Source organism: Oncorhynchus kisutch, linkage group LG26, assembly GCF_002021735.2.
Source record: "Oncorhynchus kisutch isolate 150728-3 linkage group LG26, Okis_V2, whole genome shotgun sequence".
Taxonomy (NCBI): Eukaryota; Metazoa; Chordata; class Actinopteri; order Salmoniformes; family Salmonidae; genus Oncorhynchus; species Oncorhynchus kisutch.
The window spans coordinates 342,879-403,826 of record NC_034199.2 but is presented as its reverse complement, the minus strand read 5'-3'; the positions used below and the strand labels follow the sequence as shown (position 1 = coordinate 403,826).

At 43.2% G+C, this 60,948-nt stretch overlaps 2 protein-coding genes across 11 annotated transcripts in view; both read right to left on the bottom strand.

The window, feature by feature from the left end:
• Positions 1 to 6,804: 6,804 nt before the first annotated feature.
• Positions 6,805 to 27,031, bottom strand: fbxl3a (F-box and leucine-rich repeat protein 3a). The gene is made up of 5 exons (XM_020461869.2): positions 26,780 to 27,031; positions 22,435 to 22,834; positions 21,454 to 21,576; positions 19,425 to 19,596; positions 6,805 to 11,209 (listed from the first exon to the last, which is right to left on the bottom strand). Exons 2-5 carry the CDS (start codon positions 22,831 to 22,833, stop codon positions 10,569 to 10,571), a joined length of 1,335 nt encoding a protein of 444 aa, XP_020317458.1. The 5' UTR covers position 22,834; positions 26,780 to 27,031; the 3' UTR covers positions 6,805 to 10,568.
• Positions 27,032 to 47,696: 20,665 nt separating this feature from the next.
• mycbp2 (MYC binding protein 2) overlaps positions 47,697 to 60,948 on the bottom strand; it is a 265,465-nt gene continuing 252,213 nt past the window's right edge. For all 10 annotated transcript variants that reach the window (XM_031805789.1, XM_031805791.1, XM_031805794.1 and 7 more), the window contains one exon: positions 47,697 to 49,311. In XM_031805789.1, the coding sequence (XP_031661649.1) occupies positions 49,196 to 49,311 (116 nt within the window). In that variant the 3' untranslated portion in view covers positions 47,697 to 49,195. The remainder of the gene's footprint in view (positions 49,312 to 60,948) is intronic.

Sequence of the window (60,948 nt, the reverse complement as noted above, 5' to 3'; positions counted from 1 at the left end):
CAATTGACTCAAATGATGTCAATTAGCCTGTCAGAAGCTTCTAAAGCCAATACATTTTCTGGAATTTTCCAAGCTGTTTAAAAGCAGTCAACTTAGTGTTTGTAAACTTGTGATACAGTGAATTATAAGTGAAATAATCTGCCTGTAAACATTTGTTGGAAAAATGACTTGTGTCATGCACAAAATAGATGTCCTAACAGACTTGCCAAAACTATAGTTTGTTAACAATAAATTTGTGGTGGTTGAAAAGCTAGTTTTAATGCCTCCAACATAAGTGTATGTAAACTTCCCACTTTAACTGTATACATATACGTCAGTAACAGGTCTGACTGAAATAGACACATCCACTAATTTGAATGGGTGTCCACATACTTTTGTGGGGGTAAACCATGGCCAAATGTTAACAGGTTATGGTCAATAATATCAAAACCTGCACTGATATCTAACAGTACAGCTGCCACCATCTTATCAATTTCTTTCAACCAATCATCAGTCGTTTATGTCAGTTCAGTACATGTTGAGTATGACAGCTTGTTTGGCGAGCGGTTTGCTGACGTCAACATTGTGAACACAGTGTCCCATGGTGGGGTTATGGTATGGGCAAGCATGAGCTACAGACAATGAACACAATTGCATTTTATCAATGGAAATTTGAATGCACAGAGATACCATGATGAGATCCTGAAGCCCATTGTCGTGCCATTCATCCTCCATCACCTCATGTTTCAGCAGGATAATGCACAGCCCCATGTCTCAAGGATCTGTACACAATTCCTAGAAGCTGAAAATGTTTCAGTTCTTCAATGGTCTACATACTCAAACATGTCACCCATTGAACATGTTTGGGATGCTCTGGATTGGCGTGTACGACAGCATGTTCTACTTCCCGCCAATGCACAAGAGGATTGGGACAACAGGACACAATCAACAGCCAGATCAACTCTATGCGAAGGAGATGTTGCGCTGCATGAGGCAAATGGTCAAACAAGGAAACCATATTATATTGTATACAAGAAACAGTTGCAGTGACATTCTCTTCTGTAAATACTTTAACCTGAAGATATGTTGCTATAGACCCATTATCGATGCTGCTAATTGTGACCTAAGAAGCCAATGCTAGTAATGTGCATTGTGCCATATTAGTTTCTCCTCAACCTGTACTAGAACGTATTACAGTAACTTCCTACACAAATAATGCAATATGTTTTAGTTGATGTCATTTATTGTATGGTTAGACAAAGGTTCTAGAGCAAATGTATGAAGGAAAATAAGTCTATACACACAGAGTAATGAGTTTCAATATTTTAGCAATGAAGCCCTTTATCTCCACTGAAAAAAAAAAAACCCGCAAGTGTTGGTCCCATGTTTCATGAGCTGAAACAGAAAATCCCAGAAAATGTTCCATACTCACAAAAAGCTTATTTCTCTCAAATGTGTTTACATCCCGTTAGTGAGCTTTTCTCCTTTACCAAGATAATCCATCCACCTGACAGGTGTGGCATATCAAGAAGCTGATTAAACAGCATGATCATTACACAGGTGCACCGTATGCTGGGACAATAAAGGGTCACTCTAAAATGTGACGTTTTGTGACAACACAATGCCACAGATGTCTCAAGTTGAGGGAGTGTGCAATTGGCATGCTGACTAGGAATGTCCACCAGAGCTGTTGCTAGATAATTTTATGTTCTTATGTTCATTTCTATATCATAAGCCGCCTCCAACGTTGTTTTAGAGAATTTGGCAGTACGTCCAACTGGCGGATACCATATTTGTGTCTCTGCAGAAAGTTGCTAACTAGCGTTAGCTAGTGGGGAAGTTGATAAGTGGCTTCATTGCCAAGTATCCATTTAAAATCATGACTCGTGCTACCAGACCCTTCTGAGAGAGTTTACACCAAAACCCTTTGATGCTCTGCATTCAACTAACTGTACACATTGGGGGATGCTTTCTCAGACAGAGATTAACACTAGTCCTGGACTACAAAGCATGCAACAAAACAAAATCTGCTTAATCTGTGCCTGTAAAACTGACCCATAATATCATAGAGCAAACCATTTAATGAATTACATGGAAACCATCTAGCAAAGGATAACTCTCGCATATACAGTTGAAGTCAAAGTTTACATACACCTTAGCTAAATACATTTAAACTCAGTTTCACAATTTCTGACATTTAATCCTAGTAAAAATTCCCTGCCTTAGGTCAGTTAGGATCACAATTTTATTTTAAGAATGTGAAATGTCAGAACAATAGTAGAGAATGATTTATTTCAGCTTTTATTTCTTTCATCACATTTCTAGTGGGTCAAAAGTTTGCATACACTCAATTAGTATTTGCTAGCTTTGCCTTTTAAATTGTTTAACTCGGGTCAAACGTTTCGTGTAGCCTTCCACAAGCTTCCCACAATAAGTTGGGTGAATTTTAGCCCAATCCTCCTGACAGCTGGTGTAACTTAGTCAGGTTTGTAGGCTTCCTTGCTCGTACACGCCTTTTCAGTTCTGCCTACACATTTACTATAGGATTGAGGTCAGGGCTTTGTGATGGCTACTCCAATACCTTGACTTTGTTGTCCTTAAGCCATTTTGCCACAACTTTGGGGGTATGCTTGGGATCATTGTCCATTTGGAAGACCCATTTACGACCAAGCTTTAAATTATAAACTTCCTGACTGATGTCTTGAGATGTTGCTTCAATATATCCACGTAATTTTCCTGCCTCATAACGCCATCTATTTTGTGAAGTGCACCAGTCCCTCCTGTAGCAAAGCACCCCCACAACATGATGCTGCCACCCTCGTGCTTCACGGTTGGGATGGTGTTCTTCGGCTTGCAAGCCTCCCCCTTTTCCCTCCAAACATAATGGTCATTATGTCCAAACAGTTCTATTTTTGTTTCATCAGACCAGAGGACATTTCTCCAAAAAGTACGATCTTTGTCTCTATGTGCAGTTAGCCTATCAGAAGCTTATAAAGCCATGACATCATTTTCTGGAATTTTCCAAGCCGTTTAAAAGCAGTCAACTTAGTGTATGTAAACTTCTGACCCACTGGAATTCTGATACAGTGAATTAAAAGTGAAATAATGTCTGTAAACAATTGTTGGAAAAATTACTTGTGTCATGCACAAAGTAGATGTCCTAACTGACTTGCCAAAACTATAGTTTGTTAACAAGAAACTCCAACCTGAGTGTATGTAAACTTCCGACTTCAACTGTACAATACATGATCCATTGGTTTTTAAGGAAACTATAAAACCCTGACAGGAGAAATCATATCAAACACACAGCATTTTATATTCAGACACATTGGGACTTCCTTATCTCATACTGAATAGTAAATGGTAAACAGTCAATAATGGTACTGTATTGCGTATACTGTACTGTTTAAGGTTATGCCATAAAAACTTCTCTCCTCTCAGTATGATGCAATCACGCACGCTAGACAGCAAGTTACGTGAATGGAGGGACAGGCATCCATAACAGAAAGCCAAGGATTAAAATCTAAAACAAATAACAGAATACCAATTAAATCATTAATCCACGCTTGTGTGATCACATTCAAAAACTAAATGTGCACCTGAATCACTCTCGCTAGCTACATCAAAACAGATGGATCACCAGACCATGGTGGTCTCAATCTGCCCAACCTTCCTCACTCCAAACACTTCTAACAAAGTTATTTTATTTCTACAATATATAAATATCCATATTTACACATTTTTGTATATATGTAATGTTACCTTTTTAAACTATATTTATTTATTTCCCATGTATTGCTTGATAAAATTGTAATGGTAGGTACATATCACACCACCTAAACCTCAAATTTGGGGTGGGAAAAAATGCTTTGCGATCTGTACGGTTCAAATGAGAAAATGTTAGCAAAAGTAGACATTCCATGATGAACTTGTGGCAACACGTTTTGTTTTCTGTATGAAAATAAATTACTTATGTAACTGATATCTAGGAAATGTTACAACCCACTAAATCAACAGGCTTCATTCTTCCAACCAGTCACTTTCTCCCAACTAGTAGGCCAACTCTTTATAATTTTGGTATACATTTAAGGTGCTTACAACTAGAGGTCGACTGATTAATCGGGGCCGATTTCAAGTTTTCATAACAATCTGTATTTTTTGGACACCGATTTGGCCAATTATTAAAAAGAAATTTCAACACATTTATTTAACTAGGCAAGTCAGTTAAGAACACATTCTTATTTTCAATAACGGCCTAGGAACGGTGGGTTAACTGCCTTGTTCAGGGGCAGAACGACAGATTTTTACCTTGTCAATCTTGCAACCTTACAGTTAACTAGTCCAACGCTCTAACCACCTAATTACATTGCACTCCACGAGGAGCCTGCCTGTTACGTGAATGCAGTAAGCCAAGGAAAGTTGCAAGCTAACATTAAACTTATCTTATAAAAAACAATCAATCATAATCACTAGTTAACTACACATGGTTGATGATATTACTACTTTATCTAGCATGTCCTGCGGTGCGTATTTGTGAAAAAGGACTGTCGTTGCTCCAACGTGTACCTAACCATAAACATCAATGCCTTTCTTAAAATCAATACACAGAAGTATATATTTTTAAACCTGCATATTTAGCTCAAAGAAATCCAGGTTAGCAGGTTATATTAACCAGGTGAAATTGTGTCACTTCTCTTGCACTTCTCTTTCATTGCACGCAGAGTCAGTGTATATGCAACAGTTTGGGCCGCCTAATTTGCCAGAATTATACGTAATTATGACATAACATTGAAGGTTGTGCAATGTAACAGAAATATTTAGATTTATGGATGCCACCCGTTAGATAAAATACAGAACGGTTCCGTATTTCACTGAAAGAATAAACGCTTGTTTTCGAGATGATAGTTTCCGGATTCTACCATATTAATGACCAAAGGCTTGTATTTCTGTGTGTTATGTTATAATTAAGTCTATGATTTGATAGAGCAGTCTGACTGAGCGATAGTAGGCAGCAGCAGGCTCATAAGCATTCTTTCAAACAGCACTTTTGTGCGTTTTGCCAGCAGCTCTTCATTGCGCTGTTTATGACTTCAAGCCTATGAACTCCCGAGATTAGGCTGGTGTAACCGATGTGAAATGGCTAGCTAGTTAGCGGGGTGCACGCTAATAGCGTTTCAAACATCACTCGCTCTGAGACTTGGAGTGGTTGTTCCCCTTGCTCTGCATGGGTAACGCTGCTTCGAGGGTGGCTGTTGTCGTTGTGTTGCTGGTTCGAGCTCAGGTAGGGGCGAGGAGAGGGACGGACGCTGTACTGTTACACTGGCAATACTAAAGTGCCTATAAGAACATACAATAGTCAAAGGTTAATGAAATACAAATGGTATAGAGAGAAATAGTCCTATAATAACTACAACCTAAAACGTCTTACCTGGGAATATTGAAGACTCGTTCAAAGAAACCACCAGCTTTCATATGTTCTCATGTTCTGAGCAAGGAACTGAAATGTTAGCTTTCTTACATAGCACATATTGCAATTTTACATTCTTCTCCAACACTTTGTTTTTGCATTATTTAAACCAAATTGAACATGTTTCATTATCTACTTGAGGCTAAATAGATTTTATTGATGTATTATATTAAGTTAAAATAAGTGTTAATTCAGTATTGTTGTAATTGTCATTATTAAAAATAAATATATTTATATATATATATATAAGTAGGCAGATTAAATCGTATCGGCTTTTTTTGGTCCCCCAATAATCGGTATCGGTGTTGAAAAATCAATCAGTCAACCTCTACTTACAACAATAACTAACCTTCAGAAACCATTTCTAAACTGAAATGAAGGATTTGTGAATCTGACAGGGATATATATATATATATAAACAAAACTGTACACCTTCACTGAACGCCCGGGAAACTTTCACTGAACACTTCAAGGTTTTCAGGTTTTGCTTTCTTTTGTACTCATCCTAACCTACGCTTTGGCTACCCAGTAAACAGCCAGTAACTAAGTTCACTGGACCAGAAGACATGCCTAGTCTGGCACTAGCTAGTGATAAGCTAATTTGCTGCATTCAAGAACCTGATTTCACCCTTGATGTTCTAGATTAGAATAGTCCCAAGGAAATTCCATTCTGGGAAACCGGTCAGGATCGACAACTGAGAGTATATCTAAAGTTACCAGTCCATATAGGTGCATCATGAATGAGTACAAGTAGCTTCACATCCCCGATTGCCCTTAGTGTGAAATAATAATTTTAGATTCAGATTATTTTGAATCACCCTTTCATCTGTTAAATACACAAACAATTGTGGCAAATGAAATTACTCAAACACCAACTATTTGTTGCAAAAAGTGCAGAGTTCCTGTCCAATTCTTAGCCTTGTATCTTTCAGCTTATTCTGTTGTAGTGTTGGGTAGCATACCTCACAACATGCAGCTTCTAAATGCAGAAGACATTTCAGTTGAATGCATTCAGTTGTACAACTGACAAGGAATCCCCTCCCCACCTCCACAAACCGTTAAAAGTGATTGAAAACCGACATACAAAACCGCAACATTTCTCAGAGGACAGAATATCATAGCCAGACTAAAAGCCAGTGACCAAATTTACACTTTTAAAACACACTGGCTTCCAGTCCTCTCTCCACCTTTTAATGGTCTTTGTATTGATTGTATTGACACTAAGGAGTGTCTGAGCCACGAGTTGAGGACCAATGAAATCAGATACCCACCCTCCCTCTCACAAAGTTTGTGTCATCACCCCCTTCATTTGAGGAAGACTGATTAAAAAAAACAATGAAAACAGCATTTCCAAAATGTCAGTTTTTCACGAGATTGTATTTAGACATTTGTGAAAGGCAAACTGACAGCTGCAACCAACCATAGTCATATAATCCAGATGGCTGTTCCCATTCAAGTCAAGACTGGAAACCATTGCACCCATGAGTTTAACAGTCAAATTGCCAGGGTTAGAGGTTCAAAAAACTCTTCTATGGATTTTATGTCTATGGCCGCAATGCAACAAGCTGTTCCACAGATAGAAGGATACAGTGATAAGCACACCAAAGACACTTCTAAAAGCCTGAATTTCCCAGATAACTTTTCTTTCATTTTGATTTCGCCACAAATTAAAATGTGGCACTGATGGACATTTCAGCATTGTCTCAATGAAGAGTTTGACTAACCATGGGCAGTTACAAGCCTGCTAGAGTTAGCGGCAGGTGGACAAGCAATCGTAGTATGGATGAAGCCAGACCTGGAATGTGAAGCTAACTGAAGCTGGTTAGCTTTATAAAAGCCTGAGTAGATCTATACTGAACAAAAATATAAACACAACATGTAAAGTCTTGGTCTTATGTTTCATGAGCTGAAATAAAAGATCCCAGAAATGTTCCATACGCACAAGCTTATTTCCCTCAAATTTTGTGCCCAAATTTGTTTAGATCCCCATTAGTGAGCATTTCTCCTTTGTCAAAATAATCCATCCACCTGACAGGTGTGGCATATCAAGTAGCTGATTAAACAGCATGATCATTACACAGGTGCACCTTGTGCTGGGGACAATAAAAGGCCACATTTTGTCACACAACACCACAAATGTCTCAAATTGAGGGAGCGTGTTTGCAAGCCTCAATCCCGCAACTGTGCTGCCCGCTCATTCTGATTGGGTGGGCCTACGCCCACCCATGGCTGCAACCCTGCCCAGTCATGTGAAATCCATAGATTAGGGCCCAATTTATTTAAAGATTATATGACTGGTAACTCTGAATTTTTTATTTTTATTGTTGCATGTTGTTTATATTTTTGTTCAGTATAGCTGCCCTCATAGTACACCACTCAGGACAATTGGGGCAACATCTAGGCTACCACTTCTTAAGAAGGTGTGCTGCAGTACTGTGTAGTGGTGGCTGCTGTGGGCAGCAGGGGCTACAACCCTGGTCAAAACAGGGTTGGTGTTTTCTAACAGATGCGCTATTTCAATAAAAATCAGCCATAGCATAACTGTCTGTACCATGAGTTAACCAAAAAACTCCACCCTGTGTCCCTGACCAGTGTAGCCTCTTACGCCTGAGGAGGGGTGTGCTCTTCTACCACAAAGCCATACAGTACAGAGTTTGGAAAACTAGACGACATGTTGACGCAAAACATCCCATAATAAGAACTTAATACATTTCATGTGATCAATAGAAAATCTGGAAAATCAGTTTTGTCTGAGCTCTAGGGGACAGGTCAGTTTTAAATATACTGAACAAAGATAAATGCAACAATTTCAAAGGTTATACTGAGTTACAGTTCATATAAGGAAATATGTGAATTTAAATAAATTCATTAAGCCCTAATCTATGGATTTCACGTGACTGGGAATACAGATATGAATCTGTTGGTCACAGATACATGTAAAAAAACATATAAATATAAATATATATAAATAAATAAATAAAAATTAAAGCCATGGAAGAACTGGGAAGTTTTCAGCTTCCAGGAATTGTGTACTGATCTCTAAAACCACATTGGAGGCAGTTGCCGGTAGAGAAATAAACATAAAATTCTCTGGCAATAGGTCTGGTGGATATTCTTGCAGTCAAGCATGCTAATTTGCACGTTTACTCAACCCTACCCCTAACCTAACCCTAAGTTTACTGTGGCATTGTATACTGTGACAAGACTGCACATTTTAGAGAGTGGCCATTTGTCCCCAGCACAAGGTGGACCTATGTAATGGCCATGCTGTTTAATAACTTCTTTGGGATAGGGGGCAGCATTTTCACTTTTGGATGAAAAGCGTGCCCAGAGTAAACTGCCTCCTACTCAGTCCCAGATGCTAATATATGCATATTATTATTAGTATTGGATAGATAACTCAGAAGTTTCTAAAACTGTTTGAATGATGTCTGTGAGTATAAGAGAACTCATATGGCAGGCAAAAACCTGACAAAAAAATCCAAACAGGAAGTGGGAAATCTGAGGTTTGTAGTTTTGAACTCAGCCCCTATTGAATACTGGGATATTGGTTGTTGCACTTCCTAAGGCTTCCACTAGATGTCAACAGTCTTTAGAAACCTGTTTGAGGCTTCTACTGTGAAGGGGGGCCGAATGAGAGGGGATTGAGTCAGAGGTCTGCCAGCAGCCTCAATCTCAGTCACGCGCATTACCATGAGGTAGCTCTCGTTCCATTGCTTTTCTACAGACAATGGAATTCTCTGGTTGGAACATTCATGATAAAAACATAAAGATTGATTCTATAAGACCTGTTATATAACTTCTTGAAACTTTTCGTCCGACGTTCGGCTGGACCTGCACGCGCGTTTTGGATTTGTTAACCAAACGCCCTAACAAAAGGAGGTATATGGACATAAATTATTAACTTTATGGAACAAATCAAACATTTATTGTGGAACTGGGATTCCTGGGAGTGCATTATGATGAAGATCATCAAAGGTAAGTGAATATTTATAATGCTATTTATGACTAATGTTGACTGCGCAACATGGCGGATATTTATTTTGGCTGTTTTGGGCTCTGAGTGGGGTACTCAGATTATGCTTTTTCCGTAAAGTTTTTTTGAAATCTGACACAGCGGTTGTATTAAGGAGAAGAGGATCTAAAATTCCATGCATAACACTTGAATTTTCATCAACATTTATAATGAGTATTTCTGTGAATTGATGTGGCTCTCTGCAAAATCACTGCATGTTTTGGAACAACTTAGCATAACAAGCCAATGTAAAATGAGATTTTTGGATATAAATATGCACTTTATCGACCAAAACACACATGTATTGTGTAACATGAAGTCCTATGAGTGTCATCTGATGAAGATCAACGGTTCTCTATATTTGTGCTTTTTGTGACTCCTATCTTTGGCTGGAAAAACGGCTGGGTTTTTCTGTGACTTCGAGGTGAGCTAACAATCGTTTGTGGAGCTTTCGCTGTAAAGCATTTTTTAAATCAGACACTGGCTGGATTAATGAGAATTTTATATTTAAAATGGTGCCTAATACTTGTATGTTTGAGAAATTGTATTTATTAGATTTTTGCAGATTTGTATTTGGCGCCCTGAAATTTCATTGGCTGTTGGGCGAGGGGTTATAGATAATCCATCCACCTGATAGGTGTGGCATATCAAGAAGCTAATTAACCTGTCTGGGAATAGGGTGCTAGCAGAACCCCGTTCCCAGACAGGTGTAGTATATCGAGAAGCTGATGGATTATCTTGGCAAAGCAGAAATGCTCACTAAGAGGGATGGATCTAAACAAATTTGTGGACAACATTTGAGAGAAATAAGCTTTTTATGCATTTGGAACATTTCTGGGATCTTTTATTTTGGCTCATGAAACAACACTTTACATGTTGCGTTTATATTTTTGTTCAGTGTATAGGAATGGAGTATACAGTGAGAAAAGTAGGAATTCCTGATTAATCAGGAAAAATCGCATCCCTGAAAAATTGGCATTTTACACGATTATCTTCGGTTGTTCCTTCGCTGCCAACATGGACGCTTCGGACAGAGTTTCAAGGTGGGAAAAAAGAGAAAAGTATGTCAAACTCTGTACAGTAAATCCACAGCCCCCTTCAACGGCTCTACCAGGTGGGCATCATGTCGGGGAACCAGACACGGCCGAGGTGCTTTGACACCTCCCAGTGGATTTCATCCAGGTTGTACTTATGGTCAGGAATCAGCACCTCCTCCATGATGGACAGCTGGGACAACCTCCGACCGCACATCTTCACGAATTCCACGAACGCGCTGCACGACACCTCACACTCCCCAAGGCCAATGGCCGACAGCTGGGTGCAGCGCTTGGCGATGCGGATCAGCTCCTCGTCCAGCGGCCGCAGCCCATTGGCGCACACCACCAACTCCACCAGCCGGGGGCAGTGGAGCCCCACGCGGCCCAGCACATCCTTACTGACTGAGCGACCAAAGTAGAGGTGGGTGATGGGGACTTCCTCCCTGAAAAAGGGGCCGAACTCATCCTCGTAGAGGAAGAAGTACATGACCAGGTTGAACTTGGGCGAGTGGCGCAGCATAGCGTCCCAGCTGGACTTCCTGATGGTGTGGAAGTGCTGCCCGGGGTTCTCGCTGACCACATCAATGCGGAGATGCTCCAGGTGCACGTGTTTCTCAGAGGAGAGGGCTAATAAGAGCTCGTCACTCAGCAGGTGGTAGTTCAGCGCCAGCTCCCTCAGGCCATGGCACTGGTCCGCCACACACAGGATACCTGCACACACAGAAAACTTTGGTTTACAAATATAGTCCTATTATTACTCCAATTATAACATATGTCCCTATTAATTCAAATTACTTTAGCTTTAAATGGTGTAACACTAGAAGGGCCGAGACAGTCATTTTGACTGCATATGAAAGAAATTGATAACTGCAATTTTTACATCATCACTGTCAAACGCTCCCTAAAACACTTCTGTGAGCAGGCCTTTCTAATCGACCTGGCCCGGGTATCCTGGAAGGACATTGACCTCATCCCGTCAGTTGAGGATGCCTGGTCAGGAAAGCTAAGGCCAGCTTCTTCAGGCAGAAGTTTGCATCCTGTAGCTCCAACTCCAAAAAGTTCTGGGACACCGTGAAGTCCATGGAGAACAAGAGCACCTCCTCCCAGCTGCCCACTGCACTGAGGCTAGGTAACACGGTCACCACTGATAAATCCATGATTATCGAAAACTTCAATAAGCATTTCTCAACGGCTGGCCATGCCTTCCGCCTGGCTACTTCCACCTCGGCCAACAGCTCCGCCCCCCCCGCAGCTCATCGCCCAAGCCTCTCCAGGTTCTCCTTTAACCAAATCCAGATAGCAGATGTTCTGAAAGAGCTGCAAAACCTGGACCCGTACAAATCAGCTGGGCTTGACAATCTGGACCCTCTATTTCTGAAACTATCTGCCATCATTGTCGCAACCCCTATTACCAGCCTGTTCAACCTCTCTTTCATATCGTCTGAGATCCCCAAGGATTGGAAAGCTGCCGCAGTCATCCCCCTCTTCAAAGGGGGAGACACCCTGGACCCAAACTGTTACAGACCTATATCCATCCTGCCCTGCCTATCTAAGGTCTTCGAAAGCCAAGTCAACAAACAGGTCACTGACCATCTCGAATCCCACCGCACCTTCTCCGCTGTGCAATCTGGTTTCCGAGCCGGTCATGGGTGCACCTCAGCCACACTCAAGGTACTCAACGATATCATAACCGCCATCGATAAAAGACAGTACTGTGCAGCCGTCTTCATCGACCTTGCCAAGGCTTTCGACTCTGTCAATCACCATATTCTTATCGGCAGACTCAGGAGCCTCGGTTTTTCGGATGACTGCCTTGCCTGGTTCACCAATTACTTTGCAGACAGAGTTCAGTGCGTCAAATCGGAGGGCATGCTGTCTGGTCCTCTGGCAGTCTCTATGGGGGTGCCACAGGGTTCAATTCTCGGCCCGACTCTTTTCTCTGTGTATATCAATGATGTTGCTCTTGCTGCGGGCGATTCCCTGATCCACCTCTACGCAGACGACACCATTCTATATACCTTCGGCCCGTCTTTGGACACTGTGCTATCTAACCTCCAAACAAGCTTCAATGCCATACAACACTCCTTCCGTGGCCTCCAACTGCTCTTAAACGCTAGTAAAACCAAATGCATGCTTTTCAACCGGTCGCTGCCTACACCCGCATGCCCGACTAGCATCACCACCCTGGATGGTTCCGACCTAGAATATGTGGACGTCTATAAGTACCTAGGTGTCTGGCTAGACTGCAAACTCTCCTTCCAGACTCATATCAAACATCTCCAATCGAAAATCAAATCAAGAGTCGGCTTTCTATTCCGCAACAAAGCCTCCTTCACTCACGCCGCCAAGCTTACCCTAGTAAAACTGACTATCCTACCGATCCTCGACTTCGGCGATGTCATCTACAAAATGGCTTCCAACACTCTACTCAGCAAACTGGATGCAGTCTATCACAGTGCCATCCGTTTTGTCACTAAAGCACCTTATACCACCCACCACTTCGACATGTATTCGTCGCCAGACCCACTGGCTCCAGGTCATCTACAAGTCCATGCTAGGTAAAGCTCCGCCTTATCTCAGCTCACTGGTCACGATGGCAACACCCATCCGTAGCACGCGCTCCAGCAGGTGTATCTCACTGATCATCCCTAAAGCCAACACCTCATTTGGCCGCCTTTTGTTCCAGTACTCTGCTGCCTGTGACTGGAACGAATTGCAAAAATCGCTGAAGTTGGAGACTTTTATCTCCCTCACCAACTTCAAACATCAGCTATCTGAGCGGCTAACCGATCGCTGCAGCTGTACATAGTCTATTGGTAAATAGCCCACCCTTTTTCACCTACCTCATCCCCATACTGTTTTTATTTATTTACTTTTCTGCTCTTTTGCACACCAATATCTCTACCTGTACATGACCATCTGATCATTCATCACTCCAGTGTTAATCTGCAAAATTGTAATTATTTGCCTACCTCCTCATGCCTTTTGCACACATTGTATATAGACTCCCCCTTTGGTTTCTACTGTGTTATTGACTTGTTAATTGTTTACTCCATGTGTAACTCTTTGTTGTCTGCTCACACTGCTATGCTTTATCTTGGCCAGGTCGCAGTTGCAAATGAGAACTTGTTCTCAACTAGCCTACCTGGTTAAATAAAGGTGAAATAAAAAAATAAAAAAACATCATGCCCCCTCCGTCCTTGACTTATCCTAAATAAGTATATTTAAAACACACGTATATTGTGAGAATGTTGATATCACAAACAGAAAATGTTATAAGCAGTTTTGATAGCTACTGTGGGGCAAAAATCTATTTAGTCAGCCACCAATTGTGCAAGTTCTCCCACTTAAAAAGATGAGGCCTGTAATTTTCATCATAGGTACACTTCAACTATGACAGACAAAATGAGAAAAGAAATCCAGAAAATCACATTGTAGGATTTTATTTGCAAATTATGGTGGAAAATAAGTATTTGGTCAATAACAAAAGTTTCTCAATACCCTTTGTTGGCAATGACAGAGGTCAAACGTTTTCTTTAAGTCTTCACAAGGTTTTCACACACTGTTGCTGGTATTTTGGCCCATTCCTCCATGCAGATCTCCTCTAGAGCGGTGATGTTTTGTGGCTGTTGCTGGCAACACGGACTTTCAACTCCCTCCAAAGATTCTCTATGGGGTTAAGATCTGGAAACTGGCTAGGCCACTCCAGGACCTTGAAATGTTTCTTACGAAGCCACTCCTTCGTTGCACAGGTGGTGTGTTTGGGATCATTGTCATGCTGAAAGACCCAGCCACGTTTCATCTTCAATGCCCTTGCTGATGGAAGGAGGTTTTCACTCAAAATCTCACGATACATGGCCCCATTCATTCTTTCCTTTACACGGATCAGTCGTCCTGGTCCCTTTGCAGAAAAACAGCCCCAAAGCATGATGTTTCCACCTCCATGCTTCACAGTAGGTATGGTGTTCTTTGGATGCAACTCAGCATTCTTTGTCCTCCAAACACAACGAGTTGAGTTTTTACTAAAAAGTTATATTTTGGTTTCATCTGACCATATGACATTCTCCCAATCTTCTTCTGGAACATCCAAATGCTCTCTAGCAAACTTCAGACGGGCCTGGACATGTACTGGCTTAAGCAGGGACACACGTCTGGCACTGCAGGATTTGAGTCCCTGGCGGCGTAGTGTGTTACTGATGGTAGGCTTTGTCACTTTGGTCCCAGCTCTCTGCAGGTCATTCTTTAGGTCCCCCCGTGTGGTTCTGGGATTTTTGCTCACCGTTCTTGTGATCATTTTGACCCCACCGGGGGAGATCTTGCGTAGAGCCCAAGATCGAGGGAGATTATCAGTGGTCTTGTATGTCTTCCATTTCCTAATAATTGCTCCCACAGTTGATTTCTTCAAACCAAGCTGCTTACCTATTGCAGATTCAGTCTTCCCAGCCTGGTGCAGGTCTACAATTTTGTTTCTGGTGTCCTTTGACAGCTCTTTGGTCTTTGCCATAGTGGAGTTTGGAGTGTGACTGACTGAGGTTGTGGACAGGTGTCTTTTATACTGATAACAAGTTCAAACAGGTGCCATTAATACAGGTAACGAGTGGAGGACAGAGGACCTCTAAAGAAGTTACAGGTCTGTGAGAGCCAGAAATCTTGCTTGTTTGTAGGTGACCAAATACTTATTTTCCACCATAATTTGCAAATAAATTCATAAAAAATCCTACAATGTGATTTTCTGGATTTTATTTCTCATTTTGTCTGTCATAGTTGAAGTGTACCTATGATTAAAATTACAGGCCTCTCATCTTTTTAAGTGGGAGAACTTGCACAATTGGTGGCTGACTAAATACTTTTTTGCCCCACTGTATAGAGTATCAGAATGAGCAGGTTAAGTTTAATCTTGCACGTTAATGTTAGCCACTTAGCTAAATTCAGTTGGAGAGAATTTATTTGGCACATCTTCGATTGACTAAAACACTCTTATCCAGAGCGACTTACAGGAGCAATTAGGGTTAAGTGCCTTGCTCAAGGACACAGACAGATTTTTCATCTCGTCAGCTCGGGGATTCGAACCAGCAACCTTTGGGTTAATGGCTGAAAGCTCTTAACCGCTAGGCTACCTATTGCCCACATAGTTAACTTAAAAGTTATAAAATAAACCCAGCAAAAAAAGAAAAGTCCCCTTTTCAGGACCCTGTCTTTCAAAGATAATTCGTAAAAATCCAAATAACTTCACAGATCTTCATTGTAAAGGGTTTAAACACTGTTTCCCATGTTTGTTCAATGACACATAAACAATTAATGAACATGCACCTGTGGAACAGTCGTTAAGATATTAACAGCTTACAGACAGTAGGCAGATAAGGTCACAGTTATGAAAACTTAGGACACTAAAGAGGCCTTTCTACTGACTCTGAAAAACACCAAAAGAAAGATAACCAGGGTCCCTGCTCATCTGTGTGAACGTGCCTTACACATGCTGCAAGGAGGCATGAGGACTGCAGATGTGGCCAGGGCAATAAATTGCCTTGTCCATACTGTGAGACGCATAAGACAGCGCTACATGGAGACCGGACAGACCGCTGATCGTCCTCGCAGTGGCAGACCACGTGTAACACCTGCACAGGATGGTTACATCCGAACATCACACCTGCGGGACAGGTACAGGATGGCAACAACAACTGCCCGAGTTACACCAGGAACGCACAATCCTTCCATCAGTGCTCAGGCTGTCCGCAATAGGCTGAGAAAGGCTAGACTGAGGACTTGTAGGCCTGTTGTAAGGCAGGTCCTCACCAGATATCAAACCCAAACCCACCGTCGCTGGACCAGACAGGACTGGCAAAAAGTGCTCTTCACTGACGAGTCGCGGTTTTGTCTCACCAGGGGTGATGGTCGGATTTGCGTTTATCGTCGAAGGAATGAGCGTTACACCGAGGCCTGTACTCTGGAGCGGGATCGATTTGGAGGTGGAGGGTCCGTCATAGTCTGGGGCGGTTTGTCACAGCATCATCGGACTGAGCTTGTTGTCATTGCAGGCAATCTCAACGTTGTGCATTACAGGGAAGACATCCTGCTCCCTCATGTGGTCCCTTCCTGCAGGCTCATCCTGACATGACCCTCCAGCATGACAATGTCACCAGCCATACTGCTCGTTCTGTATGTGATTTCCTGCAAGACAGGAATCCTAGTGTTCTGCCATGGCCAGCGAAGAGCCCGGACCTCAATCCCATTGAGCACATCTGGGACCTGTTGGATCGGAGGGTGAGGGCTAGGGCCATTTCCCCCCCAGATATGTCCCGGAACTTGCAGATGCCTTGGTAGAAGAGTGGGGTAACATCTCACAGCAAGAACTTTCAAATCTGGTGCAGTCCATGAGTAGTAGATGCACTGCAGTAATTCATACAGCTGGTGGCCACACCAGATACTGACTGTTACTTTTGATTTTGACCTCCCCCCCTTTGTTCAGGGACACATTATTCCATTTCTGTTAGTCACATGTCTGTGGAACTTGTTCAGTTTATGTCTCAGTTGTTGAATCTTATGTTCATACAAATATTTACACGTTAAGTTCAATGAAAATAAACGCAGGTGACAGTGAGAGGACGTTTATTTTTTTTGCTGAGTTTATATAGCTGGCAAACAGTAGTGAATTTCATACAAGTGTAACTTGATCACCTCACTTAAGTTGCGCTGCATGAATAACTCGCCTCACGAAGCTCCCATTTTCCTCGTTGTGCTTCTTTGTAAACAAACACACGTGACTGGCTCAAACCGCTGTTTTGGAAAACTAGTACCGGTAAGCTTCATAAAAAATGCGATCTGCTTACCTATTATCTAGTGCATGTTGACTGCAGGTATTTACTTAAAGTACTAATATTCAAAGCCCCCAAAAAGTTACTTAACATAGTGCTAGCAAATAATAAGGAATCCTCAAAGACAATGCTAACAAGCACATTGCAAACATTTTGTACAGTTCCTGACCTAAACAAGTAACTCAAACACTACTCAGTTTGCTGCACGCACAAAATGAATATTAGCCAGCAAGGCTCTTGATACAGGTGGGAATTCTCTGCTGTTACCAAGTGAATGCTTGATTATCGAAGAAGCTAATCATTTAACACTAAATCAGCAATCCAAATGCCCAACTGCTGAGCATTTAGCACATTTTAGACAGTTAACTTAGTTATAAGATATCTCTGAATTAGAGAGGTGTGGGGGGCTGCCTTAAATCGGCATCCACGTCTTCGGCGCCCGGGGAACTGCCTTGCTCAGTGGCAGAACACTACACCAATGAGGGGGGTAGTGAGACCAGGCAGTTTAAGTGTTAATGAGGGCTTTCACTGTTGTGCCCAAGGTTTTTGGTTTGAAACTACAGCTATGAAGGCCTCAGATATGAGGCTGCCTCTCTAACTCACCGTCCCCTCCGTTCTCTCTCCCTCCCTCCATTGACAAAAAAGGGACACTGTCTTCCAGCTGATGGTAAAACTCAAGTCGCACTGCATTATTCCTGCCTCATGCACCAATTAATGTCCAGATAAAGTGAAATATTACTCAATATAAAAAATGTAAAAAGGACAAGCCTATAATAATAACAAGCTTATCGAAACACTTTGCTATACTCATTCATTGCAGCTGCAGTGTTGGTTGTAGCACATTTTATGTCTTATAAACATGTTGACAGTGCTGAATAACAAACATAAAATGACTCAAAAACAGCAGTGCTTTGGTTTTAAAGTTTTGAAATCTCACAGTATCAACTTTGCTGTGCACTCAAGGCTTCATTTTTATTGTCTATGGCTGGAGGAAACTGCAGACACAGTGATCTGAGCTATTTGATTGGCCAGCGGTAGTCCTGTCGGTGCACTTGATTTGCTCAGGTGCACCTTGAGACACATGAAATGGTTCAAAATGTGAACACTTTGCCTTCCAGACACTACAGTTGCTGAATCAAGTGCACCTACCGCCAACAGCACGAAACAAATAAAACAAAAAATAGAAACTCCAAGGCTTAATCATTTTTAACAGAAATGTTTGGTGATTGACTAGGAATGCTTTGGAGATGGACCAGTTGATCTCTACCAATGGGTTGGCAACCACTGCTATAGAGGCTTCTTTTTTCTTTGACTTTGTGCTATTAACTTGCCAGCTATGAGACAAAACGGCAGAAATACTTTGAAAACAGCTACTGCAGCATTTATTTTTCTATAAATGTGATCATACTTGACTATTTTTATTCACAAATGCAAGTGAAATGCTCGGACTGTGGAGCCCTGACCACCTGCCAATGTGACTGGTGAAATAGACATACCCGCCAATGCAAAAATATTTCCGCATTTGGCATGTGGCTGGTGTTCATTTTAGGCCCTGCTGATGAATGCGTTTGTTTTCCATGATTGTGTTCGGTATTTCTGTTTTGAATTTCCTATTTAAAGTGTATATTTTTGTAATTACAGGTCTCATCTGTAAAGAGGCCTTGGCCTCAGCATTTGGGGGGGGGGGGGGGCAGGTCATACCAAGGATCATTTAGCTATTTGATTTGGAATTTTAGGACCCCTTAAGGTATCAACCAAATTAATAAAAAAATGTGTTAAACACTTAATTTACTTGGCCTTATTACAATTAGCCCATAGAAATGCATTGAATAACAGCTTCATATATGGATAAACATAGTCCAAAACATTTCTAAAGGAAGTCTATTCTGAAGTGTCTATCAGAGAAATATAAGATCCAATTTCTTTTTACATGTATTTAACCCCTCCTTTTAGCCACTAAACTGTCTCTATATACTTCCATTCCTTTTTTAAACAGAGTTTACACTTATTTGAGTGCCTAATCAGGAGTCGGCTGTATGGCATTGCTCAGGGACCATTCAATGGAATAATACATTCTAGGGATCATTCAATGACCATAAACTCAGACAAGCTACCTGCAGGGGAGACATGAGGGCAGCTGCTCATCTTCAACATCCTCAGCGTGTCGCTGTTGTTGGCCACCAGGACCTTCAGGGACGGGTCATCCACCGGTGTGTCGTCGATCTTCAGAGATGACAGGGACTTGGAGTTGACAAACACCACCGTCAGGGCCGAGATGAAATGAGACTAAAGGAGGAAAACAATCAATCAACAGGTAAATAAAATGGATGATTGCAGGTGTAGGCTATAACAAAGACCCAAAATCGTCAAAACATTGCACTAAATTCCATGGGAGAAACACAGTGAACTGTTTAATGGAATTGCCTTGAAAGAATGGAGAATGTGTTCAGGTTGAACTGTCTGCACACCGCTCCACTGTGGAATTACAGGCTCAGTGTAAACTGTGGAATTTTGACCTTTAAAACGGGAGCCAAAAGCTAATGGACAATCAAATCCTAGTTATAGAATAGTATTCACAATCAAGGTTACACATAGAATGCCAACCATTGTCATGGAACATTTGGTACCAACAGTTTCCTGAACACGAAATATACAGTGCAGTCAGAAAATATTCAGACCCCTTGCAGCCTTATTCTAAATTGGATTAAATTGCCCCCCCCAAAACAATCTACACAAAATACCCCACAATGACAAAGCAAAAACAGGTTATACATTTTTTGCAAATGTATAAAATGAAATCAAACAGAAATATGACATTTACATAAGTATTCAGACCCTTTTTACTCAGTACTTTGTTGAAACACCGCTGGCAGCGATTTAAACCTCGAGTCTTCTTGGGTGTGACACTACAAGCTTGGCACACCTGTATTTGGGGAGTTCTTCTCTGCAGATCCACACAAGCTCTGCACAGCTATTTTCAGGTCTCTCCAGAGATGTTCAATCGGGGTCAAGCCCACTCAAGGACAGCAGAGACTTGTCCTGAAGCTCTTCCTGCATTGTCTTGGCTGTGTGCTTAGGGTTGTTGTCCTGTTGGAAGGTAAACCTTCGCCCCAGTCTGAAGTTTTGAGCAGGTTTTCATCAAGGATCTCTACTTTTCTCCGTTCATCTTTCCCTCAATCTTGGACTGGTCTCCCAGTCCCTGCCACTGAAAAACATCTCCACATCATGATGCTGCCACCACCATGTTCCGTAGGGATGGCGCCAGGTTTCCTCCAGACATGACACTTGGCATTCAGGCCAAAGAGTTCTTGGTTTCATCAGATCAGAGAATCGTGTTTCTCGTGGTCTAAGAATCATTCAGGTGCCCTTTGGCAAACTCCAAGTGGGCTGTCATGTGCCTTTTACTGAGGAGTGGCTTCTGTCTGGCCACTCTACCTTAAAAGGCCTGATTGGTGGAGTGCTGCAGAGATGGTTGTCCTTCTAGAAGGTTCTCCCATCTCCACAGAGAAACTCTGGAGCTCTGTCAGAGTGTCCATTGGGTTCTCGGTCACCTCCCTGACCAAGGCCCTTCTCCCCTGATTGCTCAGTTTGGCCGAGCGGCCAGCTCTAGGAAGAGCCTTGGTTCCAAACTCCTTCCATTTGAGAATGGAGGTCACTGTGTTCTTGGGGACCTTCAATGCTGCAGACATTTTTTGTACCCTTCCCCAGGTCTGTGCCTTGACAAGATCCTGTCACGGAGCTCTACGGACAATTCCTGCGACCTCATGGCTTGGTTTTTGCTCTGACATGCACTGTCAACTGTGGGACCTTATATACACAGGTGTGTTCCCTTACAAATCATGTCCAAATCAATTTAATTTACTACAGGTGGACTCCAACCAAGTTGGAGAAACATCTCAAGGATGATCAATGGAAACAGGATGCACCTGGGCTCAATTCTCTCATAGCAAAGGGTCTGAATACTTTAAATAAGGTTTCAGTTTTTTTATTTGTAATACATTTGCAAACCTTTATAAAAACCTGTTTTCACTTTGTCATTATTGGGTAGATTGATGTCGAAAAAGTAATGGGGTCTGAATACTTTCCGAATACACTGTAAGGCCAATCTTTGGCTCTGATTCCAACAGGCTGAGTGTAAGCTACCTTGGGCAACTCCATGAAGCTGGGTCTGGCCGTAGAGATGAGCCCTAGTGTCTTTAGTGAACAGTTCACCAGCTGGGAGAGAATGTCACAGGCTGCCTCTGCAGATTCCGTGCTGCTGTCCACCTAGAGATAAAAAATTAAAACACAAAATGTTGGTCCCATGTTTCATGGAAATAAAAGATCTCCGACATGTTCCATATGTACAAAAAGTGTATCTCAAATTTTGTGCACAAATTTGTTTTACATCCCTGTTGGTGAGCATTTCTCCTTAGCCAAGATAATCCAGCCACCTGACAGGTGTGGTATCAACAAGCTGATTAAACAGTATGATCATTACATCGGTGCATCTTGTGCTGGGAACAAAAGTTTGTCACCAACGCCACAGATGTCTCAAGGTTAGGGAGCGTGGTATGCTGACTGCAGGAATGTCCACCAGAGAATTTAAAATGTTAATTTCTCTATCATTTTCAATTGACCAATTTCCTTATATGAACTCTAACGCAAACATTTTGAAATTGTTGCATGGTGCATTTATATTTTTGTTCACCCAACACTTGACCTCTGATGCCAATCATAAAATTAAATATTGATTTCGCATACCATTCTTAATCAAAAACAAACAATTGCAGCAGTGGGAAAGTTGACCTAAGTAGTCCGCATGGACAATGGCACTGTCTCCAACCAACATTTTAGAGGCCCTCTTCTTGGTCGCAGACAAATATTCCTGTTTTGAAGCTCATTTCCTGCAATTCAGCATTTTGCAATGCGCATGACAGAAATGGTGCAGTTTAATGCTAATTTCCTATGGTTTATGCCGTGTTCTTATGCCATCTGTGTGACTCAAACATATCATGAATGGGGGCCCCATGCCATTCATTTTTATTTTAGACTCTCCCTTTTATTTTGGTTATTGTTAGTTCTCAAAGATTATCTTATTTAAACGATTAAAGGACAAAGGGGAAACACTGAATTCCCACTCACTTTGAAGCTGACATACTGCAGGTGGTTCGAATGCCTCTTGATGATCTGTTTGATTAGGTCTGGGTGTGTCGCCTTCAGGTAAGAACTGGCAGGCTGGTTCAGCTCAAACTCAAAGCACCTCCATAGCTCGGGCATGTGGAAAGCTTGGTTCCAGCCACGGCACACTTGCGAGGCATACGCCCGGTCCAGAAGAGGCAGGAATTGGAAGATGTTGAGCAGGATCTCCTGAGGGAGCAGTGCCCAGTCGAAGCCAAACTCGCAGAGATCTACATCAGTCTCTTCCTCCTCCTCTTGGTGCTTCTCTTTGCTTGGCTGTAGCTTCCGCACCTTCTTGCAGGACTCGGTTGGGCCCTCGCTGGAAGAGCTGCAGGCGTCCTCATCTCCTTTCACCCTCTTCATCCTATAGGAGGAGACACAACGAGGTTTGGTGGGAATAATACATCGCAAATCATTGGCCTGCTGGCAATTATAGTTTATTAAACACGGGATTTCGTACATTAAAATCACAGCATACAATGCCATAATTATAGAAGAATAACAGCCAGGTAACAATACAAAAAGTGATCTTATTTTATTGCCTAATTGGAACTAATAACTGCTACTGCATTTCTGGCATTCAACATTTTCACAATATTAGGCAGGGTAGGAACGTCAAAAGTCCCGGTTTGGACAGTAGTGTAGAGAGCCTGGTTAAATTGTGTTTAGGAACATTTTTTCAATCTCTAAAATGGCTAATACTATTGAGAAATGTGTGACTATTGAAAAAAGGCTGGGTTTGCTTTGTTTACTATAATCCTAAATTACAATATTTTAAAGACACAACATGCAACAATTTCAATTATTTTGTCAATTGAAATAAATAAATTAGGCCCTAATTTATGGATTTCACATGACTGGACAGGGGTGCAGCCTGGGACAGCATATTTTTCCCCCCACAAAGGGGCTTTATTACAGACAGAAATACTTGTCAATTTTATCAACGGTCCAGGTGGCTAGTCTCAGACAATCCCACAGGATTGCTCCTCTTTCACCCCAGCTGCCAAACTAACCCTAATTCAGATGACCATCCCACTCATGCTAGATTACAGAGACGTTATTTATAGATCAGCTGGTAAGGATGCTCTCGAACGTCTAGATGTTCTTTACCATTTGGCGATCAGATTTGCACCTTATAGGACACATCACTGCAATCTATACTCAGCTGTAAACTGGTCATCTCCGTACACTCCCCTCTCTGAGATATCTACTGCAGCCCTCATCCTCCACATATAAAACCCGTTCTGCCAGTCAGATTTTCTTGAAGGTCCCAAAAGCATACACATCCCTGGTCGCTTGTCTTTTCAATTTGCTGCAGCTAGCAACTGGAATGAGCTGCAACAAACACTCAAACTAGACAGTTTTATCACAATCCCTTTATTCAAAGACTCAATCATGGACACTCTTACTGACAGTTGTGGCTGCTTTGCATGATGTATTGTTGTCTCTACCTTCTTGCCCTTTGTGCTGTTGTCTGTGCCCAGTAATGTTTGTACCATGTTTTGTGCTGCTACCATGTTGTGTTGCTACCATGCTGTTGTCATGTGTTGCTGCCTTGCTATGTTGTCGTCTTAGGTCTCTTTATGTAGTGTTGTCTCTCTTGTCCTATATTTATATTATTATTTGTTTTAATCCCAGCCCCCATCCCCTCAGGAGACCGTTTGACTTTTGGTAGGCAGTCATTGTAACAAATTATTTGTTCTTCAATGACTTGCCTAGTTAAATAAAGGTTGAATAAACATTTTTAATACAATTTAAAAAATGGTAAGGGTAGGCAACAACGCTGATCCTCAACACTTAGTCCCCTCCTGCACTCCCTGTTCACCCACAACTGCATGGCCAAACACGACTCCAACACCATCATTAAGTTTGCTGACGACACACAAGAGTGGTAGGCCTGATCACTGACAACGATGAGACAGCCCATAGGGAGGTCAGAGACCTGGCTAGTGCTAGGAGAACAACAACCTCTCCCTCAATGTGAGAAAGACAAAAGGAGCTGATCGTGTACTACAGGAAAAGGAAGGCCGAACAGGCCCCCATTAACATTGATGGAGCTGTAGTGGAGCAGGAGGAGGGTTTCAAGTTCCTTTGTGTCCACATCACCAACAAACTATCATGGTCCAAACACAGCAAGACAGTCGTGAAGAGGGCACGACAACACCTTATCCCCCTCAGGAGACTGAAAAGATTTGGCCCCCAGATCCTCAAAAAGTTCAAGAGCTGCACCATCAAGATGTCGCACCATCAAGAGCATCTTGAAGGGTTGCATCACCGCCTGGTATGGCAACTGCTCAGCATCTGACCGTAAGGCACTACAGAGGGTAGTGTTTTTTTTTTTACACTGCTGCTACTCGCTGTTTATTATCTATGCATATTTACTTCACCCCTACCTACATGTACAAATTACCTCAACTAACCTGTACCCCGGTACATTGACTCCGTACCGGTACACCCTGTATATATTTTTACTTTAGTTTATTTGGTAAATATTTTCTTCTCTTTCTTGAATTGCACTGTTGGTTAAGGGCTTGTAAGTAAGCATTTCAGAGTAAGGTCTACACGCGCTGTATTCAGCGCATTTGACAACATTTGATTTGGGTTTTGGAAAGTGCAAGTTGATGACCTTGATGATCCTTTCCAATAAATATAGGGGTCTCATTCTGGTGACATGAGATCAGATGCTTGGCTCCCATTTGACAAATAAAAAGAATCAGTCGGGGTCTCAATTTACTGTAGAATAAACAAAGTGCAATTTCAAGACTTGGTTGAGCATCAAAAATTGTTCACTTGATATATCAGTCACTGATAGTCACTCAATTAGCCCATGTCAGCTAACTTTCTTTTAGATTGGTAAATTAGTCTAGTGGGCAGGTAAATTAGTCTAGTGGGCAGCTATCTAAACTGGTAATAATCAAAGTCAAGGTTGATTTTGTTAGTCTCACTCTATGGCAAAATACAGAACAACTAGAGCCACTAATGATGAGGTAAGATTTTTTGTGACCCCCACCCCCGATGTACACTACACATGCGCTCTAGCCAACAGCACGCAGTTACAGTACTGCATCTGCGCTTTGCTGGCTGGAGCACACATGACAATACCAGCACACTCGCTATACAATATTTTTTTGTGAGAAACCCATCAGCAGTTGAAAATGCGATGGAAACCAATTTATCTTGTATTTTTTATTCGGTAAATGGGAATTCTACCGCAAAAGGTATTTTTATGTGCACCACGTCATCTTTATCTGCAACAAGTCAATTTGATGGAAACATCTCTGGTGGGAAAATAAACACGTTTGCTCCCTGTTCTATTGATTTTAATGTGATAGATGGAAGTAATTAACATAAGTGTCCTCTAACCAGTGATGTACACATTATTCCCAGATTCCGTGTAGTTTTGGAGCTGTGTTAGGAGGTTCAACCTCATCTCCGCCCTCTTGCGCAATTGATTACAATGTGTTAATCGATGCGAGTGATTGAAACAACAGTTTTGCGTTTCTTTTTCTGTTTTGGTTAACCCCCATATTAAAATGCAACATTTCCAACATTTCAAAATGTACCTTACAGTTCTGCAGGCTGTCATCTAACCAGTGATGTAAAAATATATCCAGCAACCATGTGGTTTTTGAGTTTAAACAGCGCATTGCAACTTGACAAAAACAACAGAGTTTTTGGAGAGTGAAGTTTATAAGGTGCTCGTATAAAAAAATATGATTACTATTGTTGTACATGCATGTGTAAAAACTAAATTTTATGTTTAGATGTTCAATATATCAAACGGTTACGGTTTCTGCATATTGGCATTGGGCTATATATAAAAAAATTCTACTGTTAGCAAGAACAGCATCATTTTCAACTTAAATGTTAGGAATATAAACATAACTCAACATTAATGTTCAATGGTATTGTTCTTAAATCAGGTAAAACGTTGTGATTGATTTATTTAGATGATATACCAGAAATCACCAAAACGGGTTTGCACTGCCTACTATGGGGCCATACAGCCATTGGAGCCAGAAGGGCAACTGTAACTTTAACTACTAACTATGACTATACAATGATGAGGGACCTAACGCAAGTTAGTTAGCCATTACAATAAAGTAATTTGACAACTACTTAGAAATTCATAGCTAGCTAGTTAGCATCCTTCCACGCATGTACTGTCTGGCCAAGTTTGCTGTGCCAAAGTTATTAAGTTATTTAACTAAGTGGCAGCATTTTACGAGATAGTCAAATTATTGGTAGATAACTAACCCCAACGTTAAACCGACAATCAAATTATATCATAGTTGACCCATCCCCTTACCTTATGTTTACACTTGACAGCTGGCTAGCTGTTGACGTGAAAAAATCCGATCACTGGCAACTTCAACCTCGGCCGGCACTTGAACAACTCATTCACCCGAGCCAAATATCGCCACATTTACAGTTTCCTTTTAGATAATGTTCGTGTGTTGTGCTATATCTCCGGTGACGTAAATTACTTTGCGGGAGTTTCAGCTGACCCCCCATCCGTGAAATGGCGACGTGTTGTTGTGACAGTAGCGGTGCATTGTGGGTGATACTGTATGAAATGGCTTTCTCTTCTTCGGTGGAATTTATTCGCTGTTGGCATCCGACGGTAATGGTGCTTTACCGCCACCTACTATACTGGAGTGTGGGCCAGAGAAAATGAGAAACTAAATCCTACCTGCCAGCCCCGTTGCTCTTTAAAATAAAATATTTGCGACTATATCTAATTATGTTCTACTCAATATTCTCTTTGAACTAATTTCCTGGTTCACCATCTCCCTCCTACTAGATATCAGCCTCTCCCTTTCCTCTGATACTGCCCACACTGTAGCAATACACCCACAATGTAATAGGGCTCTCGGTTGGCGCAGTAGTCTAAGACATTGCTTCGTAGTGTCAGGCTGCATCACATCCGTCCGTGATGGGGAGTCCCATAAGTGGGGCACTATTGGCCCAGCGTCATCTGTGTTTGGCAGGGGTAGGCTGTCGTTAAATAAAGGTTCAAAACAATAATCATATATGTAAGGTCTTATTCAACACAGCCGGTTGTTCTGCCCAGATCAGTCTAGGGTCAAAGTATACCCCCAAGGGACCTGAAGGCCCCCACCAATCCAAGTTTCTCCCATATAACCTCAAGTGTACCTCATCTCCCACCTTCCTCCTGGTTCCTCTCTAGGTTTCTTCCTAGGTTTTGACCTTTCTAGGGAGTTTTTCCTAGCCACCGTGCTTCTACACCTGCATTGCTTGCTGTTTGGGGTTTTAGGCTGGGTTTCTGTACAGCACTTTGAGATATCAGCTGATGTACGAAGGGCTATATAAATTTATTTGATTTGATTAGGTAAAGAACACTGTCGGAGTTCTCTTACAGAAATATAAATATTTAACATTCATGAAAATACAGTTTCACTTCTTGTTAATCCAGCCGCTGTGTCAGATTTCAAAAAGGCTTTACTGCGAAAGCACACCATGCAATTATCTGAGGACAGCTCCCCGCATACAAAAGCATGAAAAACATTTTTCAACCAGGCAGGTGCGCCACAAAAGTCAGAAATAGCGATAAAATAAATGCCTTACCTTTGAAGATCTTTTTCTGTTGGCACTCCAAAAGGTCACAGCTACATCACAAATGGTCCTTTTGTTCGATACTGTCCTTTATATCCCCAAAAACTCAGTTTAGCTGGCACGCTTCATTCAATAATCCACCGGTTTCCCTCCTTCAAAATGGATACGAAATTAATCCCAAACGTTCCCAATAAACTTCTTCAAACAAGTCAAAGAATGTTTATAATCAAACCTCAGGTACTCTAATACGTAAATAAATGATACAATTTAAGACGGAGAAGCCCTAGGAACTGCAATCTGGGAGGTTTTGCCTCATAATAGACATGACAGCCATTGGAAACAATGGTAGGCTGAAATTATAATTTTTTGGGATGGTTTGTCCTCAGGGTTTTGCCTGCCATATCAGTTCTGTTATACTCACATACATTATTTTAACAGTGTTAGAAACTTTAGAGTATTTTCTATATGCATATCCTAGCTTCTGGGCCTGAGTAACAGGCAGTTTATTTTGAGCACGCTTTTCATCCGTACGTCAAGATAATGCCCACCGCTCTACCTCATCAAATGCTTTCTGTATCTTCCTGACTACGTATGGCACATTTCTTCCCCTCTTCCATAAGGACCCATCATCTGCAAATAATGACCTCCCAATATCGGTCCGTACCTGCGAGTAAACATCATTGATCATGATTGAGATTACTTTATGTGCTATATTTCTCTGTCTGCATGCTATGTCTTGCTTGCCCTATGTTGCCCTGCGTGTGCACACTTGCTCATTGATTGTCTGTATTGTAATTGTTTTTAATAACCTGCCCAGGGACTGCGGTTCAAAATTAGCCGGCTGGCTAAAACCGTCACTTTTACTGAAACGTTGATTAATGTGCCAGTCCCTGTAAAAATAAAAATAAACTTAAACTCAAACTGTGGTCTAATCACACTCCCCTGCGGTGTGCGGTTATCCACCAGCTAGCTGCCTGATAGAGACTTCCCCACCCTCACCTGGTTAGACCTTCCAAACAAGAAAACGTTATCCAGTTGTATGTTCTTCCTCCTATCCTATAATATCAAGCTTGATTAACAACCCCGTCATCCACATCACAAAATACAGCTACAACAGTCTCCTTGCTCACCTGACCCTTCCATACTTCCTCTACCCTTCCTGAACCCACTCTGATGTGGCGATACTAGCCCACTGCTTTCCAGGAAGTAAGTTAGCCTCTCCGTAATCATATGATTCATAATCTTACATACATGTGATGTTAAAGCTATTGGCCGATAGCTTGTTGGCCCTGATGGGTCCTTCCCTGGCTTTCGGATTGGTACCACTACTGGCTCAGAGCTGCCTGGTTGTTTCACCTGGTTAGGTTCTAAATAAATGCTTAGTTATAAGTTCTTCCGCACTTTATCTAACCTGACCTCAAATCAAATCAAATGTATTTGTCACACACACATGGTTAGCAGATGTTTATGTGAGTGTAGTGAAATGCTTGTGCTTCTAGTTCCGACAATGCAGTAATAACCAACGAGTAATCTAACCTAACAATTCCAAAACTACTGCCTTATACACACAAGTGTAAAGGGATAAATAATATGTACATAAAGATATATGAATGAGTGATGGTACAGAACGGCATAGGCAAGATGCAGTAGATGGTATCGAGTACAGTATATAGATATGAGATGAGTAATGTAGGGAATGTAAACAAAGTGGCATAGTTTAAAGTGGCTAGTGATACATGTATTACATAAAGATGCAGTATATGATATAGAGTACAGTATATACAGTGGGGCAAAAGAGTATTTAGTCAGCCACCAATTGTGCATGTTCTCCCACATAAAAAGATGAGAGAGGCCTGTAATTTTCATCATAGGTACACTTCAACTATGACAGACAAAATGAGAAAAGAAATTAGGGTGGAAAATAAGTATTTGGTCACCTACAAACAAGCAAGATCTCTGGCTCTCACAGACCTGTAACTTCTTTAAGAGGCTCCTCTGTCCTCCACTCGTTACCTGTATTAATGGCACCTGTTTGAACTTGTTATCAGTATAAAAGACACCTGTTCACAACCTCAAACAGTCACACTCCAAACTCCACTATAGCCAAGACCAAAGAGCTGTCAAAGGACACCAGAAACAAAATTGTAGACCTGCACCAGGCTGGGAAGACTGAATCTGCAATAGGTAAGCAGCTTGGTTTGAAGAAATCAACTGTGGGAGCAATTATTAGGAAATGGAAGACATACAAGACCACTGATAATCTCCCTCGATCTGGGGCTCAACGCAAGATCTCACCCCGTGGGGTCAAAATGATCACAAGAACGGTGAGCAAAAATCCCAGAACCACACGGGGGGCCCTAAAGAATGACCTGCAGAGAGCTGGGACCAAAGTGACAAAGCCTACCATCAGTAACACACTACGCCGCCAGGGGCTCAAATCCTGCAGTGCCAGACGTGTCCCCCTGCTTAAGCCAGTACATGTCCAGGCCCGTCTGAAGTTTGCTAGAGAGCATTTGGATGATCCAGAAGAAGATTGGGAGAATGTCATATGGTCAGATGAAACCAAAATTAAACTTTTTAGTAAAGACTCAACTCGTTGTGTTTGGAGGACAAAGAATGCTGAGTTGCATCCAAAGAACACCATACCTACTGTGAAGCATGGGGGTGGAAACATCATGCTTTGGGGCTGTTTTTCTGCAAAGGGACCAGGACGACTGATCCGTGTAAAGGAAAGAATGAATGGGGCCATGTATCGTGAGATTTTGAGTGAAAACCTCCCTCCATCAGCAAGGGCATTGAAGATGAAACGTGGCTGGGTCTTTCAGCATGACAATGATCCCAAACACACCACCTATGCAACGAAGGAGTGGCTTCGTAAGAAACATCTCAACCCGGATCTCAACCCCATAGAAAATCTTTGGAGGGAGTTGAAAGTCCGTGTTGCCCAGCAACAGCCCCAAAACATCACTGCTCTAGAGGAGATCTGCATGGAGGAATGGGCCAAAATACTAGCAACAGCGTGTGAAAACCTTGTGAAGACTTACAGAAAACGTTTGACCTCTGCCATTGCCAACAAAGGGTATATAACAAAGTATTGAGATAAATTGACCAAATACTTATTTTCCACCATAATTTGCAGATAAATTCATTAAAAATCCTACAATGTAATTTTCTGGATTTTTTTTCTTCTCATTTTGTCTGTCATAGTTGAAGTGTACCTATGATGAAAATTACAGGCCTCTCTAATCTTTTTAAGTGGGAGAACTTGCACAGTTGGTGGCTGACTAAATTCTCCCCCCCCCCCACTGTACATATACATATGAGATCAGTAATGTAGGGTATGTAAACATATTAAGTAGCATTGTTTAAAGTGGCTAGTGATATATTTTACATAAATTCCCATTATTAAAGTGGCTGGAGTTGAGTCAGTGTGTTGGCATCAGCCACTCAATGTTAGTGGTGGCTGTTTAACAGTCTGATGGCCTTGAGATAGAAGCTGTTTTTCAGTCTCTCGGTCCCTGCTTTGATGCACCTGTACTGATCTCGCCTTCTGGATGATAGCGGGGAGAACAGGCAGTGGCTCGGGTGGTTGTTGTCCTTGATGATCTTTATGGCCTTCCTGTGACATCGGGTGGTGTAGGTGTCCTGGAGGGCAGGTAGTTTGCCCCCGGTGATGCTTTGTGCAGACCTCACTACCCTCTGGAGAGCCTTACGGTTGTGGGCGGAGCACTTGCCGTATCAGGCGGTGATACAGCCCGACAGGATGCTCTCGATTGTGCATCTGTAGAAGTTTGTGAGTGCTTTTGGTGACAAGCCAAATTTCTTCAGCCTCCTGAGGTTGTGCGCCTTCTTCACGACGCTGTCTGTGTGAGTGGACCAATTCAGTTTGTCCGTGATGTGTACGCCGAGGAAATTAAAACTTACTACCCTCTTCACTACTGTCCCATCGATGTGGATAGGGGGGTGCTCCCTCTGCTGTTTCCTGAAGTCCACAATCATCTCCTTTGTTGATGTTGAGTGTGAGGTTATTTTCCTGACACCACACTCCGAGGGCCCTCATCTCCTCCCTGTAGGCCATCTCATCATTGTTGGTAATCAAGCCTACCACTGTTGTGTCGTCCGCAAACTTGATGATTGAGTTGGAGGCGTGCATGGCCACGCAGTCGTGGGTGAACAGGGAGTACAGGAGAGGGCTCAGAACGCACCCTTGTGGGGCCCCAGTGTTGAGGATCAGTGGGGTGGAGATGTTACCTACACTCACCACCTGGGGGCGGCCCGTCAGGAAGTCCAGTACCCAGTTGCACAGGGCGGGGTCGAGACCCAGGGTCTCAAGCTTGATGATGAGTTTGGAGGGTACTATGGTGTTAAATGCTGAGCTGTAGTCGATGAACAGCATTCTCACATAGGTAGTCCTCTTGTCCAGATGGGTTAGGGCAGTGTGCAGTGTGGTTGAGATTGCGTCGTCTGTGGACCTATTTGGGCGGTAAGCAAATTGGAGTGGGTCTAGGGTGTCAGGTAGGGTGGAGGTGTTATGGTCCTTGACTAGTCTCTCAAAGCACCTCATGATGACGGAAGTGAGTGCTACGGGGCGGTAGTCGTTTAGCTCAGTTACCTTAGCTTTCTTGGGAACAAGAACAATGGTGGCCCTCTTGAAGCATGTGGGAACAGCAGACTGGGATAAGGATTGATTGAATATGTCCGTAAACACACCAGCCAGCTGGTCTGCTGACGGGGATTCCGTCTGGGCCTGCAGCCCTGCGAGGGTTAACACGTTTAAATGTTTTACTCACGTCGCCTGCAGTGAAGGAGAGTCCGCATGTTTTGGTTGCGGGCCGTGTCAGTGGCACTGTATTGTCCTCAAAGCGGGCAAAAAAGTCATTTAGTCTGACCAGGAGTAAGACATCCTGGTCAGTGACGGGGCTGGTTTTCTTTTTGTAATCCGTGATTGACTGTAGACCCTGAGACATACCTCTTGTGTCTGAGCCATTGAATTGTGACTCTACTTTGTCTCTATACTGACGCTTAGCTTGTTTGATTGCCTTGTGGAGGGAATAGCTACACTGTTTGTAATCGGTCATGTAATCGGTCATGTTTCCGGTCACCTTACCCTGGTTAAAATCAGTGGTTCGCGCTTTCAGTTTCACGCGAATGCTGCCATCAATCCACGGTTTCTGGTTTGGGAATGTTTTAATCGTTGCTATGGGAACGACATCATCAATGCACTTTCTAATAAACTCGCTCACCGAATCAGCGTATTCGTAAATGTTGTTGTTGGAAGCAATGCGGAACATATCCCAGTCCCCGTGATCGAAGCAGTCTTGTAGCGTGGAATCAGATTGGTCGGACCAGTGTTTAACAGACCTGAGCGCGGGAGCCTCTCGTTTTAGTTTCTGTCTGTAGGCAGGGAGCAACAAAATGGACTCGTGGTCAGCTTTTCCGAAAGGAGAGCGGGGGAGGGCCTTATATGCGTAGCGGAAGTTAGAATAGCAATGATCCAAGGTTTTACCAGCCCTGGTTGCGCAAACAATATGCTGATACAATTTAGGGAGTCTTGTTTTCAGATTATCCTTGTTAAAATTCCCAGCTAAAATGAATGCAGCCTCAGGATATGTGATTTCCAGACCTCCGCCCCAAATTACTCTCTCCTCCCCATAGTATCCCTGATGTCCAACAATAACATATTCTGACAATGTAAACGTTCTACAATCCCCTCTCTCCCTCAGTGACATGAATAAGAATATTTCATATTTTCACATTTAGAAGTCAAAACCCATCACCTTCCTCCCCCACACTCTGTTGTACAACACCAATGCCTTAACCAGTGCCTCATTACTAAGATGGGCCAACATAACATAGCACACATCATCTTCCCCAGGTGACGTTAACCCAGCCTTACCTATTGCCCTTTTCACCACTGCCATGGTAAATGGAGCATTCAATGCATAATTTACATCCTCCCTCCTATTCAGCACTCCAGGATGCTCCTCTCTCGTTCTCTCTCTCCCTACTCTGACAGATTTGCTGAGCTATGCACTTGGACAAATGCTTCGGCCATTATCTTTGCCTTCTCCTCATCTGTTACTGCCACATCCTTCTCACTCATCAACACTGGATAATCCAACACCCTTCTGACCCCACAAATCCTCTGAATCATCCTCCACACTTCTCCCACAAGTGTCACCCATCCTATGGTGTCACAGAACCGACGCCAACATGATCTCATTGCCTGACAGATAGTTCTCCTCCTTAGGGCCTGGGCCTGCTTATACTGAATCAGACTGATGGATAGTTCTCCTCCTCAGGGCCTGGGCCTGCTTATACAAAATCAGACTGATGGATCGTTCTCCTCAGGGCCTGGGCCTGCTGATACTGAATCAGACTGATGGATAGTTCTCCTCAGGGCCTGGGCCTGCTGATACTGAATCAGACTGATGGATAGTTCTCCGTAGGGCCGGGCCTGCTTATACTTAATCCGACTGAGGGATAGTTCTCCTTAGGGCCTGGGTCTGCTGATACTGAATCAGACTGATGGATAGTTCTCCTCGGGGCCTGGGCCTACTGATACTGAATCAGATATCCTTGTCTCATTGCGCACCAGGGACTCCTGTGGCGGGCCGGGGGCAGTGCACGCAAACCAAGGTTGCCAGGTGCATGGCGTTTCCTGCGACACATTGGTGCGGCTGGCTTCCGGGTTGGATGCGCGCTGTGTTAAGAAGCAGTGTGGCTTGGTTGGGTTGTGTATCGGAGGATGCATGACTTTCAACCTTCGTCTCTCCCAAGCCCGTACGGGAGTTGTAGCGATGAGACAAGATAGTAGCTACTAACAATTGGATACCATGAAATTGGGGAGAAAAAAAAGGGGTAAAATAAAAAATAAATAAAAAATACTAGGTGGAGCAGTTTTAATAACCTATTGCCTGCTCTCTTCTAACAATAGCTCTCTGTGTCATTATTGAGATTCCAAAATGTAACCGTTGCTAGGTTACTCACTGACACAGTGCCAGAATGATGAGGAGAGAGAAGAACACACAATTTATAAACTCAGCAAAAAAAGAAACGTCCCGTTTTCAGGACCTTGTCTTTCAAAGATAATTTGTAAAAATCCAAATAACTTCACGGATCTTCATTGTAAAGGGTTTAAATACTGTTTCCCATGCTTGTTCAATGAACCATGCGCATTATTGCTTTGAGTGGTTTCATTCACAACCGTTTGCAGGGCATCAAGTTGCTTGCCCCTGTTTCTAGCTAGCTCATCAGATTCATCTAGTTTTGCGTGGACTTCAAAGTATTTAGTTTTGGCTAAACCGAGTTGTTTCTTTAAAATACGGACTTGGTCAAGAGTTTGTTCGCATTCTTTGTTATAAGAGTTATCCAGATCTTCCAATTTATCTGTTCTCACACACAGTTCCTCGGCTAGAAGTAGCTTATCTTTTTCGGCTTTCAATGCCAACTCCCTGCTTCTCTCCACCTGTGCCTTGAACTCCCCACCTTCCTGCTCGTGCCTCTACTGGGTATTGAGGTATTGGGCCACTGTCCATCTCCGTTGGTGGGCATAGTTGAGGGATAAACTGGAGAGAACCTTCACAAGGCCTGCGCCTGATGGTCTATTTTGGAGAGCATCTGTCTCAATGTCTCGTTAATGTCATCGAAATCTAACATTTTCAGCAACTCTGCATAGTTAGGATTTGCATCGTTGCTGAGGTCAGCGATCAATCTTTCCGTGGGTGAAGGCCCACTTATTAGGAGGGGGAATGGGTGGAAACCCATCTGATGGGTTGCTCGTTGTGATGATTATCAGTTATTTCAATTTATGTAAAGTTTGGGTTGAGTTGGAAGCTGAAAACACGATTTAACATCGTTATATTAACATTATAAATGTCATTGAATCATCAGGACTGGGCCAGTAATGTGTAAGTTGGTTATTAATGAACTTGCCAAAGCAGATTTAATTGATTAATCAATTTGAATGATAAATCAAACCTGTACAGACTATTTGGGAATTAAACTTTACTTAACCTGAAAGAGTTGCTGTATTTATGTTAATGTGGAAAAGTTTAACAATGTCTCATTGTTGGAACACATCAGTTTGTGTATTATTCCAATAAACGACTTGGAAACGTAGTATGGTCATTTAATTGATGTATTAAATTGAACGAGAAAATGGTATCCATTCATTTGAGACTGGTTATATACCATCCAGTGCAACCTGAATGGCCACGGACCAGGATGTCTTGCTCCCAGGCAGACTAAATAACTTTTTTGCCCGCTTTGAGGACAATACAGTGCCACTGACACGGCCTGCAACCAAAACATGCGGACTCTCCTTCACTGCAGCCGAGGTGAGTAAAACATTTAAACGTGTTAACCCTCGCAAGGCTGCAGGCCCAGACGGCTTCCCCAGCCGCGCCCTCAGAGCATGCGCAGACCAGCTGGCTGGTGTGTTTACGGACATATTCAATCAATCCCTATCCCAGTCTGCTGTTCCCACATGCTTCAAGAGGGCCACCATTGTTCCGGTTCCTAAGAAAGCTAAGGTAACTGAGCTAAACGACTACCGCCCCGTAGCACTCACTTCTGTCATCATGAAGTGCTTTGAGAGACTAGTCAAGGACCATATCACCTCCACCCTACCTGACACCCTAGACCCACTCCAATTTGCTTACCGCCCAAATAGGTCCACAGACGATGCAATCTCAACCACACTGCACACTGCCCTAACCCATCTGGACAAGAGGACTACCTATGTGAGAATGCTGTTCATCGACTACAGCTCAGCATTTAACACCATAGTGCCCTCCAAACTCGTCATCAAGCTCGAGACCCTGGGTCTCGACCCCGCCCTGGGCAACTGGGTACTGGACTTCCTGACGGGCCGCCCCCAGGTGGTGAGGGTAGGTAACAACATCTCCACCCCGCTAATCCTCAACACTGGGGCCCCACAAGGGTGCGTTCTGAGCCTTCTCCTGTACTCCCTGTTCACCCACGACTGCGTGGCCACGCACACCTCCAACTCAATCATCAAGTTTGCGGACGACACAACAGTGGTAGGCTTGATTACCAACAACGACGAGACGGCCTACAGGGGGGGGAGGTGAGGGCCCTCGGAGTGTAGTGTCAGGAAAATAACCTCACACTCAACGTCAACAAAACTAAGGAGATGATTGTGAACTTCAGGAAACAGCAGAGGGAACACCCCCCTATCCACATCGAATGGGACAGTAGTGGAGAGGGTAGTAAGTTTTAAGTTCCTCGGCGTACACATCACAGACAAACTGAATTGTTCCACCCACACAGACAGCATCGCGAAGAAGGCGCAGCAGCACCTCTTCAACCTCAGGAGGCTGAAGAAATTTGGCTTGTCACCAAAAGCACTCACAAACTTCTACAGATGCACAATCGAGAGCATCCTGTCGGGCTGTATCACCGCCTGGTACGGTAACTGCTCCGCCCACAACCGTAAGGCTCTCCAGAGGGTAGTGAGATCTGCACAACGCATCACCGGGGGCAAACTACCTGCCGTCCAGGACACCTACACCACCCGATGTCACAGGAAGGCCATAAAGATCATCAAGGACAACAACCACCGAGCCACTGCCTGTTCACCCCGCTATCATCCAGAAGGTGAGGTCAGTACAGGTGCATCAAAGCAGGGACCGAGAGACTGAAAAACAGCTTCTATCTCAAGGCCATCAGACTGTTAAACAGCCACCACTAACATTGAGTGGCTGCTGCCAACACACTGACTCAACTCCAGCCACTTTAATAATGGGAATTTATGTAAAATATATCACTAGCCACTTTAAACAATGCTACTTAATATAATGTTTACATACCCTACATTATTCATCTCATATGTATACTTATATACTGTACTCTATATCATCTACTGCATCTTTATGTATTACATGTATCACTAGCCACTTTAAACTATGCCACTTTGTTTACATACTCATCTCATATGTATATACTGTACTCGATACCATCTACTGCATCTTGCCTATGCCGCTCTGTACCATCACTCATTCATATATCTTTATGTACATATTCTTTATCCCTTTACACTTGTGTGTATAAGGTAGTAGTTTTGGAATTGTTAGTTAGAATACTCGTTGGTTATTACTGCATTGTCGGATCTAGAAGCACAAGCATTTCGCTACACTCGCATTAACATCTGCTAACCATGTGTATGTGACAAATACATTTGATTTGATTTGATTTTAATTTGATTTATTTAAAAACAATTACTGGCGATTCTTCACCATCAGAGGGCACGTTTAACAATGTCTCATTGGTTGGAACTAATCCGTCTGTATATTATCCCAATACATGACCTGAAAAGGTAGTATGTCAACTTAACTTTGAATTGAACGTATTAAATTGACCTAGACAATGATATCCAATCAGTTGAGATTTGTTGGATATCATACAGTGTAACCTGAATTATTTAACAACAATTACTGGGAATTCTTCAGAGGTCACTGATAGCGCAAGCTGAAATCTCACGGGATTCCCACCAGGTGCGGGAATTCACTTTGATCAAAGGGTAAAACAAATTTGGCTGCTCCCCTTCGTTAGCTTAGCATCCCTTTGTTAGCTTAGCATCTGGCGCAATGCTTAGCTTCCCTTGCGTGAGATTTCCACTTCGCGCAAGGAAAGTTCCCTCCGACAAGGGAACAGGTTTACTAGTTGACGTCTCACGTTCAACCCTTAAACTCTTCACGTTACCAAACGTGAGAGGTAGAGAGATAAAATTACTTCGATTCGGTCAAACGAATATATCTACTCAAATTTCCGTAATGGCTGGCTCCTATGTCCTCTGCTCTAGAAATTGCTTATGACCGAGTCTGATCGCTCCTGAAAGCGATAGACAGAAATAACACCATGTTGGGCCCAACTAGTATTATTCTCAAAATGCCTGCATCGGCTGGTACATATGCCCTAGCTCGAAGCATTCAGTAAACCCCCCCCACACAACACCAGCGGTGGTTCTCTCCCTACCAGTATCTGGGTGAAAAGGAAAACCACACCCACGCTCTTCTCAACAATAATCCTGCCTATATCTATTATTGGTATATATGTATCTTGCTACACAACTGGTCTGGAATTAACCCAAAAGTGCGACGTAGTTTCATCTTAGATTCCTCACAGGGGGCGCCAATATGTTGTGACGTTGTATTGATTAATGTGACGAAAGATTGTCGAAAGATTAATGGTTTAACGTGATCAAAAGAATCAGGCAACTATTAACTCATTAACCTGGGGCACCATGGGAAGGTTTTATCTTTACTGAGTTTCTATTTCCCAAATGAACTCAAAGAATATCAGAATATCTATTTTACAACCGTCGCTAAATAATCAATTTCTTCTACAGTCTCATTCTGAATGTCGCATAATCCGGGAATCTGCACAAACCCGAGTCTCATCAAATAAATCCTTACCACACCAATTGAGTTGATTATTTATTTGCTAACAAGATGATAACATAAGATACACATACACAAACACACAGTCTAGGTTATTGATTAGAACGATAAGACAGGTCCTTAGCGGCCAACACAATATGACACAAAATGGGGATTTCAAAAGAGAGTGCACGAGAGAAAAAATGCACTTGGGTGCATTTGTCAGCAATGCTTATTTTAACCCCAACCTTGCCTCGAACTGCCGCTCTTATGGGTCAGAATATAATGGTGTAATTACGCGTTGAAGGTCCCCGAGAAGGCGCCTCTGCTGTTGACCGGATTTCGACTTCTCTGATTAAGGTCAGTCTTCGGTTACCGGGTGTAACTTTGTTTCTCCTCAGGATGTCAGTGTCCTTTCTCTTAGTGGTCTGTTTCCTCACGCTCTGAAAAGGGGTTTGATGACCACTCAGACCTTGGCTGCAGCTCAGGGTCACTTTGTCTGCTATGTTAATTCTTAACTCACATGTTTTATACCCTCAGGTATAATACCTGAGGTATCAGGTCAGTTCTCTGGGCGTACCAAGTTACGAGGCGAGGTCTGGATTTTACTCAGATCTAATTTAGACAACTTCACGTTTCATCTTTACCAAAACATTCTGTTTGATCTGTACATTTTCCACACAACGTACATCAGCATCAGGCATATATTAGGAAGACTTAAAGTTACAATATTTTCTTTATAAAGTTGTCCTTTAACTTTTAATAACATAACAAAAATGTTCATATTCCATCTATCATCATTACCACCATTGTGGCTGACAAAACCTATTGTCCCAAAGTCCATTTATTGCATGTTAAAGTTCTGAGGCCGGTTCTCCATAGTGAGAGGACAGAGGAATTTTGTCTGCTGCCTTAAGATTTACAATGGGCATGAGGTGTCATAAAACCCCCATCTCTATACCTCTCGATCTCTTGCTCTCTGGTGGGTGTGAGAGATCTCTCTGTAGGATTGTGGTTCAAGGTAACCTGACCCGAGCAGGCCAGTCATGACAATATCTAGTGACCACAACCACATAATTACATAACACAATCACACCTTCTGATTACACATTTAACTACTGTTAGGTCCTAAATAACACAGTAAGAAATTGACGGACACCATAAAAGCTCCAACCAAGTATATTCACCAAAGGATCGAACAGCTGAACAGACATTTTTTTATTTTTTATTTCACCTTTATTTAACCAGGTAAGCCAGTTGAGAACAAGTTCTTTTTTACAACTGCGACCTGGCCAAGATAAAGCAAAGCAGTGCGACACAAACAACACAGAGTTACACATGGAATGAACAAACATACAGTCAATAATACAATAATACAGTGTGTGCAAATGAGGTAGGATAAGGGGGGTGAGGCAATAAATAGGCCATAGTGGGGAAATTATTACAGTATGGCAAATTAAACACTGGGGTGCAGAAAATGCGTGTGCAAGTAGCGGTACTGGGGTGCAAAGGAGCAAAATAAATAACAATATGGTGATGAGGTAGTTGGATGGCCTATTTACAGATTGGCTATGTACAGGTGCAGTGATCTGTGAGCTGGTCTGACAGCTGGTGCTTAAAGCTAGTGAGGGAGATATGAGTCTCCAGCTTCAGTGATTTTTGCAGTTCATTCCAGTCATTGGCAGCAGAGAACTGGAAGGAAAGGCGGCCGAAGGAGGAATTGGCTTTGGGGGTGACCAGTGAAATATACCTGCTGGAGCTCGTGCTGCGCGGTTGCTGCTATGGTGACCAGTGAGCTGAGATAAGGCGGGGCTTTACCTAGCAACGACTTATAGATGACCTGGAGCCAGTGGGTTTGGCGATGGATATGAAGCAAGGGCCAGCCAACGAGAGCATACAGGTCGCAGTGGTGGGTAGTATATGGGGCTTTGGTGAAAAAACGGATGGCACAAATTGGATGGCACTGCATCCAATTTGCTAAGTAGAGTGTTGGAGGCTATTTTGTAAATGACCTCGCCGAAGTCAAGGATCGGTAGGATAGTCAGCTTTACTAGGGTATGTTTGGCAGCATGAGTGAAGGATGCTTTGTTGTGAAATAGGAAGCCGATTCTAGATTTCATTTTGGTTTGGAGATGCTTAATATGAGTCTGGAAGGAGAGTTTACAGTCTAACCAGACACCTACGTAGGTATTTGTAGTGATGCTGGACGGGTTGGTAAGTTTGGGCAGCGATCGGTTGAAGAGCATGCATTTAAGAGCAGTTGGAGGCCACGGAAGGAGAGTTGTATGGCATTGAAGCTCGTCTGGAGGTTAGTCAACACAGTGTCCAAAGATGGGCCAGAAGTATACAGAATGGTGTCGTCTGCGTAGAGGTGGATCAGAGTATCACCAGCAGCAAGAGCGACATCATTGATGTATACAGAGAAAAGAGTCGGCCCGAGGTTAGAACCCTGTGGCACCCCCAAAGAGACTGCCAGAGGTCCGGACAACAGGCCCTCCGATTTGACACACTGTTGGTGAACCAGGCGAGGCAACTTGAGAAACCAAGGCTGTCATTTGAGAAACCAAGGCTGTTGAGTCTGCTGATAAGAATATGGTGATTGACAGAGTCGAAAGCCTTGGCCAGGTCAATGAATACATCTGCACAGTATTGTCTCTTATGTTAGGTTATGATATCGTTTAGAACCTTGAGCGTGGCTGAGGTGCACCCGTGACCAGCTCAGAAACCAGATGGCATAGCGGAGAACGTACGGTGGGATTCGAAATGGTCGGTGATCTGTATGTTAACTTGGCTTTCGAAGACCTTAGAAAGGCAGGGATAGATATAGGTCTGTAGCAGTTTGGGTATGGTGTCCAGGGCACAGCTGGGGGCAGAAGGTGGTCTTTTGCAAGTGGCAACAGTAAGAGACTTGTTTCTGGAAAGGTGGATTTTTAAAAGTAGAAGATCAAATTGTTTAGGCACAGACCTGGATAGTAAGACAGAACTCTGCAGGCTCTCTCTGCAGTAGTTTGCAACTCCACCCTCTTTGGCAGTTCTATCTTGTCAGAAAATGTTATAGTTAGGGATGGACATTTCTGGGTTTTTAGTGGTCTTCCTAAGCCAGGATTCAGACACGGCTAGGACATCCGGGTTGGCAGTGTGTGCTATGGCAGTGAATAAAACAAACTTAGGGAGGAGGCTTCTAATGTTAACATGCATGAAACCAAGGCTTTTACAGTTACAGAAGTCCACAATTGAGAGCGCCTGGGGACACGTAGGGCCTGGGTTAACCTCCACATCAGCCGAGGCACAGAGGAGGAGTAGGATAAGGGTACGGCTAAAGGCTAAACTAACTGGATGTCTAGTACATTCAGAACAGAGAGTAATAGGAGCAGATTTCTGGGCACGGTGGAATAGATTCAAGGCATAAGATACAGACCTGGGTATGGTAGGATGTGAATACAGTGGGGGTAAACCTGTGCAATGAGTGAGGATGGAGACATTGTCTCTAGAAATATAATTTAAACCAGGTGATGTCACCGCATGTGTGGTAGGTGAAACTAAAGTGTTAAATAAGGCGTATTGAGCAGAGCTAGAGGCTCTACAGTGAAATAAGGCAATAATTACTAACCGAAACAGCAATGGACACGGCATATTGATGTTAGGGAGAGGCATGCGTAGCCGAGTGATGATAGGAGTCCAGTGAGTGGCTTTAGGCAGCTGGCGGGCCATGGCTAGCAAGCTAGCAGAAGGACCTTTGAGGGACGTTGCGATGGAAGAAAGTCTGTTGTGGCCCCCTTGTGCTGTTACGTCGGCAGACGGATCAGCAGGGCTCCATGTGGTAAACCAGGCCAATTGGCAAAATAGGTATAGTGGCCAAAGAATTTGTTCAATGTGCCCTAGACAGCTAATGGGCCGCGGCTAGCAGGCTAGCAGATGGGCATTCAGGGGAAGTCGCGACGGAGCAGCCAGTTGAGAGACCCCCTCGGGCAGAATTACATCAGTAGTCCGGTCCAATTGACAAAATAGGTATTGTAGCCCAAGGAGCGGCTGATGGGCCTCTTCAGCCATCCGGGAGATGGGCCTAGCAGATGGGCCTAGCAATAGCTAACTGTCTACAAGCTAGCTTTTGATGGGGGTTTTTAAATATAAAAAATAGAGGATCCGTACCACATCGGGTGAGGTGGGTTGCAGGAGAGTATGTTCAGTCTGTAGATGGAAGGTGATATTACAATATATACGAGGTATATACGGAAAAAACAAGGCAAAACGGTATTTACACAGGACAGGACGGAACAAGACAAAACACACCTCCGACTGCTACGCCACATATTTCCTTCAGTGGTAGTATATATACACCCCAATTTGGGTGGAGTATCCTCCTCCTCTCTAAACATTACATCTTTAGTGCTAGGCAGGAAGTTAAGTGACAGGCAATAAACTGTTCCTTCTCCCTTAATGTGACCTTACCTGACCTCGACCCCCTTCCTCACTTAACCCAATCTCTCCACACTTATCAGTTCCTGCAATGTGTGATTGCCGTTCCTTCACTCAATACATTCCAAGCTTAATTGCCTCCACCATATACATTCCTCCTACAGATATCCATTAACAACTGGTGTAGACCCTAGACTATAACACTCAATATTTCAATAAGATACCTGATAATTAACAATATTCCAAGTTTAGGAGTCAGAACCCAGAATCCATCACTACCGACCATATCCACACAACTACTGAACCACAACCACACGACTTTTGAGCACATTTAGTGACCACAACCACACAACTCCTGACCTCAACCACATAACTTTTAACCGCAACCACACAACTTTTAACCGCAACCACACAACTGCTTACCAAATCTAGTGACCACAACTACACAACTATTGACAACAACCACACAAATGCTTACCAAATTTAGTGACCACGACACAACTATTAACAACCACCACACAACTTCTGACCATAACTACTGACCACAACCACACAGCTGCTGACCACATCTAGTGACCACAATCACGCAACCACATCCAGTGACCTCAACCACTAAATGTCTGACCACAACCACAGAAAGATGTACACAGAGAGCTAACATTAATAATCTGCATGTCAATCTCTCCTGGCTTAAAGTGGAGGAGAGATTGACTTCATCACTACTTGTATTTGTGGGAGGTATTGACATGTTGAATGCACCGAGCTGGCACACAGCTAGGACCCCCATGCATACCCCACAAGACATGCCACCAGAAGTCTCTTCACAGTCCCCAAGTCCAGAACAGACTATGGGAGGCACACAGTACTACATAGAGCCATGACTACATGGAACTCTATTCCACATCAGATAACTGATGCAGCAGTAGAATCAGATTTAAAAAACAGATAAAAATACACCTTATGGAACAGCAGGGACTGTGAAGCAACAAACATAGGCACAGATACACGCATATACACACACACATTGATTTTGTATCGTAGATATGTGGTAGTGGTGGAGCAGGGGCCTGAGGGCACACAGTGTGTTGTGAAACCTGTGAATGTATTGTAAATAAAATGTCTAACTGCCTTAATTTTTCTGGACCCCAGGATGAGTACATAGTAAATGAATGACCACAACACAATTACTGACCGCAACCACACAACTACTGAACACAACCACACAACTACTGACAACAACCACACGACTACTGACCACAACCACACGACTACTGACCAAGCACACGTGTGACCAGAACCACACAACTATTGACCACAGCCACACAACTACTGACCACACACGACGACTAACCACAACCACACAACTTCTGACCACAACCACACAACTTACGACCACCTCTAGTGACCACAACCCACAAATATTGACCAACCACACAATGTGTGACCAGAACCACACAATGTCTGACCAAAACCACACAACTACTGACCGCGGAGCAAAAGTATTGTATATATGTGGTAGTGGTGGAGTAGGGGCCTGAGGGCACACAGTGTGTTGTGAAACCTGTGAATTTATTGTAATGTTTTTAAAATTGTATAACTGCCTTAATTTTGCTGGACAACCAGGAAGAGTAGCTGCTGCTTTGGCAGCATCTAATGGGGATCCATAATAAATAAATAAAACTAATGGCCACACAACCTCTGACCACATCCAGTGACCACAACTATACAATATCTGACCACAACCACACAACTGCTGACCACAACACAAATACTGACCGCAACCACACAACTAGACAGTAACCACACAACTACTGACCACAACACAAATACTGACCACAACCACACAACTAGACAGTAACCACACAACTCCTGACCACTCAACTGCTAACCACAAACACACAATATATTGACCACATCGAGTTACCACAACCACACAATATCTGACCACAACCAAACAACTATTGACCAGACCCACACAACTTCGGACCACATCTAGTGACCACACCCACACAATACCTGACCACAACCACACAACTTCTGACAACACAACTACTGACAACAACCACACAACTAGACCGTAACCGCACAACTACTGACAACAACCACACGACCTCTGACCACACAACTACTGACCACATCTAGTGACCACAACCATACAACCTCTGAGCACAACTGACCGCAACCACACAACTAGACTATAACCACACAACCTCTGACCACAACTGCTGACCACATCTAGTGACCAACCACACAACTACTGACCAAAGTTAACCTTTATTTGTGGGGCTTGCGCATCAAAAGCCCCAGCTTTAATCGTCAACATACTTATTATTGTGAACAAAATGTGAGAGAAATAAAGGTTTTTGTGCGAATGGAACATTTCTGGGCTCTTTTATTGCAGCTCATGAAACCAGCACTTTTACATGTTGTGTTTATATTTTTGTTCGGTGTAAAAGCATAACCACAACATTTACCTTCATTTGCTTCCTCTGCAAACGCCATCATGACTGTGTGGTTGTTGCTGAGGATCATTGGTAACAGTTGATAGTCTTTTTAATTAACAGGCTAATTAAATCGCTGCATGGCGGTTGTTGGCTGTGTCCTTACACAGCTCCATGGTTAGTGCCGGCAATACGAGGGCATCGCCTACAGTACTATTGTACACCATTATGATTCTATGTACACTAATCTTCCAACATTAGCATGGGTAATGAATCAAAACACTACTTTTGATTCATCAGTATATTTTGAGTGTAAAGGTTGTCTAAACTGTTTTTAAAAATTATTCATACATTCTTTCCTAACCCTAAAATGACCCTCAATCTACAAGATCAGAATATTTTTAAAACTACAGTTGGTTTTGAAATGGAGAGGAATATGCATATATTTAGACAGACTTCTTTCATTGATCCCTATTTTATGAACCTGTCTCGAAACGCATACTGAATTTTAGATATGTTTCATATTAAGTGACAGTAGTACAGTCACCTTTTATTTTTGCCCAACAGGAAATGACTAATGCATGGAGTCAGTTTAATTTAAAAGTATGAAAGATGTTTCTGGACACTTCCAGAGGTACAAATCCCCTAAGCTCCCACTATTGGTGAGAGGTTGGAATGTTTTGCTGTAACCTCTAACCTCACTCATCACTATTCTGATTCATTCATGATTTTTCTTCATCATGGCATTATCAGGATTAATTTAGTAGTGTTCCAAAACATGTTACTACTCAGAAAGAAATTACTCCAGTCATCATTCACCATTCAGTTATTATTGGGCAAAACCAAAACACACTACCAATGTATTCAACGAGTTTCTAGAGTTACAAGCTTGATGTGGTTAGTCATTGCGTACAAGGAATATGGGATCAAATACTAAACTTTGGTCTACAGAATTAAAATACCCTCATTTAAAAGGTGACAGATGGTCTGTACTGTCACCTCAAATGAAACATTTGATCTCAAAGGGCAGCAGTATTTAAACATTTTATATTTTACCTTTATTTTGCTAGGCAAGTCAATTAAGAACAAATTCTTATTTACAATGACGGCCTGCCGGGGAACAGTGGGTTAACTGCCTTGTTCAGGGGCAGAATGACAGATTTTTACCTTCTCAGATCAGGGATTTGATCCAGCAACCTTTCGGTTACTGGCCCAGCGCTCTAATGACTAAGCTACCTGCCGCCCCAAAGTATAGATCCAATAAAAAAAATAAAAATCTTGACTTTCCAAATACATATGGTGTTGACTGTATCAGCAGGATACAATTATTTCATTACTTGCATTGGTGTGGTAAAACCAAGTGACATAAACACAACCGTCCTCTTAAATGTACCTTGCGAAACAGAGAACCTGGTTTATTTCCATTCAAATCCATTCACCACAGATATTACAAGTAATAAGCTTTTATAACAACAGCCGTTTGTTTTTTCTCAGACCCCCATGTCCCCCCTGCCTCCTACTGATGGAAAAGCATCACGGATATTCACAATTATTTTTATTATTTGGTTCTGAAGACTTACCGCACATTTACAATAGAACGGTAGCCTACAGCATAGTCAACTTCTGAGTCGTTAAAAGAAAACACAGAAAAAAGGGTTTGTACCGCACCGTAATTTTTCTGATTGTGGAGCAGAAAAAAGTGTTCACATCAATCAACCTTCATACACTGCAGACGCTGGGCTCCTCATCATTTTCAGAAAACAGAAGTGATCTGACATTTTGAGTTGGAGGAATACGACTGTTTATCGCCATATAAAAATGTACAGTGGCTTTTATCGACATACATTCCATAGGATAAACTGCTGCAAGATAGGAGGCACACCCATTATTGCACTTCATTAAAAGTTCTGGCTCAAAACATAAACCAGAATATCAAACACAATTGAAGTGTAGAGCAGCAACTTCAGAAAACATCATTATATACAAGATTAGATCAATTGCACACTATTTTCCTCCTAAACCTATTCTTAAGTCTTTTTCACCACCTTTTTGTCTGTTAACCCATGATGCACTCGACAGTGGAGAGAATAAATGTACAGGATTACAAAAAAAAATCTGTTTACATACAACAATATTTTGATTTCATTGTTAGGAAGCTGGAAATACAACCCGTCTCATATTTTTTCATTGTATATATCCCATGTTCATCCTAATTGCCTTAAGAAAAAAAAACAATATTCAATACATTGTTACACTTCAGTGATCGGTGTGCAACTTCTATGGAAGCCAAGGGGTCACAACAGCCACATGCAAACAGGTCACAAGTTTAATTATTATATATTAGAGTTTCCTCTGGAATGCACATAGAGTCTCAACTCTGTGTGTTTTGTAGTAGCCTCGAAGACTCTGGTCAACCTCTATGGAAGCCAAGGGGTCACAACGGCCACATGCAAACAGGTCACAAGTTTAATTATTATATATTAGAGTTTCCTCTGGAATGCACATAGAGCCTCAACTCTCTGTGTGTTTTGTAGTAGCCTCGAAGACTCTGGTCAACTTCTATGGAAGCCAAGGGGTCACAACGGCCACATGGAAACAGGTCACAAGTTTAATTATTATATATTAGAGTTTCCTCTGGAATGCACATAGAGCCTCAACTCTGTGTGTTTTTTAGTAGCCTCAAAGACTCTGGTTGGTAGGTCGAAGAGCACAACTTGGGACTCTTGGGTACGGTAGAAAGCCGGATCCAGTGTCCAGGGCCATCTGACAACATGAAAGCCAACACGAGGAGATACTTGACAGGCTGGGCTCAGGCTGCAGCCAACATCCTGCAGTCCCAGTAGGAGGAGTGTTCGGTACGTGTCTCTCAGTTTTCAGACCTGGGTGTTTTTAGAAGCTATGGGCATTCCTGCACACTCCACAGCCCAGGGCAAACTCCTCGCCGGTAGGTGGGTGAACCACGTGTAAGGGGCAATCTGTCCCCTCCAACTGCTTGCCTTTTGGACCTGGGGATGCAAGGAGAACAAATGAGAACAATGAGGAGTTTGGCTTGATTCTACCGAAGTCATGCATTGATGTCAATGGGAGACAAAGTGAAAATTTGCCCATTTGAGACTACAGTTGACAGTTTGTCATGATTTGTGATTTGATAAAATAGTTTGTCATTCCATTCATTGTATTTGAAGAACCTCTGCTGGTTCCCAGTCACTGATTTAGATATGGAGGCCAGAGGTCTGATTCTGTCCAATCAATGATATTGACTGATCAATCAAGTGCCAACAGGGTCAAATCAGCAGACGATGTGGCGGCCCTCAATGACGTGACCTAAGCACTGAGCTGCACCTCTGAACTACAGTATGTCAAAGAGCATCAAACAACATCAGCTTGGAATTAAGATGACATCACTATTTTAACAGACCTTCGAAACACACAGATCCCTTGGTCTGAATGATTCAAATGGATCATTTTTATTTCCCACAGGGAGCCACCGAATCATCCCCTGCCATCAACTGGCTCATTCATCCCTTCTCTTTTCCATTGTAACTCTTCCCCGGGTTGCTGTTGTAAACCAGTGGTTTTCAAACTTCTTTGTGAACCTTATTTTTGCTCTGCCTGAAGAACCGGGTCAGCTTAACCCCAGGTTAAGAACAAGAAATCAACTTTCCTGGTTGAAGTAAATAACTGGTAAATAAATAACAGTGGATAAATAGGGGATTGGTCCGGTTGCATGCCTGGTGCTTCAACTGCTGCGACAAGGAAAAACTTGCCCCGTACAGAGTGAAGTGGAAGACATTTGTCATTGGCCTGATATGCTCCTTAAAGGAGCCAAGGGCATAAAGGTATACTACACTCAAAAGCAAAGTCCCTTTAGCAATGTTTACATAGTGTTTTACACATTTCATACAGTAATGTAGTATATGAATACCTCTCACAAGTACAAGTAGTAATGAAGTCAATCTCTCCTCCACTTTGAGCCAGGAGAGATGCATATTATTAATCTTAGCTCTCTGTGTACATCCAAGGGCCAGCCGTGCTGCCCTGTTATGAGCCAATTGCAATTTTCCCTTTTTGTGGCACCTGACCACACGACTGAACAGTAGTCTAGGTGTGACAAATGTAGGGCCTATAGGACCTGCCTTGTTGATAGTGTTGTTAAGAAGCTAGAGCAGCTTTATTAACGACAGACTTCTCTCCATCTTAGCTACTGTTATATCAATCAATATGTTTTGACCATGACAGTTTACAATCCAGGGTTACTCCATCAGTTTAGCCACCCCAACTTGCTCAATTTCCACATTATTCATTACAAGACTTAGCTGAGGTTTAGGATATAGTGAATGATTTGTCCCAAATACAATGCTTTCTGTTTTAGAAATATTTGCCAGTGGAATGTCGTTAGCAAAGATTTAAAAAAGTAAGGGGCCTAGACAGCTGCCATTGGGAATTCCTGATTCTACCTGGGTTATGTTGGAGAGGTTTCCATTAAAGATCACACTCTGTGTTCTGATAGAGAGGTATCTCTCTATCCACAGTAATGCAGGGGATGTGAAGCCATAACAATTACGTTTTTTCAGCAGCAGATTATGATCCGTAATGTCAAAAGCCACACTGAAGCCTAACAAAACAGTCCCCAATCTTTTTATCATCAATTTCTCTCAGCCAATCAGTCATTTGTGTAAGTGCTGTGCTTGTTGAATGTCCTTCCCTATAAGCATGCTGAAATTCTGTTGTCAATTTGTTTACTGTGAAATAGCATTGTATCTGGTCAAACACTATTTTTTCCAAAAGTTTACTAAGGCTTGGTAACAGGCTGATTGGTCGGCAATTTGAGCCAGTCAAGGGGGCTTTACTATTCTTGGGTAGCGGAATGACTTTTGCTTCCCTCCAGGCCTGAGGGCACACACTCTCTAGTAGGCTTAATTTGAAGATATGGCAAATAGAAGTGGCAATATCATCCACTATTTTCCATCCAAGTTGTCAGACCCCGGGGGCTTGTCATTGTTGATAGACAATTAATTAACCTCTTCCACACTCACTTTACGGAATTCAAAATTACAATTCTTGTCTTTCATAATTTTATCAGTTATACTTGGATGCGTAGTGTCAGCGTTTGTTGCTGTCATGTCTAAGTTTGCTAATCTTGCCAATGGTAAAAAATATAGTAGTTGGCAATATCAGTGGGTTTTGTGATGAATGAGCCATCTGATTTAATGAATGATGGAGCAGAGTTTGCCTTTTTCCCCAAAATGTCATTTAAGGTGCTCCCAAGTGTTTTACTATCATTCTTTATGTCATTTACCATTGTTTCATTATGTAGTTTCTTCTTTTTATTCAGTTTAGTCACCATATTTCTCAATTTGCAGTACGTTTGCCAAATCGGTTGTGCAGCCAGACTTTATTTGCCATTCCTTTTGCCTCATCCCTCTCAACCAGTTTGTACAGACATTTTCTTACTGGGTGCTTATTAGTAACTGGAATAAGCAATTTCATAAATGTGTCTAGTACAGCTTCTGGTTACACCACGGACCAACAAATGTTATTTACAACATCAACATATGAATCACTACAAAACTTATTGTATGATTTCTTATACACTATATTAGGCCCAGCCTTTGGAACTTTGGTTTTCCTAGATATGGCTATTATATTGTAATGCAGTGGTGTCCAACCCTGTTCCTGGAGAGCTACCTTCCTGTATGTTTTAACTCCAACCCTGTTCCTGGAGAGCTACCTCCCTGTATGTTTGAACTCCAACCCTGTTCCTGGAGAGCTACCTTCCTGTAGGTTTTAACTCCAACCCTGTTCCTGGAGAGCTACCTTCCTGTATGTTTTAACTCCAACCCTGTTCCTGGAGAGCTACCTTCCTGTATGTTTTAACTCCAACCCTGTTCCTGGAGAGCTACCTCCCTGTATGTTTTAACTCAACCCTGTTCCTGGAGAGCTATCTTCCTGTAGGTTTTAACTCCAGCCCTGTTCCTGGAGAGATACTGTCCTGTAGGTTTTAACTCCAACCCTGTATGTTTTAACTCCAACCCTGTTCCTGGAGAGCTACCTTCCTGTATGTTTTAACTCCAACCCTGTTCTTGGAGAGCTACCTTCCTGTAGGTTTTAACTCCAACCCTGTTCCTGGAGAGCTACCTTCCTGTATGTTTTAACTCCAACCCTGTTCTTGGAGAGCTACCTTCCTGTAGGTTTTAACTCCAACCCTGTATGTTTGAACTCCAACCCTGTTCCTGGAGAGATACTGTCCTGTAGGTTTTAACTCCAACCCTGTATGTTTTAACTCCAACCCTGTTCCTGGAGAGCTACCTTCCTGTATGTTTTAACTCCAACCCTGTTCTTGGAGAGCTACCTTCCTGTAGGTTTTAACTCCAACCCTGTTCCTGGAGAGCTACCTTCCTGTATGTTTTAACTCCAACCCTGTTCTTGGAGAGCTACCTTCCTGTAGGTTTTAACTCCAACCCTGTATGTTTGAACTCCAACCCTGTTCCTGGAGAGCTACCTTCCTGTAGGTTTTCACTCTAACCCTGTTCCTGGAGAGCTACCTTCCTGTAGGTTTTCACTCCAACCCTGTTCCTGGAGAGCTACCTTCCTGTAAGTTTTCATTCCAACCCTGTTCCTGGAGAACTATATTCCTGTAGGTTTTCACTCCAGCCCTGTTCCTGGAGAGATACTGTCCTGTAGGTTTTAACTCCAACCCTGTATGTTTTAACTCCAACCCTGTTCCTGGAGAGCTACCTTCCTGTATGTTTTAACTCCAACCCTGTTCTTGGAGAGCTACCTTCCTGTATGTTTTAACTCTAACCCTGTTCCTGGAGAGCTACCTTCCTGTATGTTTTAACTCCAACCCTGTTCTTGGAGAGCTACCTTCCTGTATGTTTTAACTCCAACCCTGTTCCTGGAGAGCTACCTTCCTGTATGTTTTAACTCCAACCCTGTTCTTAGAGAGCTACCTTCCTGTATGTTTTAACTCAACCCTGTTCCCAGAGAGATACCGTCCTGTAGGTTTTAATTCCAACCCTGTATGTTTTAACTCCAACCCTGTTCCTGGAGAGCTACCTCCCTGTATGTTTTAACTCCAACCCTGTTCTTGGGAGAGCTACCTTCCTGTATATTTTAACTCCAACCCTGTTCTTGGAGAGCTACCTTCCTGTAGGTTTTAACTCCAACCCTGTATGTTTGAACTCCAACCCTGTTCCTGGAGAGCTACCTTCCTGTAGGTTTTCACTCTAACCCTGTTCCTGGAGAGCTACCTTCCTGTAGGTTTTCACTCCAACCCTGTTCCTGGAGAGCTACCTTCCTGTAAGTTTTCATTCCAACCCTGTTCCTGGAGAACTATATTCCTGTAGGTTTTCACTCCAACCCTGTTCCCAGAGAGATACCGTCCTGTAAGTTTTAACTCCAACCCTGTATGTTTTAACTCCAACCCTGTTCCTGGAGAGCTACATTCCTGTAGGTTTTCACTCCAACCCTGTTCCTGGAGAGCTACCTTCCTGTATGTTTTAACTCCAACACCAGTTGTAACTAACCAGTTTATCAACCAGCTAATTCTTAGAATCAGGTAGATTAGTGTTGGAGTGAAAACCTACAGGACCGTAGCTCTCCATGAACAGGGTTGGAGCCCTGTTGTAATGTATATGGATACTGCTTTAAAGCACATTGTTGCAGCATTAGTAAAGATGTGATCAATACATTGATGATTTCATTCCTGTGCTGTTTGTAACCACCCTGGTAGGTTTACTGGTAACCTGATCCAGGTTGCAGGCATTGGTTACAGTTTTAAGCTTTTTCTTGAGTGGGAAGCTTGATGATAGCCAGACAATATTTAAAATCACCCAGAAAATATACTTCTCTATTGATATCACATATATTATCAAGCATTTAATACGTTATCCAGATACTGACGGCAATTGGTGGTCTATAGCAGCTTCCCACAATAATGGGCTTTAGGTGAGGCAGATGAACCTGCAGCCATATTACTTCAACAGTATTTAACATGAGATCCTCTCTAAGCTTCACAGGAATGTGGTTCTGAATCTAAATGGCAACACCTCCACCTTTGGCATTTCTGTCTTTTCTGTAGATGTTACAACCTTGTATTGCTACCACTGTATCAAAGGTATACCGTATAAATATGGTTCATAGACACATGATTACGGCATACAATATCTGTAGGATCAGCAGAGGCATTCAGGGCAGTTATAGGAACACAAATGGTTACTTACATTGTGTCTACCAATGCCCTTGGTATAATGTACATTTTCTAAAGCATTATGATGACTCAGCAACACAATGGTAGGCATTAACTGAGCTGGGCTTGGGTCATTGATAAGTTAGTGTCAACGCAGCCTTATAATGCGGTGTAAGGATCCGGGAATCCAAATGATTTGGGTGGATCTCATCCTCCTTATAAAACGCATTTTGTTTCCAAAAGGTATCGAAATTGTCAACAAAAGTTACATCCACTGAGCTGCAATAATCACGTAGCCAGTTGTGAAGACAAAGAATCCTGCTATAGCGTTCAAATGCCACGATTCACAGAGGACACAGGGCCAGATATGTTAGGTCTTGTATTAGTCAGTCAGTCAACCAGGTTCAACTGTTCAGAGCTGCTCTTCATAATGTCATTAAAACCCACATGGAAATTGATTATATCGTAGTCCATATCATGATGTAGTACATTCGGGAGCAGCTTAGCAATGTAATTCTCTCAAATTCTGGGATAGGACATTGTTTTGGAACCAGAAATGGTCAACATTTCTTTCCGTGGAGCCGACCAAAATCATGCTTGGCTCGAAAGACTAGGAAATCCGCCCACTGCCACGCTTCACAGGATTAGGAGAACCCTTTATGGACGGGCGAGAGGCAGGATAACTTGAGCCCGTTCCTCCCAGCGCCTAACCCTCCGACAGATGGAGAAGCCCCGCTCGATCCAGAGCAGGGACAGAAAATTGCCTCCGCCGACTATGAAAACCTGTTTTCGCTTTGTCATTATGGGGTATTGTGTGTACATTGATGAGGAAAATGTTTTATTTAATCCATTTTAGAATAAGGCTGTAACGTAACAAATTGTGGGGTCCCAATACTTTTCGAATGGTCCGTACATATAATGTACTTGACATTGCTGGCCTGAGGTCGCTGGTTCGAATCCCCAAGCCGGTAAGGTGGAAACATCTGCCATTCTCCCCTTGAGCAAGGCAGTTAATAGCAACCGCTCCAGTGGAGCCGATGACGTGGACGTCCATTAAGGCAGCCCTCCACACCTCTCTGATTCAGAGGGGCTGGGTGTCCGAGCGGTCTGTCTGAACTACTGGCGCACAGCTCCGACACCCATGCATACCCCACAAGTCATGCCACCAGAGGTCTCTTCACAGTCTCCAAGTCCAGAACAGACTATGGGAGGTGAACAGTACTACATAGAGCCATGACTACATGGAAATCTATTCCACATCAAGTAACTGATGCAAGCAGTAAAATCAGATTTAAATAACACATAAAATACACCTTATGGAACAGCGGGGACTGGGAAGCAAACACAGGCACAGACACACGATAACATATGCACTATGCACATGGTTCCATATGCATAGTGCATATGCACATGGATTTTGTACTGTAGAAATGTGATTGTGGTGGAGTAGGGGCCCGAGTTTCACACAGTGTGTTGTGAAATCTATGTATGTATCCTGGATGCCCAAGATGGCGTAGCAGTAGGTCGTCCTGTCCTGTCGTGTCCCTGTATATATCGTTTCTTTTTCTTTTTTTACATATTTTCTCCACATATCTCTTTGAAAACATTTTGCTAAACCCTAAGCTTTCAAATACTCTCCTGCAACCCGACTCACCCAATGTAGCTATTTTTCCTAAAGTATTTATATTTACTTCGGGACCCCTCAACTGAAGCTAGCCAGCTAACCAGCGGGTATGCTAGCGGTCTTCAGCTAACCGGTCATCAGCTAACCTGTAGTTCGGAAAGCTCTCGCCTGTTCGTACAACGCGACTTTAACCAGAGCATAACGGACCTATTTATTTTTCATCCCCGGATTCATCCCCGGATTCCCACTGCAAACGGAACATCTTTCAGCTGGATTTTTCAGCAACTAGCTATCTAGCTAAACCGCAACCCCGGATTACTCCTGGCTAGCGTTTCCACCCACTTAGCTTGAAGCTAGCCCGGCCGTAGCACCTGTGCTACCACCGTAGCATACTCCTGAGCTACAATACCCGGGCCCACGACCGGTCTACCGATGTCATCGCATGAAGAGGAATAAACAGACTCACCCCATCGCGACGTCCCCCAAAGGCTAACTCTCTAGCCCTCGCTATCTCCCTGCTTGCTAATTCGGCCTGCTAACTGCTAGCTTGTCCAGCTCCGGTCCGCTAACTGCTACCTTGTCTAGCCCGGGCCTACAAACTGTTAGCTTGTTAGCACAGGCCTGCTAACCGCCTGAATCGCCGCGTCCCAAACGCTCACCGGACCCATATTTACTTTCTATCTCTTTTGACTTTTAATTTGTTTATACCTTCCGGAAACCTGCCTCACCCAATGTGATACGGAATCGCTATTATTTTTTTTATTTTTAGAACCCACTCAAGAACCTCCAGAAGCTAACCAGCTAACTAGCTACAAGCTATTTAGTCATTGTTAGTTTTTTTTAACCTGGATAACACTCGCCAGTCCAGCTTCCCTGCCCCATCCACCGCTGCCCCCTGGACACTGATCTCTTGGCTACATAGCTGATGCACGCTGGACTGTCCATTAATCACGGTACTCCATTCTGCTTGTTTGTTTTATCTGTTGGCCCCGTTGCCTAGTCTACGCCATTTTACCTGCTGTTGTTGTGCTAGCTGATTAGCTGTTGTCTCACCTACTGTTTTAGCTAGCTTTCCCAATTCAACACCTGTGATTGCTGTATGTCTCTCTCAAATGTCAATATGCCTTGTATACTGTTGTTCAGGTTAGTTATCATTGTTTTAGTTCACAATGGAGCCCCTAGTTCCACTCTTCATGCCCCTGATAACTCCTTTGTCCCACCTCCCACACATGCGGTGACCTCACCCATTACTACCAGCATGTCCAGAGATACAACCTCTCTCCTCATCACCCAGTGCCTGGGCTTACCTCCGCTGTACCCGCACCCCACCATACCCCTGTCTGCGCATTATGCCCTGAATATATTCTACCATGCCCAGAAACCTGCTCCTCTTATTCTCTGTCCCCAACACTCTAGGCGACCAGTTTTGATAGCCTTTAGCCGCACCCTCATACTACTCCTTCTCTGTTCCGCGGGTGATGTGGAGGTAAACCCAGGCCCTGCATGTCCCCAGGCACCCTCATTTGTTGACTTCTGTGATCGAAAAAGCCTTGGTTTCATGCATGTCAACATCAGAAGCCTCCTCCCTAAGTTTGTTTTACTCACTGCTTTAGCACACTCTGCTAACCCTGATGTCCTTGCTGTGTCTGAATCCTGGCTCAGGAAGGCCACCAAAAATTCAGAGATTTCCATACCCAACTATAACATCTTCCGTCAAGATAGAACTGCCAAAGGGGGCGGAGTTGCAGTTTACTGCAGAGATAGCCTGCAAAGTAATGTCATACTTTCCAGGTCCATACCCAAACAGTTCGAACTACTAATTTTGAAAATTACTCTCCAGAAATAAGTCTCTCACGGTTGCCGCCTGCTACCGACCCCCCTCAGCTCCCAGCTGTGCCCTGGACACCATTTGTGAATTGATCGCCCCCCATCTAGCTTCAGAGTTTGTTCTGTTAGGTGACCTAAACTGGGATATGCTTAACACCCCGCCAGTCCTACAATCTAAGCTAGATGCCCTCAATCTCACACAAATCATCAAGGAACCCACCAGGTACTACCCTAACTCTGTAAACAAGGGCACCCTCATAGACGTCATCCTGACCAACTGGCCCTCCAAATACACCTCCGCTGTCTTCAACCAGGATCTCAGCGATCACTGCCTCATTGCCTGTATCCGCTACGGAGCCGCAGTCAAACGACCACCCCTCATCACTGTCAAACGCTCCCTAAAACACTTCTGTGAGCAGGCCTTTCTAATCGACCTGGCCCGGGTATCCTGGAAGGACATTGACCTCATCCCGTCAGTTGAGGATGCCTGGTCATTCTTTAAAAGTAACTTCCTCACCATTTTAGATAAGCATGCTCCGTTCAAAAAATGCAGAACTAAGAACAGATACAGCCCTTGGTTCACCCCAGACCTGACTGCCCTCGACCAGCACAAAAACATCCTGTGGCGGACTGCAATAGCATCGGATAGTCCCCGTGATATGCAACTGTTCAGGGAAGTCCGGAACCAATACACGCAGTCAGTCAGGAAAGCTAAGGCCAGCTTCTTCAGGCAGAAGTTTGCATCCTGTAGCTCCAACTCCAAAAAGTTCTGGGACACCGTGAAGTCCATGGAGAACAAGAGCACCTCCTCCCAGCTGCCCACTGCACTGAGGCTAGGTAACACGGTCACCACTGATAAATCCATGATTATCGAAAACTTCAATAAGCATTTCTCAACGGCTGGCCATGCCTTCCGCCTGGCTACTTCAACCTCGGCCAACAGCTCCGCCCCCCCGCAGCTCATCGCCCAAGCCTCTCCAGGTTCTCCTTTAACCGAATCCAGATAGCAGATGTTCTGAAAGAGCTGCAAAACCTGGACCCGTACAAATCAGCTGGGCTTGACAATCTGGACCCTCTATTTCTGAAACTATCTGCCACCATTGTCGCAACCCCTATTACCAGCCTGTTCAACCTCTCTTTCATATCGTCTGAGATCCCCAAGGATTGGAAAGCTGCCGCAGTCATCCCCCTCTTCAAAGGGGGAGACACCCTGGACCCAAACTGTTACAGACCTATATCCATCCTGCCCTGCCTATCTAAGGTCTTCGAAAGCCAAGTCAACAAACAGGTCACTGACCATCTCGAATCCCACCGCACCTTCTCCGCTGTGCAATCTGGTTTCCGAGCCGGTCATGGGTGCACCTCAGCCACACTCAAGGTACTCAACGATATCATAACCGCCATCAATAAAAGACAGTACTGTGCAGCCGTCTTCATCGACCTTGCCAAGGCTTTCGACTCTGTCAATCACCATATTCTTATCGGCAGACTCAGGAGCCTTGGTTTTTCGGATGACTGCCTTGCCTGGTTCACCAATTACTTTGCAGACAGAGTTCAGTGCGTCAAATCGGAGGGCATGCTGTCTGGTCCTCTGGCAGTCTCTATGGGGGTGCCACAGGGTTCAATTCTCGGGCCGACTCTTTTCTCTGTGTATATCAATGATGTTGCTCTTGCTGCGGGCGAGTCCCTGATCCACCTCTACGCAGACGACACCATTCTATATACTTTCGGCCAGTCTTTGGACACTGTGCTATCTAACCTCCAAACAAGCTTCAATGCCATACAACACTCCTTCCGTGGCCTCCAACTGCTCTTAAACGCTAGTAAAACCAAATGCATGCTTTTCAACCGGTCGCTGCCTGCACCCGCATGCCCGACTAGCATCACCACCCTGGATGGTTCCGACCTAGAATATGTGGACGTCTATAAGTACCTAGGTGTCTGGCTAGACTGCAAACTCTCCTTCCAGACTCATATCAAACATCTCCAATCGAAAATCAAATCAAGAGTCGGCTTTCTATTCCGCAACAAAGCCTCCTTCACTCACGCCGCCAAGCTTACCCTAGTAAAACTGACTATCCTACCGATCCTCGACTTCGGCGATGTCATCTACAAAATGGCTTCCAACACTCTACTCAGCAAACTGGATGCAGTCTATCACAGTGCCATCCGTTTTGTCACTAAAGCACCTTATACCACCCACCACTTCGACATGTATGCTCTAGTCGGCTGGCCCTCGCTACATATTCGTCGCCAGACCCACTGGCTCCAGGTCATCTACAAGTCCATGCTAGGTAAAGCTCCGCCTTATCTCAGCTCACTGGTCACGATGGCAACACCCATCCGTAGCACGCGCTCCAGCAGGTGTATCTCACTGATCATCCCTAAAGCCAACACCTCATTTGGCCGCCTTTCGTTCCAGTACTCTGCTGCCTGTTACTGGAACGAATTGCAAAAATCGCTGAAGTTGGAGACTTTTATCTCCCTCACCAACTTCAAACATCAGCTATCTGAGCGGCTAACCGATCGCTGCAGCTGTACATAGTCTATTGGTAAATAGCCCACCCTTTCTCACCTACCTCATCCCCATACTGTTTTTATTTATTTACTTTTCTGCTCTTTTGCACCAATATCTCTACCTGTACATGACCATCTGATCATTCATCACTCCAGTGTTAATCTGCAAAATTTTTATTATTTGCCTACCTCCTCATGCCTTTTGCACACATTGTATATAGACTCCCCCTTTGGTTTCTACTGTGTTATTGACTTGTTAATTGTTTACTCCATGTGTAACTCTTTGTTGTCTGCTCACACTGCTATGCTTTATCTTGGCCAGGTCGCAGTTGCAAATGAGAACTTGTTCTCAACTAGCCTACCTGGTTAAATAAAGGTGAAATAAAAAATAAAAAATTGTTTTTAAATTGTATAAACTGCCTTAATTTTGCTGGACCCCAGGAATAGTAGCTGCTAATGGGGATCCATAATAAATACAGATAC

Excerpts from the sequence above, each read along its gene's own strand:
- fbxl3a (XM_020461869.2), bottom strand. The coding sequence starts at position 22,833 with ATGAAGAGGGTGAAAGGAGATGAGGACGCCTGCAGCTCTTCCAGCGAG. Across the intron at positions 21,577-22,434 it reads TGCAGTATGTCAGCTTCAAA|GTGGACAGCAGCACGGAATC; the intron begins GTGAGTGGGAAT and ends TTTTATCTCTAG. Across the intron at positions 19,597-21,453 it reads GCTTCATGGAGTTGCCCAAG|TCTCATTTCATCTCGGCCCT; the intron begins GTAGCTTACACT and ends TTCCTCCTTTAG.